Source organism: Stegostoma tigrinum, unplaced genomic scaffold (genome assembly GCF_030684315.1).
Source record: "Stegostoma tigrinum isolate sSteTig4 unplaced genomic scaffold, sSteTig4.hap1 scaffold_112, whole genome shotgun sequence".
Classification (NCBI taxonomy): domain Eukaryota; kingdom Metazoa; phylum Chordata; class Chondrichthyes; order Orectolobiformes; family Stegostomatidae; genus Stegostoma; species Stegostoma tigrinum.
The window spans coordinates 455857-527189 of NW_026728063.1; the positions used below are offsets into that span (position 1 = coordinate 455857).

General features: G+C 53.3%; 1 protein-coding gene across 3 annotated transcripts; it reads right to left on the reverse strand.

The window, feature by feature from the left end:
* Positions 1-7366: 7366 nt before the first annotated feature.
* Positions 7367-59280, reverse strand: LOC132207624 (utrophin-like). Of its 3 annotated transcripts, none has more exons than XM_059643566.1 (5): positions 59167-59280; positions 53749-53885; positions 20600-20736; positions 11845-12062; positions 7367-7671 (listed from the first exon to the last, which is right to left on the reverse strand). In XM_059643566.1, exons 1-5 carry the CDS (start codon positions 59179-59181, stop codon positions 7525-7527), a joined length of 654 nt encoding a protein of 217 aa, XP_059499549.1. In that variant the 5' UTR covers positions 59182-59280; the 3' UTR covers positions 7367-7524. The 3 variants fall into 3 exon arrangements, with proteins under 3 accessions (XP_059499549.1, XP_059499550.1, XP_059499548.1); XM_059643565.1 differs by having other exon boundaries at positions 7368-7671; positions 11794-12062; XM_059643567.1 differs by lacking the exons at positions 53749-53885; positions 59167-59280 and adding an exon at positions 39310-39577 and having other exon boundaries at positions 11794-12062.
* Between the last annotated feature and the right edge of the window lie 12053 nt (positions 59281-71333).

The following is a 71333-nucleotide window of genomic DNA, read 5'->3' on the forward strand; positions in this document are numbered from 1 at the left end:
ATAGACATACAACAAAAATATTTACAGACATGTGAGACACGGGGAGGGTCCGATAACTGAATGGACCCTCATTTACCTTCAGCAGGAAAACCTCAGACAGTGGTCCTTCCCGACTGTGCCTCAGCAGCAGCAGCCCCATCGTCCCAGTTATGCCCCAAGCTTTTAGTGCATCCCAGTTATGCCTCGTGGACACACCACCTGGTTACTGACAGGGAACCTGGCAGCATCTACACGCTTCCGCGTCATGATGCGGTGACTGTAAATGGTCTCACAGTGGCCCTGGCCTCATTCGCACAACTCACAGGAAGTCCTACTTGACTGTAAACGGTCTGACAATTGCCCTCACCTCATTGACACACCTCCAGTAATTATACAGGGACACAAAACAGTCTCACACCGAGCATGGCCTTATTTACACTCCTCCCAGAAACTAAACAGTGATTGTAAACAGGATCACAGTGGGCCTGGCCTCATCTCCATGCTTCCGACTTACTCTCCGGTGACTGTGAACAGTCTCACAGCAAGTCTGTCCTCATCCGTGCACCTCCCAATAACTATATGCTGAAGGTAAACATTGAGCCTGGCCTCATCCACACACTCCCTGTAGCTATACGGCAACTGTAAAAGGTCTCACACTGAGCCGAGAGAGAGTAGGAACTGCTCATGCTGGAGTCTGCGATAACTAGGTGTGGGCTGATGAACACAGCACGACAGGCAGCATCAGAGCAGCAGGAAAGCTGATGTTTCGGGTTTCACCCACAGCCACTTCCAGGGCAGTGTACTGTGGCACAGGCCAACAAGGTGTACATAAACAATCTGACAGAATTCTCACCACCCGCCAATCTACGTTTTGTTGTTTGTTGGAAAGTTCTGATGATGAGACATTGTACCAAATGACTTTGTCAGTCTGCTCTGGGAACCACACGACAGGATCCAGCCTCTCCTTTTCCCACAGGGTCTCGAGCACGCTGCGTGCTGACCACGATGGACTGGCGGTCAGAGGTTTGTTTCTTTGCAAATTTCACAACAAAGGACATATGTTATAGAACGGTCCAAATACTTGGAGCTTTCCGTGGCAGAGAGGCCAGTCCCTTCGTTCGCAACACTGGGATCAGGTCGGACCTCAGGACATAGTGACACTTGGTCTTTACGTACTGAGAGTCTACACACAGCTTAATGCACAACAAGGTGGACATCAGGATGAGGGTGACATTGGGTACGTTCTTCCCCCACTTAGCCAGAGCTTAGTACATGGAGTTGTTGCAGACACGGTCTATCTTAGGCTTCCAGTAGGAATGGAAGATGGCTCGGATGAGGGAAACAGTGCAGTGTGGGTGATGGGCCAGAACTGTGCCATGCACAACAACAGAGAGAGTGCCTCACACCTGATGACCAGGATTTTACCCACAATGTGCACCTCCCAAGGCTTTCTGCACGCCCCAGTCTCTCTGAACTGTGTGCCCAGCACTTTTGGGTAATCTGCCCTGACGGTGAAGGGAATGAAGGATCATTCAGGCCAGATCCCAAAGGACATGGCCTCACTCTTGTCTCGATTTACCGTGGCTCCCGAGGCCAGTTTGAAAGGGTCACAGATGCTCATGAACCTGCGCACTGACACTGGGGCTGAGCAGAGATTGGTGACATCGTTATCGTACAGGGACGCTTTGACCTGCAGGCCCGCTCTACCTGGAATAATCACACTTCTCAGGCTCACATCCTTCCTGATGGACTCAGCAAAGGGCTCGATAGAGCACACAAAAAGGCTCGATAGAGTGGGCAGCCCTGCCAGACACTGGATCTGATGGGTAAGCTCTGTGATTCCCATACGCAGATTGAGACTGCGCTAATGGTGTCGGTGTAGATCTGTCGGGCCCAATTGCAGATTCTCTCCCCAAAGCCCATGTTGGTATGCAATATCCTGCCAAAGGCCTTCTCTTGGTCCAGGCTGATGAGGCAGGTATCCACCCCTCTGTTCTGCCTGCCGGTGATCGTATCCCTCGGAGCGCGAGGCTCTCAGAAATCGTCCTGTCCCCTGCAGCACAGGTTTGGTCAGGGTCAGTCACCAATCGCAGAGCAGACCTGACCCAGTTACAAATGACTGAGACAGGATTTTGTAGGCTACATTCACCAATTATATTGGTCGCTGCTTTCTAACTTCCTCCCTCAATCCCTTCCACATGCAGGTCAGGGTGATGATACCATTCCTCATGGATTCGCTCGTAGTACCTGACAGAAGCATACTGTCGTACAGCTCCAGCAGGCCCTGGCCAATCAACTCCCAAAGAGCTAAATACAACTCGGCTGGAAAGGCATCACTTCCCAAAGTTTTATTCTTTTCTAAGGACTCGAAGGCCTTCACCAGCTCATCCAGAGATCATGGTCAGTCCAGGCTCTCCTGCTTGGTGTTGTCTGAGACCCCCAGGATCGAGGACAGGAATGTCTGGGTGTCATTGCGCTGGCTGTGGTCAGAGTGTCATACGGACTGGCTTAAAAGGATTTGCTGAGCTTCAGGATGTCAGATTGAAACAAACTTCTTGAGCTATGTTCATCCTTCAGGCTGCTGAGCACAGAGCTCTCCTTCAGCATCTTCAAGAAGACGGAATGTGAACACATCTCATTAGGTCACATGCAGCTTTAAAGGACACTGATTTGGCCTCCATTGGAATACTGTATCTAATTCCAGTCTCCCTGCTGTAGGAAGGATGTTGTGAAACCGGAAAGGGTTCAGAAAAGATTTACAAGGATGGTGACTGGGTTGGAGGGTTAAAGCTAAAGGACGAGGCTGAATAGACTGGGTCTATTTTCCCTGGAGCATCAAAGGCTGAGGGATGACCTGATAGAGATTAGTAACAGCATGAGAGGCATGGATAGGGTTTATAGACATTGTCTGTTCCCTGCGGTGGGAGAGTCCATAACTGGAGGGCATAGGTTTAAAGTAACAGGGGAAAGATCTGAAAGGGATTTAAGGTACATTATTTTCATGCAGAGGGTGGTGTATGTATGAAATGAGCTGCTGGAGAGAGGACTGGAAGCTGGTACAATTTCAACATTTAAAAGCCATCTGGATGGGAAAATGAATAGGAAGAGTTTAGAGGGATATGGGCCAAATGCTGGCAAATGGGACTACATTTATTTAGGATATCGAGTCAGCATGAACACGTTGGACCAAACGGTCTGTTTCAGTGCTATCTGTCTCTGCCTGTTATTCTCTCTTGCTCCACAGTGCAGACCTGAACCGCAAGATTGTCTTGGGGGCCTCCAAGGCAGAGAGTGGGGCTTGCTGCCTCGACACCTCCTGGGGCTCCTCCGTGACATTGACCCGATTGTCTGTAGGAAGAGTAGGTTTTGCACGGGTTTCTGGAGTTTGAACAGTTTTGCCCAACTCTCTCTCACCTTCTGAACACTTTTCAGGACAAAGAGCTTCTTGGAGTTCCCCTTGACTGCCTCCCACCAAGTGCAAAAAGGGTCTTCATCGTTCTCCAACCTGTGTGCTCTCTTTTGAGCTTCTTAATGATTTTTCTGGGGTCAACAGTTTCACATTCAGCTTCCATGTTCCCTTGCCAGCCCGCTGGTCATCCTGTAGGTGACAGTCAGCCAGCAGGAGGCAGTAGTCAGAGAAGAACACCGGCTTGACTTCAATGGATACGATCGAGGACGTGTGGGCGCAAACAGGAAATCTATCCAATGGGTGTATAGACCCATCTGGCTATGACCAGGCGTTTCTACTCTATGCTCAGTCGGCGGGGGTGCTGAAGATGTTATGCAGCTTGGCAACTTTAACCGTTTCCATCAGAAATCTGGACGTCGAGTCCAGTTCACTGTCATACCCTCCATATTGTTCATTCGTGCCGATGATGCAGCTCAAGTCTCTGGCCAGAATGACTGGCCTGGACATCACCAGCAGCAGTGGAAGCAGGACGGCCAACCCCTCACTCTTTCCCAGTGGGGTCTCCATGTTAATTACTCCGGGAAGCGTTTCTCTATGAGCCTGGCCTGATCTGCACATCTCCCAGGAACTATATGGTAACTGTAAACAGTGTTAAAGTGAACCCGATTGATTCACCCTCCTATCAGTAACTTGCCAATGATTACTGCCTGTTTCAGAGTCAGTCTAGTCTGATCTTCTCTTCCTCAGAGTGAATCCTTTCTGTCCTCTTCCATTCAGCCCGTGCCTTTGCAACTACAGCCAGATTCCCCTTCAGGCTGCATTTCATTCTCCTCACTGTCTCGGTGCTGCCACATACATCACCTGTCTCTCCATTTCCCTCTGTAATAGTTCTCGTGAAACCCATCCCCCACCCTGCCCCACCTTCCAGCTGCAATGTTGGAAGATCACCACATTGGGCATTGCCATTAGTGCTCCAGCTGATTCATATTTCTTCACAAAACAGAAACACAACTCATCAACAAAAGTAAGTGGCAGGCAAATGAGATACATCAGACATCGAAAAGCAGTTTGTTGTTCAAAAGTGGAACTAACTTTAATTTGTATGCGTACAATAGAATCAGGAAGAATAATACATATATAGCATGCAACTCATTTCACTGAACACATTTGTGCAAATAAATGATATCTCTGCAGTTCAACCAATTCCAACAGCAGAACATTAGAGACAGAGCATTTGGAAATGATACAGAAATTTCAGATACTAATGATTGAAAGAGGAGTACAGATTAAGATCGGGGAAACTGAACATGGTGTACACACAAAAATCCATTTCGCGATTGGAATGCCTCATTCAGGCAATTACATCTCTCTCCCTCAGTCTCAAATGGTCTTCTTCCCATTCGATTTTCTTCCACTCTCTGGGCCACCCCCAATAAGCAGTTCTCTTCCCTCCCCAGTTTAGCCTCATGCCTTCTTTTACACTGGTATGGAATGGTATCTTTCTAGTACGTTTGATTTTCGATGAACACACCGCACTGGTTTGTGACCAGGTCGGCCAGTTGAACCTCACAGAATATGAGTTGCCTGATTGTTCCATATTAACAGCCCAAATCAGGGAGCCCTGGCTGACAGATAAGAAGTGAGGGTCAGAGATGCTGACACCCTGGCAACTATCTCTGAATGAGGCAGTGCTAAAGTTGAAGACAGTTCATTTGTAAATAAAAGTTGATTTGGAGATCGACACTGGCCTCAGTGTATTTAAAATACATCTCCAGCACTGGGTTTGAATATTATTGTTATCCTTTTGTTATCAAACATCTCTGTGGGCAGTGATCAGCAGGGTTATAACATGGAGATGTGGGAACAGGATTGTTTAGATTCCCTACAGTGTGGAAACAGGCCCTTTGGCCCAACAAGTGCACACCAAACCTTGGAGCATCCCACCCAGACCCACGCCCCGTAATACTATGGGCAATTTAGCATGGCCAATCCACCTAGCGTGCACATCTTTGGACTGTGGGAGGAGACCGGAGCACCTGGAGGAAACCCACGCAGACACAGGGACAAGGTGCAAATTCCACACAGACAGTTGCCTGAGGCTGGAATTGAACCTGGGTCCCCAGTGCTGTGAGGCTGCAGTGCTAACCGCTGAGCCACCGTGCCCCCCCATATCGTGTTGCTTTTGCACAAACTTTGATGAAGAGGAAAATGCCACTGATAATGGGAACTGCAGATGCTGGAGAATCCAAGATAACAAAGTGTGGAGCTGGATGAACACAGCAGGCCAAGCAGCATCTCAGGAGCACAAAAGCTGACATTTCGGGCCTAGACCCTTCATCAGAGAGGGGGATGGGAGAGGGAACTGGAATAAATCGGGGGGCGGGGGATGCGGACCGAAGATGGAGAGAAAACAAGATAGGTCGAGAGGAGAGTACAGGTGAGGAGGTAGGGAGGGGATAGGTCAGTCCAGGGAAGACGGACAGGTCAAGGAGGCAGGATGAGGTGGTAGGTAGGAAATGGAGGTGTGGCTTGAGGTGGGAGGAAGGGATGGGTGAGAGGAACAACATGTTAGGGAGGCGGAGACAGGCTGGGCTGGTTTTGGGATGCAGTCGGGGGAAGGGAACAGCTGGGCTGGTTTTGTGATGCAGTAGGGGGAGGGGAAGAACTGGGCTGGTTTTGGGATGCAGTTGGGGAAGGGGAGATTTTGAAGCTGGTGAAGTCCACATTGATACCAGAGATAATGGGAACTGCAGATGCTGGAGAATTCCAAGATAATAAAATGGGAGGGTGGATGAACACAGCAGGCCAAGCAGCATCTCAGGAGCACAAAAGCTGACGTTTCGGGCCTAGACCCTTCATCAGAGAGGGGGATGGGGAGAGGGAACTGGAATCCAGTAACTGGAATCTCATAATAAAGGGAGTATGTCTGAAAGTCGTCTCATCCGAAGGAAAACAGACTTGCTCCAGGAAAGCTGCTAAAATATATCAAAAAAAAATGAAATGATTCTAGAAATTTCTGCAACACAAAGATCAAAGGAAACAATAGTTTGATGAACACACTGTTAAGTGTTGCACTTACACATCACATTTTGGAAAACAAACCACACTAATTTTCTACTTTATAAAAAAAATTGTTCCAATTCTTCATTATGCAGCAGAGAACTGAAAAGGTGTAGACTTTTAACCTGCATAGAAAGTATGTGCGGAAGTTAAAACAAACAAAAAAAAGCCACTTCTGTCCGAAAAAGACAATATCATATGACAAAAAGGCAGGGAAGTTGGAGAATGCAGCATCAAGTTTTGTCTGTGTCGTAAAAAACATAAGAACTGTGGACACTGTAAATCAGCAAGAAAAGCAGAAGTTGCTGGAAAAGCTCAGCAGGTCTGGCAGCATCAGTGAAGAGTGAGATCTGAGGAAGGGTCACAGGACGCGAAACATTAACTCTGACATTGTCTACGTCATAGTGAGTTATGTCTATTGCTTCAGCAAAATCCAACCAACTCTGAATGAAAATCAATGCTTAAGAAATATCCAAAACATCCGCTGTCCCCGTTGTGGCTTCCTCTACATTGGGGAAACGATGCAGAGGCTTGGGGACCGCTTTTCAGAACACCTACGCTCAGTTTGCAGTAAACAACTGCACTTCCCAGTCACTAACCATTTCAACTCCCCCTCCCATTCCCGAGAGGACATGTCCAACCTGGGCCTCCTGCAGTGCCATAATGACGCCACCCGAAGGTTGCAGGAACAGCAACTCATGTTCTGCTTGGGAACCCTGCAGCCCAATGGTATCAATGTGGATTTCACAAGCTTTCAAATCTCCTGTCCTGCCACTGCATCCCAAAACCAGCCCAGCTCGTCCCCGCCTCCCAAACCTATTCTTCCTCTCACCCAACCCCCCTCCCACCTCATGCCGCACCCCGATTTCCCCTCATCCCGCTCCCTTCACCTGTCCGGCCTCCCCAGACTGACCTATCCCCTCCCTGCCTCCGTACCCATACTCTCCTCTCCACCTATCTTCTCCTCCATCCATCTTCCATCCGCCTCCCCCTCTCTCCGTATTTATTTCAGAACCCGCACCCCCTCCCCATTTTCTGAAGGTGGTTCTCGGCCCGAAACGTCAGCTTTTGTGCTCCTAAGATGCTGATTGGCCTGCTGTCTTCATCCAGCTCCACACGTTGTTATCTCGCATTCTCCAGCATCTGCAGTTCCCATTATCTCTCCAAAACAAAGGCTGCTGTCTTTCAAAACCCAATCTCAGATTTTGAAGATAGTCCTTACCCTGAAAAAATACCAAATACGTACAAAGAGGAAAACTGGAGGTGAAACCATTCAAAAAATTTTCATTGGCACAACAAATGTTCCAACTGTAAAAGCAGGTTAAGCACCTGTATATAAGGAAACTGTCCTCAAACTTTAAACAGACACTTACAGCCAACAAATGTGAGAAATATCCATTTCTTGCTGGATTACCAATTTTGCTGTTGGGAAAATAGGCCTCAGCTTAGCAATGTACATTCAAACAAGATAGCACCCTCTCAGAACTCAACACTCACAGTCGTAGAGTTCTGTTTTCACAGGTTGGAGTATAATAGCATCAAGCACAATACACCAAATCTTCTTTGGTACCTTTTCCTTCCATAAAACTGCTTTTTGTAGATGTGCACAGAATTCATTTTATACACGTTGAACAGTTGCTAAGTTCAAGACGCCAGTTCCAGCACTTTGACTTGCATCTGCTTCATCATCCAAACAGAACAAAATAAAGACCCACTCCTTGTAAGTCACGTTTTCCATTTTTAGTGACAAGGTGAAGTGCGAGAACTGCTCACTTGATGTTAAAATCTCTTAAGTATGTGCCTATATATTTCAATTCTGTGAAATATGTGGAATGAGTTCGAGAGAAGGATTAATTTTGTTGCGCTGGGAGAGAGCTGGGACAGTTAAAATAGGTTGAATGGCCTCCTCCCATGCTAAAAATGTCCATAACTGTTCTTGGCCCTGCTAAATTGAAGTGGCCATCCTTTCATTGTGACTGTGAGACGCAGCATGTTACGATAGATGGCACCATGAAGAAATCCTTTGTTATTCATGAATTTTTCAGCACTCGGCATTCTTCCGAAGTCAAATGTTCGACATATACCTGTTGCGCTGACTTGGTTCCAAACAGTTATAATGTGGAGGTGCTGGTGTTGGACTAGGATAGACAAAGTCAGAGCTCACATGACATCAGGTTATAATCTGACATGTTTATTTGAAATCATACAAGCTTTCGGAGTGCAGTCCCTTCATCAGGTGCGGTCAGGGAGGAAAACACACAAACACACAGTTGATAAGCAGACAGATCAAAACATCATGCAACTGGTGTGAGTGGAGTGTCAGATAATAAGTCTTCATCCAGGATGTTTGTTTGTTTGCATAAATATTTTGTTGAAGAAACACACAACTTGTAGTTACAGTCAGTGTGGTATCTTATAAATTCTTGCTTTTGAAATAAAGGTTAAAACTCTAAGACAGATTCTGAACACAAGCCTCTAAACTACAAGTCAGAGTCTGACCTGAGATGCCACCTTTTGTACATTCCTGTTGCGCTGCCTGATTATCATGACAGCACAGCACTGACATTGACTTTATAAACGCTTTACTTGCCTCGAACACTCTTGGTCACCTGTATAGAGTTATTATCTGACACTCCACTCACGCCAATTCTATGATCTTTTGATCTCTCTGCTGATAAGCTCTCTCTCTCTGTGGTCACCTCACTAACTGCACCTGATGAAGGGGCTGCACTCCAAAAGCTTGTGTGATTTCAAATGAACCTGTTGGACGACAAGCTGGTGTCATGTGACTTCTGACTTCAAACAGTTATAGAATGTGTTTTCAATCCTATCGTGACTTGACAATAAGTCAACTTCTTAAAATTTATAAAATGAGAATGTCACGTGAAGTGTGTCTAACCTTGAGCGCTTAAAAAAGGAAATATTACAACCATAGTCTACTTAGACAGTAAAGACAGAAGGAATGATTTCATCGACTGTGTCTGACACCACACAATTAATCCCCCTGATGGAAGAAAGGTTGGCTGCGTTCTCTTTCTTCAGGAACATCCAGCTAGTACCACCTTACTACTGCTTGTTTTATTCATCTGGTGTTCCATCTAATTCCTTGCAGTCTTGGTCAAACCTTCATGTAATTTATTTAAATTTTCAAAAAAATAAATTTAACTTTATATTCCACAATTTTAACATCTCCTTTTAAGGTTTGAACGGTTCACTTCGTACACTGCACATGTGGTGTCAATAATTGGAGAACATGGTGGAAAAATCAAGATATATTGACAAGTAAACAAATGGCTAACTTCTGTTTCCTCGTCAGTAATGCCTTTTGAACAGAACATAAAGTTGCGCAACTATGTAGAGATAACAATTTAAAACTGGGAAGACCACTTTGTGGTCCCCACACCAATCTCTATTCACGACCTACTGATTGCATTACTCCGCCTTGGCAACAATGTAATATTACACTTGTCTCAGCACAACCTTGGCATCTTGTTTATCCCATGATGAACGTCCGACCACACATTCATGCAATCCCTAAAGCTGTCTCTTTACATCTTTTCAATCCTGCCTACCTGTCTTTTGTCTCGGCTCATTCGCAGTGAAACCTTCACCTGGAACTACTTCACTTCTGGACCTGACAATTCCAATGCATTCCCTGATGGAGACCCACATTTGTCCATTGAACACTTGAGGTCGTCTAAAACTCCACTGCCTGAGTCTCAACTTGAACCAATTCCTATTCTCTGTACTTTCTACCTGACTGATACTATTAACAGTAATTTTATTAAATTCTCATTTTTGTTTACAAATCGTTACTTGGCTATGCCTATCGCTATTTTGGTAATCTCCACCAGTCCAACCATACTTCAGGATATCTGCACTCGTCTAATTATGTCCTCTTGCCCACTCTTGATTTTAAACGGCCCATTACTAGTTGCCAAACATTTAATTGTGTCGGCTTCAAACCCAAGAAGAGACTTCCTGCACCCTCAGCGAGCAAACTCACATCCAGAACCTCAACCCAAGCAACAAATCCTCTCAAAACTCGCTAACTTCCTACACCTCTTAGCCTCTGTACATTTCCTCTTTTAAGGCACTTTTTCAAACAATCCTCTTTCATCAAGCTCTTGATCATCAGAACTAACAACTTAATAAGGCTCAGTTGTATTCTGGGATCGTTAATACTCCAATCAGACGCCTTCAAAGTTTCCCTCCATTGAAGAGATTTTATAAGTGGTTGAAGTCATTGCCAAGCAGAGGGGGACGAATTGGGGAGTTATTTCAAAGAGCTACGATATGCCAAACAACCTCCTTCCACACTGGCCAACTCTGATTGTACAAAAACAAAAATGATTTTCAGACTTGGGAAGATCCCTCAAAAATGTCACAAGTAACCAGCTTTTGGGCAGAGTCGAGCTGCTGAGATGATAGACCAGGATTTAGGGGTACCAGGAGTGATAATATGCTGAACACAATCAAATTTTGAGGTTGTAGAATGATGTGGTCTTCGGCATTTTTGACACTTGGACCATTTTCCTTCCTTTCCACAGAACAAGTCAAATAGTGGCAGCACAATGTTGCATGGCCGCTCAAGCTTGCTCCACCGTCGATGATGATTGTGGCTGGTCTTCCACATCAATTCAACTTTTGCTCATATCTCATCCTCTTTTCAAAACATCGATCTATTCACGTGTAGTATCCCTCTTGCTAACTTAATGAGAATTCATTCCAATCAATGAACTCCTAACGCTGACCCACCCCACGTCAAAAAATTCAGCTGAGATCAGGAACTGATCTCGCCTGTATGGCTGAGCTGGCTTTTAAAAAGTTTGCCGGTGAGAGAGTCCCAGTGAGAAACATTCATTAAAAAAAAATAATTGCATGGATTGCTCTCCAATCCTAAACTCTCTTCAAATTCAGTTGGTTTGTAATGCAGACTGATGCCCTGCACAGAGGGCTCAATTGCCACACCAGTGAGCTGACCACAAAGGGTCTTCGCCTCAACCCCTCTACTTCCCTGAGGCATGGTGATCTTCAGGTTAAATCATAACCAGTTGTCTCTCTCGAAGGAGTCGCCAAATGGCGTGCTAAGACTTTACCTTTAACCCTGATAACATGGCAACAAGCAGATAACTCAGCTGATGTCACTGACTAACAGAATCCTCAACTATACTAATATTAACGATGTGATATCATCAGAAGGCATGCTCAACTAAGTTTTAATTTGCAAATTAAGTTAACAACCATTCAATCAATATGACTGAAGTACTCATATTACTGATCGTCTCGATACAACATTGTGGTTACATCTGTTCATAAGTGAAGTGTAATGTCATTGCACTTACTGTGGTTTTATCAATGTGATCCTGCAATGAGTCAATAAGCAGGTCACTCACAGGTTGCCAATCAGTGTGGACCCCCTCAGCTGTTATCACATGAGCCTCAAGATCATCCAGAGCTTTCAGCAGTTCTTGAAGTTTCTCCAACGCCTTTTCCACCTGTTTCTGCCAGTTGCTCGCACGGATTTTCAGTTGTTCCCAATTTTCCTTCACTTCTATTGACTGTTTGCGGACAGCTTTGGCAATTCTCTGGGCTCTCTCTTCCGGGGCAGGTTCTGGAAATATGGAATGCAAATAATTTATCAACTATTCATGATTTTGATCGATAGATTTTCTTTCGAATCCCCTTTCCTTTAAAAGGTTTCTATGGACTTTCTCCTGAAATTGGGATATATAGTATAAGACGAAAGATTTTGGTACAGGCACATCAATGATAAATTCTGTAATTAGCTGGCAGGTCGCGGAGCCATTAACAGAGAATCACAGACAACCAATACAAAGCCAAATAAAATTCTGCAGATATTTGAAATTTGTCACTACCAAGGAAACTTTAAAGAAGGAAAAGGATTAGTGACTAAATGGGTACAATTCTCAACAAAAGATTTGAAAAATCCTTTCAGGATATCTTTCATAGCTATGAGACAAACATCCAACACAAACCAACTTTCATCTTTCAGGACTGGCAAGTTAGAATGATAAACCCAAAGTCTACCCTGCATAGTTCGCTCTAGAACTCACTTAATGAGGTTGTTAAGAGGTGTAGAGATAACAAAGTGTGCAGCTGGATGAACACAGCAGGCCAAGCAGCATCTGAGGAGCACAAAAGCTGACATGTTGGGCCGAGACCTTTCATCAGAAAAGGGGGAGGGGGAGAGAGTTCTGAAATAAATAGTGAGAGAGGGGGAGGCGGATCAAAGATGGTTAGAGGAGAAGATAGGTGGAGAGGAAACAGACAAGTTAAAGAGGTGGGGATAGAGCCAGCAGAGGTGAGTGTAGGTGGGGAGGTAGGGAGGGGACAGGTCAGTCCGGGGAGGACGAACAGGTCTCCGGGGCGGGAAGAGGTGAGGAGGTAGGAAATGGGGGTGGGGTTTGAGGTGGCAGGATGGGATAGGTGGGCTGGTTTTGGGATGCGGGAGGGGGAGGGGTGATTTTGAAGCTTGTCAAGTCCACATTGATACCATGGAGTGCAGGGTTCCCAAGCGCAATATGAGGTGCTGCTCCTGCAACCTTCAGGTGGCATCGTTGTGGCACTGCAGGAGGCCCAGGATGGACATGTTACCTGAGGATTGGTAGGGAGAGTCGAAACAGTTCGCAACTGGGAGGTGCAGTTCTTTAGTGCAAACTGAGCACAGGTGAAGCGGTCCCCAAACCTCTGTTTGGTTTCCCCGATGGAGAGGGGGCCACAATGGCAACAGTGGATACAGTCTACCACATTAGCAGATGTGCAGGTAAACATCTGTTTGATGAGGAAATTCTTCCTGGGGCCTGGGATGGGGGTAAGGGGGGAGGTATCGGGACCAGTGAATTTTAAACGTTGTGATGACAACATTTATGGATATGCAGGGAAAAGTGCTGGGTGTAGGGAGTGCTAGAGGGGAGTGTGGAGCGGATAAGGGGGTCACCTAAGGGTGGTGGGAAACATGTCTTTGGTGGTGGGGTCAGATTGCGGATGGCAGAAGGGTCGGAGGACGACGCATTGAATCCGGATGTTGGTGGGGTGGTACGTGAGGGCGAGGAGGACACTGTTTTGGTAGTTATTATGGGGTGCGGGTGTGAGGGATGAGTTGTGGGAAACGCGGGTGACACGGTCGAGGGCGTTTTTGACCACTGAGGAGGGGGAAGTTCCGGTCCTTGAACAACCCTCAACAGTTTCTCTTTCAATTCCTCCCACTTCCTACAGACAAAGAGGGTGGCCAGGGTAGCCAAATGGGCCCAAGCTATGCCTGCCTCTTTGTAGGTTACATGGAACGCTCCCTCTTCCGTACCTACACTGGCCCTCAACCCCACCTCTTCCTCCGTTACATTGATGACTGGATCGGCACCGCCTCGTGTTCCCACAAGGGGCTCTAACAGTTCATCCACTTCACCAACACCTTCCTCCCGAACTTGAAGTTAACCTGGACAATCTCTGATACCTCTCTCTCTTACCTGGACCACTCTATTTCCAACCACTGAGAAACAAATATCCATTTCAAGTCCACCAATTCCCACAGATACCAAGATTACACCTCCTCCCACCATATTCCTGCAACAATTCATCTCCTATTCCCCATTCCTTTGCCTCTGCATCTGCACTCCCAGGATGAGGTATTCTATTCCCGTATATCTCAGATGTCCTCATTTTTCAAGGACCACAACTTGCCCCGCTCTGTGGTTGATAACGCCCTCGACCGTGTCTCCAGCATTTCCTGCAACAAATCCCTCTCACCCCACCCCGCAACAACAACCAAAACAAAGTCTCCCTCGTCCTAACGTACCACCCCACCAACCTCCGGATACAACGCATCATCCTTCAAAACTTTCAGATTCTCTGGGAGGCTACGGAGGAGGCGGCGGAGCCTTGGGCCTTGATCTTTGAGTCCTCATTGTCTCCAGGTTTCGTACCAGAAGGCTGGAGGGTTGCAAATGTTGTGCCCTTGTTCAAAGAGGGCAGTAGAGATGACCCAGGTAATTATAAACCCAGTGAGCCTTCCGTCTGTTGCAGGAAAAGTTTTGGAAAGGATTATAAGAGAGAGGATTTATAATCATCGAGCAAGCACCAATTTGATGGGAGATAGTCGACATGGATTTGTCAAGGGCAGGTCGTGTCTCACAAGCCTCATTGAGTAATTTTGGAAGGTGACCAAGCACGTGGATGAGGGTCGGGCAGTTGACGTGGTGGACATGGACTTCAGTAAAGCCTTCGATAAGGTTCCACATGGTAGGCTATTGGAGAAAACATGGAGACATGGGATTGAGGGAGATTTAGCAGGTTGGATTAGAAACTGGCTTTGGCTAAGGAGGCAACCAGTGGTGGTTGATCGAAAATATTCAGCCTGGAGTCTGGTCACTACTGGTTTGTCTCAAGGATCTGTTTTGGGACCACTGCTGTTTGTCATTTTTATAAATGACTTGGACGGAGGCATTGGTAGATCGGTTAGTCAGTTTGCAGATGACACTCAGGTCGGTGGAGTGGTGGACAATGTTGCAGGTGACAGGTAGACTTGGATGAACTGCAGAATTGGGCGGAAAGGTGGCAGATGGAGTTCAATGCGGATAAATGTGAGGTGATTCACTTTGGGATGAATAATAGGAAGGCAGAATATTGGGTCAATGGAAAGATTCTTCATAGTGTTGCTGTGCAGAGGGTGTCCATCTATGTCGATCCCTGAAAATTGCCATCCAGGTTGATAGTGCTGTGAAGAAGGCTTACGGTCTTTTAGGTTTTATTGGCAGAGGGATTGAGATCCAGAGCTGTGATGTCATGCTGCAACTGTCCAAAAAGCTGGTGCGGTCTCATTTGGAATATTGCGTACAGTTCTGGTCGCCCCATTACAGGAAGGACGTGGAAGCATTGGAAAAGGTGCAGAGGAGATGTTGCCTGGTCCCGAGCGAAGATCTTCTGAAGAAAGGCTGAGGGACTTGGGTCTGTACTCATTGGAGAGAAGGTGGTTCAGAGGGGATTTAATAGAGACATACAAGATGATCAGTGGATGAGACAGGGTGGACAGTGTGGGTCTTTTTTCGAGGATGATGACGTCAGCTTGTATTCGGGGGCACAGCTAAACAGTGAGGGATAATAGATTTGAGATAGATATCAGAGGCAGGTTCTTTACTCAGAGAGTGGTAAGGATGTGGAAACCCCTGCCTGACAATGCAGTTAGCTCAGCCACATTAGGGGCATTTCAACAGTCCTTGGATAAGCATATGGATGATAATGGGATCGTGGGGGATAGGCTTAGATTAGTTCACTGGTCCATCCACATCATCGCAATGAGCAAAAAAGCACACCGTTGTCTCGACTTGCCAGGAGGCTAAGGCAATTCCGTGTGCCCACAAGGGCAACTTTCATTGATGTACCACAGAAAGCATCCTATCTGGATGCATGTCACAGCACGGTTCCTCGAGCAAAACAATCCCTAATTATTATGGCTCCTGCCTTTCTTCTTCCAGGCAGAATTGGTTCTGCTTTGTCATAACTAATTTGGGAGAAAATCCACGCTCAGTCTGAGTTAATTCTTCCAACAATTCAGATACCATGGAATACTGAGCAATGAGTTGGTGTGTGAGAAAAAGAGAGAGAGAGAGAGAGAGAGAGAGAGAGAGAGAGAGAGAGACAAAGCCAGAGAGGTTGGGGGGGTGGGGGAGGGAGACAGAGAGAGAGAGCGCGCGAGAGAGAGAGAGAGCGCGCGAGAGAGAGAGAGAGCGCGCGAGAGAGAGAGAGAGCGCGCGCGAGAGAGGGAGAGAGCGCGCGAGAGAGAGAGAGAGCGCGCGCGAGAGAGAGAGCGCGCGAGAGAGAGAGAGAGCGCGAGAGAGCGCGAGAGAGAGAGAGAGAGCGCGAGAGAGAGAGAGAGCGCGAGAGAGAGAGAGCGAGAGCTGGGCGATGAGGGAGAGAGGTAGAGACAGACAGACAGAATAGGTGACAGAATGTGAGTGTGTGAGCGCCTGCATCAGACAGAGAGAGAGATGTTGCTGAGGTGGAGATAGTTGAGAGTGTCCATCACCAACAATCTCTCCTGGTCCACCCAGATCGTCGCAATGGGCAAAAAAGCACACCAAATGTTTCTATTTCCCCAGCAGGCTCAGGTTATTTGGAGTGTCCACAAGGTCAACTTTCATTCATGTACCAGAGAAAGCATCCTATCTGGATGCATGTCACAGCATGGTTTGGCAACAGCTCTTCCTAAGACCACAAGAAACTACAGAGTCATGAACACAGCATAGTCCATCATGCAAACCAGCCTTCCATTCGTTGATTCCACCTCTACTTCCCGCTGCCTCGGGAAAGAAACTGACATAATCAAAGGCCCTTCTCACCCCACAATTACACTCTCTTCTCCCTTTTTCTGAAGGGAAGATGTAAAAAAAGTTTGTATACATGCGTGAAAAGATTCAAGAACAGCTTCTTCACTGCTGTTATTGGACATCTGAATCGGACACTGAAAAGCTTAAATCTAATTTTGATCTTGCTCTCTGTGCATCTTCTCTGTAGCTGTCACTATGTTCCGTTTCACAAATGCGCCTTGTTTGATATCACCTGTCTATACTGCATGCAGAAGAAAACTTTTCACTGTACCTGGGCACATGTGACAATGATGACTCAAATCAAGATAATAAAATGTGAGGCTGGATGAACACAGCAGGCCAAGCAGCATCTCAGGAGCACAAAAGCTGACGTTTCGGGCCAAGACCCTTCATCAGAGATGCTGCTTGGCCTGCTGTGTTCATCCAGCCTCACATTTTATTATCTTGGATTCTCCAGCATCTGCAGCTCCCATTATCTCTGACTCAAATCAAATTGATTGTGTTCAAGAGAGAGGTGAGCATATGATTGTGCTCAAGAGTGCAAAGACAGTGCATGAAAGTGTGTGTGTGCGCACGACAGAATGTGTGTGCCAGTGACTGTGCTTGTGAGTGTGTGAAAGGGAGTTAGCACAAGAAGGGAGTGTTAGAGCATGCATGAGGGCGTGACTGTGTCTGTAAGTGTGAGTGAGCTTGACAGCAAGTGAATTTGCAAACCTAAGTGTGTGAGGGAGAGATTTGTGGTAGTGTGTGTGTACTTGAGAGTAAGAGCATTGGCAAAAGATCCTGCGACAGTGCATGCAAGTGTGCCACAGAATGTGTGCAAGACCGTGTACGACTGTGTGACGGTATGGAGTATGAATGAGTGAGAATGTGACAGAGTGTGTTCGTGAGAGACTGTGTTCCTGACTTTTTTTTGTGTGTGTGTGTAGTGTGTTTGTGCATGAGGGACAGAATATGCATGTGCAACATAGTGTGACTGTGAACCTCTGTTGGTGCCTGTGAGTGAAGTGATGGGGGAGAACAGGGAGAGGAGAGATAAAGACTGACAGAGAGAGAGACAGGAGAGAGAGAGAGAGAGGGGGGGGAGAGAGAGGGGGGGGGAGAGAGAGAGAGGGGGAGAGAGAGGGAGAGAGAGGGAGAGAGAGGGGGAGAGAGGGGGAGAGAGGGGGAGAGAGGGGGAGAGAGGGGGAGAGGGAGAGCATGAGAGAGAGATGAGATGAGGAATTAGAAATGATGAGTGGTCAATACCTGGAGGAAAAAAAGAACAGTGTGTGAGTGTTAAGAGAAGCCGCTGGATGTAATATGGAGGCTATTGTTTTATTGATTGTACTCAATGAAAAGCAAGTGTCACCTCTCAGTGTTAGGGGACAGGAGATGTGCATTAGAGAAGGAGATATAGTCAGCCTTGTCAGAGACAGCAGACATGTTGCAAATGCAGAGAAACTGACATTAAAGCTTTCTTGTCAATGTGTAAAGAGGTGAGACAAATATGACGAGTCAATATTGTACCTTTGCGCTCAGTAAAATCATGGAATCATGAATCAGAGAACCCTTACAGTGTGGAAACAGGTCGGTCAGCCCAACATGTCCACACTGCCCCTCACAGCATCCCACCCAGACCCATCCACCTATAACTCACCTAACCTACACATCACTGAACACCTTGGGAAATTTAGCATGGCCAATCCACTGACCTTGCACATCTTTTGACTGTGGGAGCAAACTCGAGCACCTGGAGAAAACCCACATGGAGAATGTGCAAACTCCACACAGAAAGTCACCAAAGGGTGGAATTGAGACAGTGGTGTTAACCAGAACCACTGTGCTCTATATTATGCGAATTCAGCTGCAAGCATTTTTTTTTAAAGAAGGGAAACTTACCATCGTCACAGGATGAGAGTGGTTTCAATCTTCCATCAGCTTTGAGAACCTTATCCATATCTGCCTTCACAAGGGCAAGGTGATGGTAATGGTGTGAGACCGGTTAGTATTCAGCAGCTCGCCATGCAAAAAATTAACGGCACTTTCATTGCTTTTTTCCTAGGGGCATAACAGAAAGACAAGAACATGAAAAAATCCTGAAATCTTTCTCTAATTTCAATCTCAAAGGGACCATCCGTTCCTCAAAAGTCATAACCAAACTGAACATGGGCCTCCTGCAGTGCCACAAATGATGCCACCCCAAAGTTGCAGGAACAGCAACTCATATTCCGCTTGGGAACCCTGCAGCACAATGGACATGGCTGACAGCTCTGTCAACCACGAATGCAAGGAATGCTCAGTTGAGGAAGAATGCAGACATTTCGGAATCCCTCCAGCAGAAGATGATATCATTAGAACAAATGGATCTGTCTGGACAGTCCTGTTTGTAGATTTTGGGAAGTAAGACTCTATTGTTTGTCATCAAGGATATGGTTGAGTGATCATATTCAGACTGAAGAGACCAACAATGTGAGGCTGGAGAACGGGTGCAGAACCATGCCTCTCGGAATTCCTGTGCGTGTCTATGCTTGGCTTGGGCTACTACGGTTACCTTGTCGCAGTGTCCTCTGAGAGGCGTGATTCTCCACCCATAATGCAACCAACAAACAGATACAATTGGATCCCCACACACAAACCCATACACATCAAAACCGGAAATGACAGTACTCATGGGAACAGACCGGACAGTGTCAATTCCAGACAGAGTAGAATAACATCGTTTCATTGGAGGCTGTACTGATGATGTCACCGATCATGGTGACGAAACGTCTGAATGAGAAGAAGCCAGCAAGTTCACAACCTCAATCAGAGAACTGGCTGTTTTGAACTACCTTGTTCAAGAGTTTCAGTTTTGATTTTGAATGTTAAATCTCGCTCCCACATAGGGATGGAGGATTATTGTTGACAGCTGCATTCTAACTAATTCATATCGAATCATTATTGTTTTGACCAGTCTTCGGGTCAGGCTCCCTCGGTGACTGAGTCTCCCAAATTGTTAAGTTCCCTCGTGAAAGACTCCCCTTCTTTACACACCCAACTAGATCCACCTCAGTTGGTACGAATTAAGCTGATTAAAAAGGATCTTTGTCTTGTGGATACCTTCCTATGTTTCAGAAGGAGTCAAGATAGCTCAGGGTGACACGGTGACTCAGTAGTTAGTAATGCTACCTCACAGCACCAGGGACCCGAGTTCCATTCCAGCCTCGGATGACTGTCTGTGTGGAGTTTGCACATTCTCCCCTTGTCTGTGTGGGTTTCTGCTGGGTGCTCTGGTTTCCTCCCACAGTCGAGAGATGTGCAGGTTAGGTGGATTGGCAATGCTGAATTACCCACAGTGCCCACGGATGTGTAGGTTAGGTACATTAGCCATGGGAAATGCAGGCTGACAGGGATAGAGTAGGGGAATGGGGATGGGTCTAGGTGGGATGCTCTTTGGAGGGTTGCTGTGGGCTTGTTGAACTGAGTGGCCTGTTTCCACACTGGGGATTCTGTAAAACGAGCTTCTCCTGAACTCGTGAGAGAGTGAGTTTATCAATTGCTAAATGCAAGAAGTCATAAGGCACCACAAATATGCACAAGTTAGAAACAAGAAATTAGCTCAAAAACCATAAAAGTTAAGAGGGATACAGATACTTCAGCCTTTGGATTGTTTGTGAAGACTTGAAAGTGGGATGTTGTGGCCCTTAAGTTGGGCGATCCCCGTAATGTTGATATGAATTCAGCAGTTAATTTTGAGATTCTTGTTGAAATTCTTTTGACCTTGTTTCCCTTTTGACATTGCCCAGGTTTGCAGAGCTCAGAGCAAGAGATTTTCTTTTCTTCTTACCTGCAGCATAGGGCGATGAAACGGCTGTCCCAGAGCCGTGACCTCCGCAACTCCTGAGACCACACGAGCACATTCGCCCAGGAATACACACGGACTGAGACGAAAGAACTATCGGGATAACAATACTCAGCGTGGTACTGGAAAAGACAGCATGTACAAACAGAAAACAGCTGTAAATAGTGTCAAGAGGTGAAATCAAGTGATAAAGCTAAATTCATGGCTCTTTGCTTGCGTGCTCATTGTATTCAGAACAAAATCAACAAATTAATAGCACATTTCTAGGTTGACGGGCATGATTTTATAGCTATTACAAAGACATGGTTACAAGGAGATCAACACTGGAGCTAAGTGCGCAGGGCTATACGACATTCCAAAAAGACAGGCAGGAGGGAAAGTGACTGTAAGCAAAGAAATTAGTATGAGAGCAAGAAACGATCTTGGATCGGAAGATGTAGAATCCAATTTTATTTATTTGTTAATGGGAGGAGGACATCCCTAGCTACGCAGTGTTTAGTGTCCATCCCTAATTGCCCAGGGGACAGTTCAAAGTCAATCATATTGCTGTGGGTCTGCAGTCACATGTGGGCCAGATCATGTAAGGGTGGCAGTTTCCTTCCCTCAAGCACATCAGTGAACCAGGTGAGTTTTTCTGACATTTGGCAATGAATTCATGGTCATCATTATATTCTTAATTCATGATTTTCTTGTATATTGAATTCAAATTCCACCATCTGCTGTGCTGGGATTTGAACACAGGTCCCCAGAATGTTATCTCAGTCTCTGAATTAACAGTCCAGCAATAATACCACTCGGCCATTTCCTCCCCCATCGTGGAACAAGAAAGCCTGTAGCTGATTCCCACTTGGGAAAAACAGTGAACCAGGAGCTTCTTAAATGGGCGATCGCATCTCCTTACATTTTAAGACAGCCATGGATAATCAGGACCTTGTGGGAAGGGACGAAATTGGGGGAGGGAAAATTACATCAGTGTTAGGTAGGAGCTGAGCAGTATTAATTGGGAGGAGCTTTTATTGAACAAGCCAACATTTGATACGTGGGAGTTAGTGAAAGACCTACTCTTCAGTTCAGAACTGGCCTATTCCAGGGAAGGAGGAATGACAAGGATGGCAATCTAAGGACGTACGGACATAAGAAATAAAACAGGAGTAGGCCATCTGTCTCTTCCAGCTCGTTCCGCTGATCTTTTTTGCGGACTCAGCTCCACTTACCCTCCCATTCACCATAACCCTCAATTCCTTTCCTGTTCAAAGATCTCTCTGTTTTGGCTTTCAAAACATTCAACAAGGGAACCTCAACTGTTTCAGTGGGCAGAGAATTCCACAGATTCACAACCCTTTGGATGAAGAAGCTCATCCTCAACTCAGTTTTAAATCTGTTCACACTTATTTTGAGGCTGTGCCCCCGAGTTGGAATTTCGCCCATCAGTGGAAACAATTTCCGATCCATTTGTTTCATAATTTTAAAAGTTTCTATTAGATCACCCCTCATTCTTCTAAATTCCAGTGACTGCAATCCTAGTCTACCCCATCTCTCCCCATACAGCAACATTTTTAATTCTGGAATCAACCTCGTGAACCTCCTTTGCACCCCCTCCAGTGCCAGTACATCCTTTCTCAAGTGAGGAGACTAAAACTGTACAAACTACTCCACACCAAGCCTCACCAGCACCCAAAACAACTGTAGCATACCCTCCCGATTTTTAAACTGCATCACTCTCGCAATGAAGGACACTATTCCATTTGCTGTCTCAATTACCAGCCGCATCTGCAAACTACCTGATTCAGACACAAGGCTGCCCAGCTCCCTCTAGGAGCAGCATGCTACAATTTTTCACCATTTTAGCAAGACTCCATTTTTCCATAATTGCTACCAAAATGGATACCCTCACATCTACCATCATTGGACTCCATCTGTTAGACCCTTGTCCATTCACTTAAACTTTCTGCATCCTTCCGCAGATTTTCATCGTCCTCTTCAGACTTTACTCTCTCACTCATTTTAGTGTCTTCTGCGAACAGAGAAAAATACAGTGCAGAACAGGTCCTTCGGCCCTCGATGTTGCGCCAACCTGTGAACTAATCTAAGCCCATTCCCTCACACTATCCCATCATCATCTATATGCTTATCCAAGGACTGTTCAAATGCCCTGAATGTGGCTGAGTTAACTGCATTGGCAGGCAGGGCATTCCACGCCGTTACCACTCTCTGGGTAAAGAGCCTGCCTCTGACATCTGTCTTCAATCCATCACCCCTCAATTTGTAGCTGAGCCCCCTCGTACAAGCCAACATCATCATCCTTGGAAAAAGACTCTCACCGTCCACCCTGACTCATCTTTCTCTGATCGTCTTGTATGTTTCTATTAAAGGCCCTCTTAGCCTTCTTCTCCCCAATGAGGACAGACTCGAGTCGCTCAGCCTTCTCTCATAAGACCTTCACTCCAGACCAGGCAACATCCTGGTAAATCTCCTCTGCTCCTTTTCCAATGCTTCCGAATTCGTCCCGCAATGGAGCGACCAGAACAGGTCGCACGAGCGTTTTCTGCAGTTGCAGCATGACATCACGGCTCTGGAACTCTACCAATAAAGTCTAACACACCCTTTGCCTTCTTCACAGCACTATCAACATGGGTGGCAACTTTCAGATATCTGTGTACATGGACGCCAAGGTCCCTCTGCACATCCGCACTACCAAGAATCTTTCCATTGGCCCAGTATTGTACCTTCCTATTATTCCTCCCAAAGCGAATCACCTCACATTGAACTCCATTTGCCACCTTTCCGCCCAATTTTGCACTTTATCCAAGTCTCCCTGCAACATGCGACATTCTTCCACATTGTCCACCACTCCACCGACTTTAGTGTCATTTGCAAACTTACTAACCCATCCACCTATGCCTGCATCCAAGTCATTTATAAAAATGACAAACAGCAGTGGGCCAAAAACAGATCCTTGAGGCACACCACTAGTAACCGGACTCCAGGCTGAATATTTTCCATCAAACACCACTGGTTGCCTTTTTACCGAAAGCCAGTTTCTAATCCAAACTGCGAAATCTCCCTCAATCACATGGCTCCGTATTTTCTCCAATAGCCTACCGTGTGGAACCTTATCAAAGGCTTTACTGAAGTCCATGTGCACTACGTCAACTGGCCTTCTCTCATCCACATGCTTGGTCACCTCCTCAAAATCTCCATGAGGTTTGTGAGACACGACTTGCCCTTGACAAATCCATGTTGACTATCTCCAATCAAATTGTTGCTTCCGAGATGATTAAAAACCCGATCTCTTATAACCCTTTCCAAAACTTTTCCTGCAACAGACGTAAGGCTCACTGGCTGTAATTGCGTGGCTCATCTCTACTGCCCTTCTTGAACAAGGGCACAACATTTGCAATCCTCCAGTCCTCTGGTGTTAAACCTGCAGACAATGAGGACTCAAAGATCAAAGCCAAGGGCTCCGCCACCTCCTCCCGAGCTTTCCAGAGAATTCTCGGAAAAATCCTCTCAGGCCCAGGGGATTTATCGAGCTTCACACCTTCTAGAATTGATAACATCTCCTCCTTACTAACCTGAATCCTTTCAAGTCTAATAGCACGTATCTCAGTCGTCTCGACGATATTCTCCTCTTCCTCAGTGAAAACAGATGAGAAATATTCATTTAGCACCTCTCCGATCTCTACCCGGTCCACACACAACTTCCCACTTCTGTCTTTGATTGGCCCTATTCCTACCCCAGTCATCCTTATATTCCTCACATACCTTGAGAAAACTTTACGGATCTCCTTTATTCTACCTGCGAATGACTGCTCAGGACCCCTCCTTGCTCTTCTTAACTCTCTCTTTAAATCCTTCCTGGCTCATCTGTAACTCTCCATCGCATCAACTGATCCATCTCATCTCAACATCACAGAAGCCTCGCTCTTCTGCTTAACGCGAGATACAATTTCTTTAGTAAACCACGGTTTCCCTACCTTATCACTGACCCCTGCCTGACAGGGACGTACCTATCAAGGACACGCAATATCTGTTACTTAAACCAGCTCCCCATTTCGATTGTCCCCATCCCCTGCATTTTGCTACCCCATTCTTTGCCTCCTAAGTCTTGCCCAATTATAATTGCCTTCCCCCATCTGTAAGTCTTGCCCTGTGGCATGTTCCTCTCCCACTCCATCGCTAAACTAAACTTAACCGAATTATGGTCACTCTCTCCAAAGTGCTCATCGACCACTAAATCAAACACCTGGCCTGGTTCACTGTCAAGTACCAGATCCAGCGTGGCCTCTCCTCGTCGGCCCTTCGACGTACCGTGTCGGGAAACGCTCCTGCGTGCATTGGACGAAAACTCATCCAGCCGACGTACGAGACTTACAGCATTTCCAGTCAATGCTTAGGAAGTTAAAGTCTCCCATAATGACCACCCTGTTCCTTTCACTCCTGCCCAGAATCGTTTTGCCAATCCTCTCCTTCAGATCCCTGGAACTTTGCAGAGGCCTATTAAAAAACTCCCAACAGTGTGGCCTCTCCTCTCCTGTTTCTGACATCAGCCCATCCCACCTCAGTAGACCAGTCCTCCTCAAAAGTTTTTTCAGCCTCCGTTATACTGTCCTCGACAAACAAAGCCACACCTCCCCCTCTTTTCCCACCTTACATGATCTTACTCAAAGATCTGAACCCTGGAACCTGCAACATCCATTCCTGACCCTGCTCTATCCATGTCTCCGTAATGGCCACAACATCGAAGCCCCAGGTACCTATCCATGCTGCAAGCTCCCCTCGCTTATTCCGGATACTCCTGGCAGTGAAGTCGGCACACTTCAATTCAGCTTGCTGTTTGCCAGCACACTCCTGTGACACTGAGATCCTGTCCATGTCCTCTCTATTCTCTTTCTCCTGTGTACTGAAACTACACCACAGTTTCCCATCCCCTTGCTAAGCTAGTTTAAACCCACCCGAACAGCACTAGCAAATTTCCCGCCCAGGATATTAGTGCCCCTCTGGTTCAAGTGGAGACCGTCCTGTTTGTACAGGTCCCACCTTCCCCAGAATGAGCCCCAATTGTCCATGTACCTGAAGCCCTCCCACCTGCAGCATCCCTGCAGCCACGTGTTCAGCTGAAATCTCTCCCTGTTCTTTGCCTCGCTATCACTTGGCACGGGTAACAAACCAGAGATAACCACTCTGTTTGTTTGAGCTCTCAGCTTCCAGCGGAGCTCCCTGAAATCCTGCCTGACGTCCCTATCCCTCTTTCTACCTATGTCGTTGGTACCTATGTGGACCATGGCTTGGGGCTGGTCACCCTCTCCCTTCAGGACCCCAAAGACACTATCCGAGACAACACGGACCCTAGCACCTGGAGGCAACGCACCAATCGTGAGTCTCTTCGGTTCCAAACAAGCCTTCTATCTGTCCCTCTAACTATTCAGTCCCCAATGACTAACACTCTCCTCCTATACCCCCTTCCCTTCGTTGCAAGAGCGACAGACTCTGTGCCAGAGACCTGCACCCCAATCAGTATTGAGGTAATGCCTCATCATAAGGAGGTCAGAATTGACGGAGTGGCAGATATTTAGAGGGTCAGTACTGAGGCAGTGCACAACCGTCAGAGGGTCAGTGCTGAAGGAGAACCCCATTATCAGAAGGTCAACACGAATGGAGAGTCACATCGTCAATGGTTCAGTCCTGAAGAACACTTCATTATCATAGGGTCAGTCCTGAGGCAGTGCTTCATTGTCAGAGGGTCAGTATTAAGGTTTAGAATTGAGGGAGTGCTATCTGATTATGTCACTCTGACAATGAGGCACTGCCTCAGGAATGAGCCTCTGACAATGAGGCACTTTCTCAGTTCTGAATCTCTGACAAGGAAGCATTCCCTCAGTGCAAACCCTCTGGATGGACCCCATGTCAATGAGGCACTCGCTGAGTACTGACCCTCTGACAAAGTTCCAAGAGCTTACTACTGACCTTCTAATCATGTGCCCCCTACCCCATTTCTAAATCTGTTACATTGAGGGCACTGCCTCAGAACTGACACGCTGGCTATAAGGCAGTCCGTAAAGACTGACCCGCTGATCATGAGGCTGTCCCTCAGTTAATGACCCTCTAAATATGAGGCACTCCCGTAATTCTGACCGTCAGGAGCTACCTCAATGTTGACTCACTGATATAGAGGCACTGCCTCAGAATTGACATGCTGACGATGGGGCACTTGCTCAGGACAGACCCTCTGATAGAGCTGCAGGTTTGATATTAGAGCAGTGATGCACCGCGAGCAGGTCAGTATTAAGGGAGTGCCACACTGTCAGAGGATCACTCTGAATGGAGTGCTGCACTTGTGGTGAGTGAGTACTGAGGCAGTGCGGCACTGCAAAGGGTCAGTAATGAGAGGAAGCTCCATTTTCAGAGGGTTAGCACAGAGGAAGTGCTTAATCAGAGAGTTATTTCAGAGAGAGTGCTGTATTGTCAGAGTTTCGCACTGAGGGAGTATCACACAATCAGAGGTCCAATATTAAGGAAACACTGCACTGTTGGAGGGTTGATATAAAGGGAGGGCTGCACTGTCAGAGGGTTAATGATGTGGGAGTGCTGAAATATCACAGAATCAGTCCTGAGAAGTGCTGCACATTCAGAGAGTTAGTGCTGAGGGAATGGTCTAATGTGAAAAGATTGATATCAAGGGGCACTGCCGAAGGATCAGTAGTGCAATACTGTCAGAAAAACAATATTGAGGGAGTTCTGCTGTGTCAGTGGGTCAATATTACAGGATTGCTACACGATCCACGTATCAATGTCAGACAGTCAGTCCTGAGGGAGTGCTGCACTGTTGGAGGGCCAATATTGAGTGTGTGCGACACTCAAGAGGATCATTTTGTTGGACTTGTGCACTGTCAGAAGTTCAATTGTAAGCAAGTGCCACGGGTTAATATTATGGGAGTGCTGCACTATCAGACGGTTAAAGATGAGGGAAAAGCTCATCATCTGACAGGGCATCACTCCCTTCAGACGAACCCTCAGGCGGTGCAGCACTCCAACAAGTTAGTTTCAGAGGCATGTTGTCCCATCAAATTGACCCTCTCAGACAGGAGCATGCACTAAATATCGACCCTCTCACAATGCTGCACTGCCTTAATATAGGCCCTCTGGCAGGGCGGCTCCCTTTCAGGACACACCTTCCAACACCACAGCACTCTCCCATCATTGACCCTCTGACAGTGCAGTCCTCTCTTAATATTGAATGTGTCACACTGCACAACTCCATTAAAATTGACCCAAGCAATCCATGAATATTTGCCCACTGACAGTGCAGCTCTTCCTCAGTTCTGACTCTCTGACAGTGCAGCACTCCCCGAAATACTGTCAGAGGGTCAATACTGAGAGAATGCTGCACTGTCAGAGTCAGCTCCCTGCAGTCCTATCAGATGTTCAGTATTAAAGGTATGCCGCATTGGGAGTGTGTGAGCGTCAGCGAATTCTGCACTGCAAGAGGGTCAACAATGAGGAAGAACTGCAATGTCAATGTAACAGGGTCAGAACCGAGTGCCTCACACTCAGAGGGTCAGGATTGAGGTCAGAATTGAGACAGTTATGCAGGACTAGAGTGTCAGTGCTGTGGTCGAGTAGCACTCAGAGGGTCAGTACCGAGGGAAAGCTTCATTGTCAATGGATCACTTCTGAGGCTGTGCTACTTCGTCAGAGGGCCATACGAATGCGGTGCCTCATTGTAATGGGATAAGAATTGAGGGAATCGCACAATCGGAGGATCAGTACTGAGGTCCTGCAGCACTATCAGCAGAGGGTCACTACTGATGGAGTGCCTTATTGTTAGAGGGTCAGTGCTGAGGGAGTGCATCGTTGTCAAAGGATCAAATTGAGATGATGCCTCATTTTAATATGGTCAGTTTGAGGTAGTGCAACACTGTCAGGGGGCCAGGAGTACTGAGGAAGTGCTGAAAATCCCCATGATTAAGGGAAGACCCTCATGTTTTAAATGTCAAAACAGAGAGAGGGCAGAATGGCCAGAGGGTCAGTTCTGAGTTTGTACCTTGTTGCCAGGTGGCTAGTTATGAGGGAGTACCGAATCTCTGGGAGTGACTAATCTGTCAGAGAGTCAGGACTGAGGGGCTACTGACCGTCTCTCAGTGCTGTAATTCCCCAGCACTGACCCGCTGGCACACTCTTACTGTTGACCCTCTGAGAGGGCAGTTTCCCTTTGTACTGACTCCCCTCAGTGTAGCACTCCCTCATTGTTAGCCCAACTCTGTGTCGCAGACCATTAATATTGACCCTCTGACAGTGCAGTGCTCTGTGATGACTCACTGTTCTGACAGTGCAGTTCTCCCTCAGTAGTGACACTCTGACAGTGCAGCACTTGCTAAAAATTGGCCTTCCGACAGTGTGGAGCTCACTCATTGATGACACTGACAATGCAGCACTCCCTCAGTACTTACTCTGCAACACTTCAGCACGTGCTCATCATTGACCCTCTGACAGTATTGCAGTCACTTAATATTGAGCCTCAGTCCTGGAGCACTGTCTGAAGATTGACCTCCTGACAGTGAAGCTCTCCCTTAATATTGACCCTCTGAGAGGGTGACTTTCTCTCAGTGCTGACCCTTCAGTGGTGTCGCATGACTTACCACTTTCCCATCACCACCTTATGCTACCGTGCCCCCCCCCACCACCGCATCAACATCATCTTTCTGAAATTGTTGCGTTCCCTGAATTTTAACACTCTGATAATGCAGAATTCCTTCATTATTGACCCAATGAGAACATAGCAGACCCTTCTTATTGACGCTCTGACAGTGCAGTGCTCCCTGAAAACTGGCCCTCCCTCAGTGCAGCACTCCCGTAGTAAAGAGCTCCCCCCCGGCCTGACCCCTATTCAGTGCTGAGCTGCACTCAGTGCTGAACCCCCCGACCCCGAGTGCTGACCTCCCGTAAGCTGAACCACTACAGTGCTGCACTCCCTCATTGTTGACCGGCCACTGAGTGCACATCCCCGCTTAGTGCAGCTCTCCCACTGTGCTGACTCCCCCTCAGTGCTAACAACCCACAGTGCAGTACCCCCTCAGTGCTGACCACTTTCAATTCTGACACCGCACTCCTTGTCAAGGAGACAGAGTCAAGGCAGTGCGACAGGATTAGAGTGTCAGTGCTGTGGTACAGTAGTACTCTGAGGGTCAGTACACAGGGAAAGATTCATTGTCAATGGGTCAGTTCTGAGGCTGTGCTACTTTGTCAGAGGGCCATACTAATGCGGTGCATCATTGTGGGGTTGACACTGAGGGCGGTGTGGGTGAAAAGAATGAGAGAGTGTTGCACTGAGCAGGGACAGCATCATAAGAGTGCTGCACTGAGCAGGGTCAACACTGAGGGAGTGCTGCACTGAGGTCGGGTTAGCATGGAGAGGTGGTCAGCACTGAGGGAGTGATGGGGTGTTAGCACTGAGGGAGTGCTCCACGAAGGGGGTTTCACCCATGAGGGGCGAGTTTGCACCGAGGGGGATCCAATATGAAGGAAGTACCGCACTATCTGACGATCAATAATAAGGGTGTGCGCCACTCTCGGAGGGTCATTCTTGAGGAAGCACCGCGTTGTTGGAGAGTCAGTACTGAGGGAGTGTTGCATGGTCAGTGTCATCACTGCGGGAGCTCTACACTGTTGGAAGGTCAATACTAAGAGTGTGCTGCACTGTGAGACAGTCAATGATGAGCTAGTGATGCATGTGCGACATTCCCTCAATTCTTATCCCATTACAATGAGGCACTGCCTTAGTATGGCCCTCTGACAAAGCAGCACAGCTTTAGAACTGACCCATTGATCATGAAGCTTTCCCTCAGTACTGGACCTCAGAGTGCTCCTCAGCCACAACACTGACTCTCTAATCCTGCAGTACTGTCTCAATTCTGACCTCAGTCCTGACCCTGTTACATTGACATTGCAGTTCTTCCTTACCATGGACACTCTGGCCATGGGACACCACTGTTGGCCCTGTTGCAGTGCAGAATTCACTGACACTCACCCTCTCCCATACCTTCAATACTGAATGTCTGATAGGACTGCGGGCAGCTGACTCTGACAGTGCAGCATTCTCTCAGTATCGACCCTGACAGTAATTAGGGGACTGCTGCATTGTCAGAGAGTCAGGACTGAGGAAGAGCTGCACTATCAGAGGGCAAATATTAACGGAGTTGTGCACTGTCACAAATTCAATATTAACAGAGGGCTGCACTGTCAGAGAATCAATGATGACGGGGCAGTGCGTTGTGAAAAGACCTGCAATAAAAGGCATGCGGCCTGTCAGAGGGACCAAACGGAGAGCTTCACTGTGAGAGGGCCAACATTAGTAAATGCTCCAGTCTCAGAGGGTCAATGTGATGGGAGAACATCTCTCGGACATTATCTTGTTGGCGGGTCAGCGCTGACGTAGTGCTGCACCGTCCGAGGGGTCGGAGAAAGGGACTGATGCACGACCAGGTGATCAGGGAGTGCTGAAGTGAGGGGGTCGTCAGCGATAAGTGGGTGAGCTCTGAGGGAGTGCAGCACAGTGTGGGGTCAGCACTGCGGGAGTGCTGTTCTGAGGGGGATCAGGACTGAAGGCGGTCAGCACTGAAGCAGGTCAGCGTTGAGGGAGTGCTGCACTGAGGGGTTCAGAATAAAGGGTATGCTACACTGAATGGGTCAGAAATGAGAGGGGGGTCAGCACTGAGGGAGAGCGGCATTTGAAGATGTTCAATATTACTGTGTCCTGCACTGTGAAAGGGTATGAAGGCAGCACCGCAATATCAGAGAGGCAATGATGAGTGTGTGCTGCACTGCTGAAGGGTTAAATTTGAAGTGGTGTCCCACGGCCAGAGTGTCAATGGTAAGGGAGCATGGCATTCTCAGAGTGTTATTGCTGAGAGAACACCAGTATGACGGAGGGTTAATACTGTGGCAGAGATGCACCGTCAGAGAATCAGTCATCAGAGAGTACGCAGTGTTGGAGGGTCAGTACTGAGGGAGTGTTTCACAATCAGAGCGTCAGTTGTCTGGCAGTGCTGGAAAAGCTCAGCAGGTCTGGCAGCATCTGTGGAGGCAGAAACAGAGCTAACATTTCGGGTCCAGTGACCCTTCCTCAGAACTGTTCTGAGGAAGATCCCCACTTCTGAGGAAGGGTCAATGGACTCGAAACGTTGAATCTGTTTTCTCCTGCACAGATGCTGCCAGGCCTGCTGAGATTTTCCGGCAACTTTCTTTTTGTTCCCGACTTACAGCATCCGCAGTTCTTTTGTTTTTAATGTCTGGCAGTGCTTGTTTGCTTGTGACCTTCTGAAAGCACAGCACACCCATAATCTTGGCCCTGTGACAGTCCAGCACTCCCTCAGTCCTGATCCTCCAACAATGGAGCATTCCTTCAATACTGACCACCAGCGCAGCACTTTATTTCTGAGAGTAGTCTGAAAGAAACTACCTTTGCTTACCCAGAGACACAGGGAGAGCAAGTGCATATTCTGTAGGTGACTCAGGATGTATTGTAACCTTAACAAGTCAAACAGTGTTTCAGATTAGTTTATAATTAAAGATTATTCTAACTGTCTTCCTGGAAAAGTACAGGCCCTACAACATGGGGCTGATACTAATACACTCACTCAGAAGTGACCCTCCAGCAAAGCAGCCCTGCCTCAGAACTGACCCTGTGACAATGAGCTCCTCCATCAGCAGTGAATCTGTAATCACGTGGCACTCCCTCAATTCTGAAAACATTACACTGAGGCACTCCTACAAAGGCCTCTGCGTTTTAGGGATTATTTACAGTGATCCCTGTGTTTTACAGGTTATTGAAAGGGGTCACTGTTTTCAGGTTTATTTTCACCCTCCCATCTTGCAGCACTCCCTCAATTCAGGCGTGTAGCAGTAATGTCTCCAGACTGAATCTCGAAAAGTGTTGCAAACCCTCAATTCTGATCTGCTCAAAATGAGCCACTGACTGAGTATTGGCCTTCTGACAAAAAGTCACTTATTCAGAACTGGCCTTCTGACAATGTGACACTCGTCCACATCTGACCCTCCAGCAATGAGGTACTGCCGCAGAACTGATCCGCTGACAGTAAAGCACTGCCCCCTCAGTTCTGACCCTCTGACAGAGCTGCAATACTTCAGGACTGAACTTCTAATCATCTTGTACTCCATCAACTCTGAATCCAATGCACTGAGGTACTGACTCAGTATTTACAGTCTGCTCCTAATACACCCTCAGAATTGACCCTAAGGCAATGTGACCCTGCCTCAGAACTAACTCTGTGACAATGAGGCACTTACTCAGCGCTGAATCTCTAATTGTGCAGCACTCCCTCAGTTTTTAGGCACTCCTTCCAGACTGGCACACTCTCAAGGCTGATCCTGCAGCAATGAGGAATTGCCTTACAACACAGCCACGAACAACAAGGCCCTCTTTAGGACAGTGTCTGATAACGAGGCACTCACTTGGTTCTGAGCCTCTGACAATGAAGCACTTGCTCAAGTCTGACCACATTCAAATGAGGCACCCTCAAACTGATCTGAAACACCTCAGTTTCGACCTTCTGATGGCTCTGAAATGCCTCAGTTTATATCCTCTGACCGGTCTTTTAATTCTGACACAATTACAGTGAAAGTCAGCCTCCGTGCTGACACTCCCTCTGACAGTGTTGCACACCCTGAGCATCACTGACAGTTTCAGCGTTCCCTTCATATGGACCAACTCACAATGCAGCACTCCCCTGACAAGATGTCAGAGGTAGTTTCTTTACTCAGAGAGTAGTAAGGGAATGGAACGCTTTGCCTGCAACAGTCGTAGATTCGCCAACTTTGGGTACATTTAAGGTGTCATTGGATAAGCATATGGACGTACATGGAATAGTGTAGGTTAGATGGGCTTGAGATCGGTATGACAGGTCGGCACAACATTGAGGGCCGAAGGGCCTGTACTGTGCTGTAATGTTCTATGTTCGATTATTATTTATATTGACGATCTGACAGTACAGCCCACCTCAGTGCTGACCCTCCGACAGCGCAGCATTCCCTCATTACTCACCCTTTGATACTGTAGCCCACCTTTGGTAATGACACTCTGACAGTGTCACACTCCCTTACTATCGGCCCTTCAGCAGTGCAGCACTCCCTCAATGCTGACACCGTAACGATGCAGGATTCCCTCAGTCCTGGCTCTGCAACAGTCAAGCATTCAATCAACACTGACCCTCTGTTAGTGCAGCACACCCCTAATATTGATCCTGTGACAGTGCAGCACTCCCTTAATATTGGCCTTCCGACAGAGTGGCACTTTCTTGACGAAGACACTCTGACAATACAGTTTTCCCTCATTGCTGATCCGCTGGCAGTGCAGCATTCTGTCAACATTGGCACCTTGCCAGTGGAGCTACATGCTGCAGCACTGCCTCTCTACTGACTCTACAACATTAATATTGATCCCCGAACGGGAGCTTCTCTTTCATACCCACCCCCACAAAGAGAAGCCCTCCCTCATCTTTAACCCTCTGACAGTGCAGCACTCCCTTAATATTAACCCGCTGCCAGTGTGGCACTCCGTTACAGTGCAGAACTCCAACAAAGTGATCATCTGAGTGTCGCGCACACACTCAATATTGACCCTCCAACAGCGTAGCCCTCCCTCAGAACTGACCATCTGACATCGATACACTGATAGTGTCGCAATTCTGTAATATCGACCCCCACCGACGCAGCAGAACTCTCTCAATATTGGCCTTCGGACAGTACTGCGCTACTGATCCTTCGGCGGTGCCTCTTGACATCAATCCTCTGACATTATAGCACTCCCTCAGTACTAACTCGCTGAACGTGCAGCACTCTCTCAGGTCTGATTCTGCATTATTTCAGCACTCCCACGTCATTAACCCTCTGACAGTGCAGCACTCCCATTATATTATATTATATTTATCAACCCTCCAACAGTGCACTATTTCCTTCATATTGGACCTCTGATTGGACAAGCTGACAGCATCTCATCTTCTTTGTCGACAGAGAGTCAGTTCTGTGGTAGTACCTCATTGTAATGGGTCAGAGTGGGTCTAATCAGTCCAACCCCAAACCTAACCGCGGCTTCAGGCCTAAGCCTAGCCTCAGGCCTAACACTCACCCTCAACCTAAGCAGAAGCCTCAGCCCCAAACCTAAATGTGGTCTGAGCTCTAACCCTAACCATAGACTCAGCCTTAACCCAAAACCTCTCCCAAGCCCTACCCCGAACTCCAAACTTAACCTCATTAGTAACCCTAACACAAGTCTCATCCCTCACCCTAACTCTACCCTCATCCAAAACCTCGTCCAATCCTCACACCTAACCCCTAGCCTTGGTCCTAACCCAAACCCTAACCCTCGCCATCCTCTCACGCTAACCCTCATTGTTAATTAGTGAGTACTGAGGTATAGCAGCACTGTCAGAGCATCAGAATAGTGGGAGTGAACTGTTGTCAGACTGTCGATACTGAGGCAGTGTCTCATTATAGAAGGGTCAGAATTGAAGCAGTGCCACACTAACAGAGACTCAGTACTGAGGTACTGCAACAGGGTCATAGAATCTGAACTGTGGGTGTGCATTATTGTCAGAGGGTCATGATCTGAGGCAGTGTCTCCTTGTGAGAGGGTCAGTACTGACAGAGAGCCTTCCTTGCCTGACGGTCAGTACTGAGGCACTGCTTCTTTGTCAGGGGGTCTGGAGGGATAGTGTCTCATTGTTGGTCAGTCCAGTGTGAGGCAGTAGCTCATTGGTAGAGGGTCAGTCCTCAGGGTGGGCGGATGATGTGGAGGTGCTAGTGTTGGACTTGGGCGGACAAGGCTGAGTATTGACACTCTGCTACAAATGCACTCTCTAGTTCTGACCCTCTGATAAAGGCAAACTCCCTAATTGCTGACACTCTGCCAAGTAGGCACTGGCTCAAACAGACCATCTGACAAGAGGCCACTGACCCTCTGATAGAGCTGCAGTACCTCCGTGAGGCAGTGGCACTCTTTGAATTCTGATCCCATTACAATCAGGCACTGCGTCAGTACTGACGCTCTGCCAAAGAGGTACTGCCTGAAAACTGATCCAATGACAATGAGGCACTCCATCAGGACTTACCTCTGACAGTGTTAGATTACCTCTGCACTGACCTTCTAAAACGGGTGGCACTCCTTCAATTCTGACCCCCTTACAACATAGCCCTGCTGCAGTGCCGACCCTCTGACAACAAGGCATTCTCTGAAGCCTGATCCCCTCAAGATGAGGTCATACTTCAGTCTTAACACTGACAAAGAGTCACTTCCTCTATATTGACCCTCTCATCGTGCGGCACACCCTCAGTTCTGATCTTACGACAATGGGGCACTTTTGACCAGCTGACAATGGTGCTCTCCCTCAGTTCTGACACCTCCACAGTTCTGCACTACCTCTGTACTGACTCTCAGTACTGACCCTATTCTGATCCATTACAATGAGGCGCTGCCTCACTTGTGGCTGGATAACAATGATGCACTCCATCGATTCTGCGCCGCACACAGTGCTGTAATACTTCCGTCCTGCCCTGTAATTGTGTGGCACTCCCTTAATTTTGACCCCCTTACACTGAGGCTGTGCCTCAGTATTCACCTCTGAAAATAATGCACTCCGACAGATCTGGCCCTCTGATGCTACTGCAATAACTTAGTTTTTATCGGCTCGTCACGTGGTTAGCTTCAATGCTGATGCCATTACACGCAGGCAGTTTCTCAGAACTGACCATCTAACAATGGCACTCCCTTTGGACTGTCAGATACAGCCACAATACCTCCGTTTTGACCCTCTCATCACGTGGCAGTCCCTCAATTCTGAACTCCTCACAATGAGTCGCTAACTCAGTATTCACCCTCTGACAAAGAGGCACTCCCTTAGGGCTGACCTTGCACCAATCAGATACTGCCTCACACCAAACTCTCTCGAATAATGAGGCACTGCTTCAGTACAGACCCTCTGACAAAGACGCACTGCCTCAGAACTGACTCTCCAGCTATGGCGACCGGCCACAAAACGGACCTGCTGACAATGAGGCACTTCCTACCATCTCGAATCATGTGGCATATCTCTAATCCTGTGGCCCTCTCTCAGTTCTGTCGCCATTGCATTGAGGCATTCCCTCTTCGTTGATCCTCTGAACTCCCTCAAGACTGACCATCCACCGTTGATGCACTACCTCAGATCTGACCCACCGACAGTCCTACAATCTGTCACCATTCCATGTAGCATTCCAGCAATTCTGACCCCATTTCAATGAGGCGCTGTTTCAGATGGTCACTCTGAAAACGAAGCGCATTCTCAGGACTAAATCTCTGAAACTAAAGCACTTCCTCAGTACTAACTCTCTGGCAGGCAAGTATTGGGGGTTAGGTTAGGGCTGAGGTTAGACTTGGAGCTTAGGCGAGGGTTGGGGTTGAGGCTAAGCGTTAATTGGGGCTGTGTGTTACGGTTCATTTTAGGGCTGAGGCCATAGCTAGTGGTAGAGCTGAGGCTCACTTTAGGGCTGAGACTAGATGTTCGGTCTGAGGATCAGCATTAGGGCTGAGGGTAGGGAGGGTTTACGCTGAGGATAGGGTTAGGGTTAGGGTTAATGCTGAGCTGAGGGTTAGCCTGAGGCGAGCGTTTGTATGGGTTTAGGGCTGAGGCTGGGTTTAGAGTCAGGGTTCGGGCAAAGAGACGCTGCCTCAGAACTGACCTGCTGACAATTAGCCAGTACCTTAGGTACTGATGAGTTAATAAAAAGGCCCGCTCTCAGCACTGACACTGCAGCAATGAAGTCTTGCCTCACAACTAACTCAGAAAGGGCTCATAATTGAGGAAGTGCCGAATGATGAAAGGGTGCGGTCTGAGGTGTTGCACAACTGTCAGAGGGTCAGAACTGAGGTATTGCGTCATTATCAGATGGTCAAAACTGCAGCAGTGGCCCACTGTAATAGGGTCAGAAAGGTCATACTGAGGTCTTGCAAGATAGGGTCAGAACTGTTGGAGTGATTCATTATCAGAGGGTAGGCACTGAGGCATTGAAGCATTGACAGAGGGTCAACACACTGTCTGTATTGAACATGTGGCAATAATGTTCTGACTCCATAACATCAAGGCACTGCCTCAAAACTGACCCTTAATCCTGACCCTCGCACAGTGCTGCATTGCCTCAGTCGTGATGCTGCATTCGTGTGGTACTAGCAGTTCCAACCCCATGAATAGCATGGGCTCAAGGGTAACATTTCTTGATATTTGAGAAATGGTTGACTTTGAATGAGTCCTGTCAGCATTCCTGTCTTACAGTTAATTTTATTTCTGTAACTGGTTTTTTTCTTTGCCAAGTTGTTTGTTACACCGGAGCAGAGGGAGCATTTTGTTCCTCGGCACTGGACGTCATCTCGGAACGAGACCGCGAACGGTGCCAGGAACAACCTCAGCCTCCAGGCCAGCCATTGATCGAGGGGTCCCTCACGGCCACAAGAACATGAGGCTTATTCTTTTTTACTCTCTACTTGCTATTCTTTTTAATTACTCTTTCTCCATCTTTTATTTCCTCAATAAATGTTCATCTTTCAGAAAATTGGCAAGCATTCCTTTAACTGCACTTGATAGAATCACAAAAGAACCACTTCGATGCACGCTGTTATCAAAAACACACCATTATTATGAGGCACTGCCTCAGCATTGATCCTCTGACAATATCGCACTCCCACAGATTTGACCCTTTGACAACGAAGCAAGGCCTTGGTATTGAAGCTCTGACAATGCTTCAATCCCTCAGTTCTGACCATCTGACAAGGAGGCACCTTTATTTCTGACCCTCTCACAGTCGCAATATCTCAGGACTGACCTTCTATTTGTATGGCATTGCCTCACCTTAGAATGAGGTGCTGCCTCAGTCTTGACCTTCTGACAATAAAGCACTCCCACAGTTCGGACCCTCTCATATTGCTGCATTTCCTCAATACTGACACTAAAAATGTGTGGCAGATCTTTAGTGCTGATCCTTTTACAAGGAAGCATTGTCTCAGTATTGACCATCTGACAATGATGAACTCTCACAGGGGTCAGGACTGAACCCCTGTCAATGAAGCACTTCTTCAGTGCCCGCACTCATTATTCGCCTTCTGACAAAGCTTCACTACCTCAGTACTGACCCTCTCACAGGGCCGATCTTCTGTCAAATCTAGAGAATTAATACAGAGGAGGTGTCTCTTATTAGACGGTCTGCCTGAACTCTTGGTTGAAGTGTTCAATAAATTGCTACAACCTGAAAGAAGTAATTCTTCCCTGAATTAATAGGCAACCAATTTGAAAATGTGGCCTCTGGTCGTAAAATCTTTCACAAATGGGAGTAATCTCCACGGATATACACTATCAAGCCTCTTAAGAATCTTAAATGTCGAAAAAATAAGTTTTTTTCAATCTTATAAACTCCAATGAATGTAGCCCAACTTTCCTGAGCATAGCAATCCCCTCCGCCATTTCCGAAATCAACCCAGTCAACATGAGGTGTTCGGCCTCCGCAGCACTCGCTCTGTGGCCGTACATGACTTGTAAGTTACCATCCTGCTGCTACGACTCTACTTCTATTTACGATGCAGTCCTCCGTCCATCCGAACATACTACCCTTGAACACACGGGCTCTTTTCTTTTGAGACACCTTATGAGCTGTACCTTATCAAATGCTTTGTTGAAATCTCAAAGTACGACATCAACTGGTGGTCCTTCATCAGTAATGTTTGTTTCCTTCTCAAAGCACTGTAGCAAGTTTGTCAAGTATTATTTCCCCTTTATGAAAGGATGTTAACTCTGTAGGATGTTATAGCACACTCATAACCCTGTTATTTCATCTTTCATTGCCGGCATGAACATCTACCCAGGTTGACCCAAATTGGCAATACTTGCTCACTATTTTGTCGAAGTATCTTTGTAATAATGGTGTTGTGTTCACAATCTTTCAATCCTCTGAGAATTTTCCACAATCTTAGGATTCTTGGAACATTATCATCAGTGCCTCCATTGTATCTGTAGCTGCGTTGTTCAACATGAGAGGATACAACTCATCATACCCCTTGGATATTTTCTGTACTGATTGGAGTCATGTTTGGAATTCTGTGCAGTGACATTCACTTTTAACAGTTTGCTAAATACTACCAGGAACAGAAATTGTGATCCAGCTGCAACTAAACGAAAGCTTTCAGCACAGAAGGAAGTGTTTCAATTCATTATGAACCTATTAACTCCTGAAAAGGGCAATACAATTTGCCTCAGTCCATACATGTTCTTTCTCCAACATCCTGAGATGCATTATCTGTATTTCTTCAAATTTACCACAGAATCTGTTTCACTCACCCTTTCAGCAATACACATGACAACGAATCGGCATTTTTAATCCCCCTGTAGCCTCCGTTGCACACGTGCATTGTTAGATTCATTATTTATTTGTGCGCCTGCTTTTTTGCTCGAATGGAGAAAGGTAAATTTCTGTTCTTTTGTCATCAGGACTATTGCCTCCTCACTCTCATCCTCCTTGTTTTATCCTGTGCTGGAATATTTAATTTCTTGACATATCTGAAACACGTTGTTGAATGGATCGGGTTTTGTAACATTGCATTCCCCATAGACCATCTACCGATGCTGTTGCTTGTTCTAACAGTTATCTCGCAGAGTGGAAAATGCAGTTTGAAAGCAATGGAACGTTATCGATGAAGAAGTTGATGCATAAATTGCTGCGATCTTCTAAACTACAAACTCACCTTCAATTCTTTCTCGGTCAGAGCATTATGCCGGCGCAAATGAATCGTGTTCTCAATGGGACTTCCAAAACCATGGAATTGAATTTGCATGTTGATATCTTCTTCCCTCTTCAGAAATGCAAAGTAGTATCGTGATGAAGCTTCCAAGGCGATCATTGTGGCCTTCAATGAACGGAAAAGTGACTTTTAGATTCATGGAAATATTTCACTACTTCTACAGACATGAAAGGCAAACATTCTCCCTGCATATGACCCAGTCTCATTTTATCGTATCTTTCTGATTTTACATGCCATGGGATAATCATTGCAGTGTAACAGAAATGTTGATCATGGAAATTTATCATTGTTTTCATAAATAATGGCAAATTTTCAACATCTTGCAATTGGATGAAGGCTCAGTCTCGTCACCCCTCGCCTGCTGCACAAAGGCATTCTTACACTGCTTTGAATGTTAGGGCTCAAACAAAACACAATCATGACACAAATGTATCAACACACCACTTTCAATAGGATCTGATATCCTTGCCAGGCACTGGAGGGGTTGTGGAGACTGGTGAGTGGATAAAGTTGTTCCTCTGTTCAAGCAGGAAAACAGGGACTTTCCAGGAAACTCCAGACTGGTGAGTGTCTCATGTCTCAAAAGTATGGGCTAATAAGGGACAGCCAGCATGGCATTATGCGGGGCAGGTTATGTCTTACCAAGTCAGTTGAAGTTTTCACGGAGGTGACAAGGGTGATCAATTGGGGTAGAACAGTTGATAAAATATACATGGATTTTACAAACGTTTTCAACAAGGTTCCTCATGGTATGCTCATCCAGAAGATTAGGATCCATGAGATCCATGGTGACTTGGCCTGCCCATATAAGGCAGACGGTCGCGGTGGAAGGCTAACAAGGATAACACAGTGCAGGGCTGGAGGAACACAGCAGGCCAGGCAGCATCAACAATGTCAGCTTTCCTGTTCCTCTGATGCTGCCTGACCTGCTGCGTTCCTCCAGCTCCACACTTGGTTAACTCTGATTCCAGCATCTACAGTTCTTGCCGTCTCAGTGGTGGAAAGCTGTTTTTCTGGCTGCAGCTCAGTGACGAGTTGTGTTCCGCATCGATGTGACTTCTGCTGTTTGTGATATATGTAAATGACTTGGTGGCAAATGTAAACGGGGGATTAGTAAGTTTGCAGATGATACAAGGACCAATGGACTTGTGGACAGCATGGAAGGCTGTCAAAGGACACAGCAAGATACAGACCAATTGCAAACTCGAGCGGAGAAATGGCCGATGGAATTTAATCTGGGCAGGCATGAGGTGTTGCATTTTCGGAGACCAAGTGTTAAGGAAAGGGATACGCAGTTAATGGCAGGACCCCAAACAGCAGTGAAGTCCAGAGGGATCTTGGGGTCCTAGACCATAACTCCCTGACAGTAGCCACACAAGTAGATAGGGTGGTCAAGAAGGCATATCGCATGCTTGCCTTTATGCTTAGGGAAACTCAGTGCAAGAGTCAGGATGTCACATTGCAGCTTTACAAGACTTTGTTGAGACCACACAGATTATTGCATTCAATTCTGGCCACCACATTACACTAAGGATGTGCAGGCTTTGGACAGGGTGCAGAAGAGATTTACCAGCATGCTGACTGGAATAGAGGGTATGAACGAGAAGGAGAGGCTGGAAAAACTCTTCGTTTTCTCTGGAGCAGTCGAAGCTGAGGGCAGGCTTGATAGAAGTGTATAAAATTAGGAGATAGATAAATACAGCTAACGGTCAGAAAATTTCTCCCCCGGAGTTCAAGTGTCCACTATTAGGGGGCATGCATTTAAGCTGAGGGGGGGGGGGGGGGAGAGTTCAAAAGAGATGTGAGGGGCAAATATTTCACACTGAGCATGTTAAAAGTGTGGAATACATTGCCCGGGGTGGTAGTGGATGCAGATACGATGAAAGCATTTAAAAGGGTCTTTTAGTTAAGTGCACGAATATGCAAGGAATGGAGGACTATGGATCAAGGACAGGCAGAAGGGATTTTTTCATTTGTTGTCATGTTTGGCCCAACATGGTGGGCCAAAGGACACATTCCTGTTGCTGTCGTGTTCCAAGTTTTATGCTCACTTGTATCATGATTACAAAAAGTAGGATTGGGAAGAATTTTTGAGAAGCGTTTGAGAACATTATTTCATGTAAGGACAAACGGGATAAGGATTAGGTGACACAGCACAAACAGATTTTGGAGCCCATGATGAATCATAGGGACCTCACAAGCACCAATGATCAGAGGGATCTCAGGATCTTGATGTGTATTCCTGTTGATCCCCCAATGTAATGGACGAGGTCGTTGAAGTGGTTTGGAAGGCACATTGGATACTTGTCTTTATTAGACTTAATATTAAGTGACAGAGTTTCAGAATAGGCAGGATATGTACAAAATGTTGGTTAGACCCAACAGTGAAGTCAACGATGAGAAAATACAGCAAGACTTGGACAACGATCAGGCTTGGCCTGATAAAGGATAAGTTACATTTGCACCATACAAGTGCAAAGCAGCAATCAGCTCCAACAAGAGAGAATATGACCATATCCAAAAAATTCCATGTCCTTACACTCACATCATCCTTACATTTATTTTTTTTTTAAATGTGCAAGTGCTATGGAAGCCATGCAAGGCTACGGGCCAGGTGTTGGAAATCAGGTTAGAACAATTCAGTGCTTGTCCTTGACTGTCACAGAATCCGTGAGCTTAAGAATGTATTTCTCCTGTATTGCAGACTACTGAGGTGCTTGGCTATCCACTAAACCAAGGTTAACACTGATCTAAAACTAAACTGGGTCAGTGAAATAACCAGCAGTAGCCAGGTCCATGGTACAAAGCACCCTGCTGGGGGACAGGGTCAGGCAAATCCAAGTGAGCGAGCGTGGTTGGAGACTCATTCATTGGGGGCATAGATTCTGTCGCCACATTTGAGACACCAGGGCTGTGTGTTGCTTCCCTGGTGCCAAGGTCAAGGACATCTCTGAGTGGTTGCAACAAATTCTTAAGGTGGAGGATGAGCAGCCAAAGGCCACCGTGCACGTTGGTACCAATGACATAGGCAGAAAGAGGGAAGACATCCTGCGGACTTTGGACAAGGAGTTAGCAAACAGGCTGAAAGGCAGGACCCAGAGGGTAATAACTTATGGGTTGCCACGAGTGTCACATGTTAGAGAGTTGTCACAGAAAGATAGGTGAGATGAATGCATGGTTAAGGAGCTGGCACACGGGGGCAGGGTTTCCGGCTCATGGATAATTGGGACCGTTTCTGAGCAAGGGGTGACCGACGCAAGAGGGATGGGAGGCAAGACGCTGCGAGCGGGACAGGACAGAGGGGACAACTTGTTGTAAGCGGGTTACGACGGAGGGGACAAATGCCTGTGTGCAGATCAGGAAGGAGGGGCAAGTCGCTGTCAGCAGGACTGGGCTGCGGGGGGCCAAGTCGCCGTGAGCGCGACAGGACTGCAGGGGGCAAATCGCCGTGAGCGGGACAGGGGTGCGGGGGCCAGTCCCCGTGAGCGGGACAGGGCTGCGGGGGGCAAATCGCCGTGAGCGGGACAGGGCTGCGAGGGCCGGTACCCGTGAGCCGGTCAGGACTGAGGGGGCACATGGCCGTCAGCGGGACCGGGCTGCTGGGGCAAGTCGCTGTCAGGGGGACCGGGCCGCGGGGGCAATTCGCTGTGAGCGGGCCGGGGCCGGGGGGGCCGGTCCCCAGTGGGCGGGACGGGGCCGGGGGGGCCGGTCCCCAGTGGGCGGGACGGGGCCGGTCCCCAGTGGGCGGGACGGGGCCGGTCCCCAGTGGGCGGGACGGGGGCCGGTCCCCAGTGGGCGGGACGGGGGCCGGTCCCCAGTGGGCGGGACGGGGGCCGGTCCGGTCCCCAGTGGGCGGGACGGGGCCGCGGGGGCCGGGCCGGGCCCCAGTGGGCGGGACGGGGCCGCGGGGGCCGGGCCGGGCCCCAGTGGGCGGGACGGGGCCGCGGGGGCCGGGCCGGGCCCCAGTGGGCGGGACGGGGCCGCGGGGGCCGGGCCGGGCCCCAGTGGGCGGGACGGGGCCGCGGGGGCCGGTCCGGGCCCCAGTGGGCGGGACGGGGCCGCGGGGGCCGGTCCGGTCCCCAGTGGGCGGGACGGGGCCGCGGGGGCCGGTCCGGTCCCCAGTGGGCGGGACGGGGCCGCGGGGGCCGGTCCGGTCCCCAGTGGGCGGGACGGGGCCGCGGGGGCCGGTCCGGTCCCCAGTGGGCGGGACGGGGCCGCGGGGGCCGGTCCGGTCCCCAGTGGGCGGGACGGGGCCGCGGGGGCCGGTCCGGGCCCCAGTGGGCGGGACGGGGCCGCGGGGGCCGGTCCGGGCCCCAGTGGGCGGGACGGGGCCGCGGGGGCCGGTCCGGGCCCCAGTGGGCGGGACGGGGCCGCGGGGGCCGGTCCGGGCCCCAGTGGGCGGGACGGGGCCGCGGGGGCCGGTCCGGGCCCCAGTGGGCGGGACGGGGCCGCGGGGGCCGGTCCGGGCCCCAGTGGGCGGGACGGGGCCGCGGGGGCCGGTCCGGGCCCCAGTGGGCGGGACGGGGCCGCGGGGGCCGGTCCGGGCCCCAGTGGGCGGGACGGGGCCGCGGGGGCCGGTCCGGGGCCGCGGGGGCCGGTCCGGGCCCCAGTGGGCGGGACGGGGCCGCGGGGGCCGGTCCGGGCCCCAGTGGGCGGGACGGGGCCGCGGGGGCCGGTCCGGGCCCCAGTGGGCGGGACGGGGCCGCGGGGGCCGGTCCGGGCCCCAGTGGGCGGGACGGGGCCGCGGGGGCCGGTCCGGGGCCGCGGGGGCCGGTCCGGGCCCCAGTGGGCGGGACAGGGCCGCGGGGGCCGGTCCGGGCCCCAGTGGGCGGGACGGGGCCGCGGGGGCCGGTCCGGGCCCCAGTGGGCGGGACGGGGCCGCGGGGGCCGGTCCGGGCCCCAGTGGGCGGGACGGGGCCGCGGGGGCCGGTCCGGGCCCCAGTGGGCGGGACGGGGCCGCGGGGGCCGGTCCGGGCCCCAGTGGGCGGGACGGGGCCGCGGGGGCCGGTCCGGGCCCCAGTGGGCGGGACGGGGCCGCGGGGGCCGGTCCGGGCCCCAGTGGGCGGGACGGGGCCGCGGGGGCCGGTCCGGGCCCCAGTGGGCGGGACGGGGCCGCGGGGGCCGGTCCGGGCCCCAGTGGGCGGGACGGGGCCGCGGGGGCCGGTCCGGGCCCCAGTGGGCGGGACGGGGCCGCGGGGGCCGGTCCGGGCCCCAGTGGGCGGGACGGGGCCGCGGGGGCCGGTCCGGGCCCCAGTGGGCGGGACGGGGCCGCGGGGGCCGGTCCGGGCCCCAGTGGGCGGGACGGGGCCGCGGGGGCCGGTCCGGGCCCCAGTGGGCGGGACGGGGCCGCGGGGGCCGGTCCGGGCCCCAGTGGGCGGGACGGGGGCCGCGGGGGCCGGTCCGGGCCCCAGTGGGCGGGACGGGGCCGCGGGGGCCGGTCCGGGCCCCAGTGGGCGGGACGGGGCCGCGGGGGCCGGTCCGGGCCCCAGTGGGCGGGACGGGGCCGCGGGGGCCGGTCCGGGCCCCAGTGGGCGGGACGGGGCCGCGGGGGCCGGTCCGGGCCCCAGTGGGCGGGACGGGGCCGCGGGGGCCGGTCCGGGCCCCAGTGGGCGGGACGGGGCCGCGGGGGCCGGTCCGGGCCCCAGTGGGCGGGACGGGGCCGCGGGGGCCGGTCCGGGCCCCAGTGGGCGGGACGGGGCCGCGGGGGCCGGTCCGGGCCCCAGTGGGCGGGACGGGGCCGCGGGGGCCGGTCCGGGCCCCAGTGGGCGGGACGGGGCCGCGGGGGCCGGTCCGGGCCCCAGTGGGCGGGACGGGGCCGCGGGGGCCGGGCCGGGCCCCAGTGGGCGGGACGGGGCCGCGGGGGCCGGGCCGGGCCCCAGTGGGCGGGACGGGGCCGCGGGGGCCGGGCCGGGCCCCAGTGGGCGGGACGGGGCCGCGGGGGCCGGGCCGGGCCCCAGTGGGCGGGACGGGGCCGCGGGGGCCGGGCCGGGCCCCAGTGGGCGGGACGGGGCCGCGGGGGCCGGGCCGGGCCCCAGTGGGCGGGACGGGGCCGCGGGGGCCGGGCCGGGCCCCAGTGGGCGGGACGGGGCCGCGGGGGCCGGGCCGGGCCCCAGTGGGCGGGACGGGGCCGCGGGGGCCGGGCCGGGCCCCAGTGGGCGGGACGGGGCCGCGGGGGCCGGGCCGGGCCCCAGTGGGCGGGACGCGGCCGCGGGGGCCGGGCCGGGCCCCAGTGGGCGGGACGGGGCCGCGGGGGCCGGGCCGGGCCCCAGTGGGCGGGACGGGGCCGCGGGGGCCGGGCCGGGCCCCAGTGGGCGGGACGGGGCCGCGGGGGCCGGGCCGGGCCCCAGTGGGCGGGACGGGGCCGCGGGGGCCGGGCCGGGCCCCAGTGGGCGGGACGGGGGCCGCGGGGGCCGGGCCGGGCCCCAGTGGGCGGGACGGGGCCGCGGGGGCCGGGCCGGGCCCCAGTGGGCGGGACGGGGCCGCGGGGGCCGGGCCGGGCCCCAGTGGGCGGGACGGGGCCGCGGGGGCCGGGCCGGGCCCCAGTGGGCGGGACGGGGCCGCGGGGGCCGGGCCGGGCCCCAGTGGGCGGGACGGGGCCGCGGGGGCCGGGCCGGGCCCCAGTGGGCGGGACGGGGCCGCGGGGGCCGGGCCCCAGTGGGCGGGACGGGGCCGCGGGGGCCGGGCCGGGCCCCAGTGGGCGGGACGGGGCCGCGGGGGCCGGGCCCCAGTGGGCGGGACGGGGCCGCGGGGGCCGGGCCCCAGTGGGCGGGACGGGGCCGCGGGGGCCGGGCCCCAGTGGGCGGGACGGGGCCGCGGGGGCCGGGCCCCAGTGGGCGGGACGGGGCCGCGGGGGCCGGGCCCCAGTGGGCGGGACGGGGCCGCGGGGGCCGGGCCCCAGTGGGCGGGACGGGGCCGCGGGGGCCGGGCCCCAATGGGCGGGAGGGGGCTGCGGCGGACAGTACCTGAGAGCGGGTCAGGGCTGCGGTGGCAAATAGCTGTCCGCGGGGCAGGGGTGCGGGGGAGCCGGTCCCCGTGAGCGGGTCAGGGCCGCGGGGGACGGCCCCCGTGAGCGGGTCAGGGCCGCGGGGGACGGCCCCCGTGAGCGGGTCAGGGCCGCGGGGGACGGCCCCCGTGAGCGGGTCAGGGCCGCGGGGGACGGCCCCCGTGAGCGGGTCAGGGCCGCGGGGGACGGCCCCCGTGAGCGAGTCAGGGCCGCGGGGGACGGCCCCCGTGAGCGGGTCAGGCCATGGGGGACGGCCCCCGTGAGCGGGTCAGGGGTGCACGGGCCAGTCCCTGTGATCAGGTCAGGGCTGCGGCGGCCAGTACCTGTCAGCAGGACAGGAGTGCAGGCGGCAAATCGCTGAGCGCGGGTCAGGACTGCAGGGGGCCAGTCCTGGTGCACGGGTCAGGGCTGCGGGGGCCAGTCCTGGTGCACGGGTCAGGGCTGCGGGGGCCAGTCCTGGTGCACGGGTCAGGGCTGCGGGGGCCAGTCCCTGTCAGCGGGTCAGGGCTGCGGGGGCCAGTCGCTGTCAGCGGGTCCAGACAGAGGGCGCAAGTCGCTGTGAGCGGGTCAGTACGGAGAGGGCAAGAGGCTGTGAAGAGGTCAGGACAGCAGGGGCAAGAGGCTGGGAGCGGGTATTGACAGAGGAGGCAAGTCGCTGTCAGTTGCTAAGTACTGCAGGGGCAAGTGGCTGTGTGCGGGTGAGGACGGAGGGGGCAACGGGCTGTGAGGAGGAGGGTGGGCAAAGGAGCAGGGGGGTGAGGGAGGAGGCGGCGGTGGCGGGTGGGGGGAAATGAGGAGTAGGGGTAAAGGTAGGGGGGGAAAGGAGAAGGAAGGGTGGGGTGAAAGCAGGAGGGGGGGTTGGGGGGGAAAGGACGACGAGAGGGGTTTTGGGGGGGGGAGGAGGAGGAGGAGGAGGAGGAGGAGAGGGAAGGAGGAGGATGAGGGTGGGGGTGAAGGAGGAGGATGAGGGTGGGGGTGAGAGGGGAGGTGGAGGGTAGGGGTGAGAGGGGGAGGAGGGTGGGGGGAGTTGAGGAGGAGGAGGATGGTGGGGGGAATGGAGGAGGAGGGTGGGTGGGGGGAATGGAGGAGGGTGGGTGGGGGGAATGGAGGAGGAGGGTGGGTGGGGGGAATGGAGGAGGAGGGTGGGTGGAGTGGAGGAGGAGGAGGAGAAGGAGGAGGGTGGGGGTAGTGGAGGAGGAGGGAGAGGGTGGGGGGAGTGGAGGAGGAGGGGGCGCAGGTAAGGAGGAGCATGAGGAGGAGGGTGGTTGGGGGGAGGAGGAGGAAGGGGAGAGATCTGCAGATGCTGGAGAATCCAGTTTAACAAAGTGTGGAGCTGGATGAACACAACAGGCCAAGCAGCATCTCAGGAGCAAAAAGCTGACGTTCCGGGCCCAGACCCTCTGTCACAGACGGGGATGGGGTGGGGGAACTGGAATAAGTAGGGAGAGAGGGGGAGGCGGACCGAAGATGGAGAGAAAGCAAGCTTCAAAATCTCCCCTTCCCCCACTGCATCCCAAAACCAGCTCAGCTCGTCCCCTCCCCCCACTGCATCCCAAAACCAGCTCAGCTCGTCCCCTCCCCCCACTGCATCCCAAAACCAGCTCAGCTCATCCCCTCCCCCCACTGCATCCCAAAACCAGCTCAGCTCGTCCCCTCCCCCCACTGCATCCCAAAACCAGCACAGCTCCTCCCCTCCCCCCACTGCATCCCAAACCTGTTCTTCCTCTCACCCATCCCTCTGTCCCACCTCAAGCCACACCTCCATTTCCTACCTCTACCTCATCCTGCCTCCTTGACCTATCCATCTTCACTGGACTGACCTATCCTCTCCGACGTCACCTATACTCTCCTCTCTACCCATCTTGTTTCCTCTCCATCTTTGGTCCGCCTCTCCCTCTCTCCCTATTTATTCCAGTTCCCTCTCCCCATCCCCATCTCTGATGAAGGGTCTAGGCCCGAAACGTCAGCTTTTTGCTCCTGAGATGCTGCTTGGCCTGCTGTGTTCATCCAGCTCCACACTTTGTTCACGTGGATTCTCCAGCAACTGCAGTACCCCTTATCTCTCCTCCTCATCCACAACTCCTCCATTGCCCCGCAGCCCACTCCTCCTCCATCCACCCCACCCTCCTCCTACTCCGTGATAACAAAGGAGGAGCAAGAGGAGGGTTGGGGGGGAAGGAGGACGGTGGGGGTGGAATGAGGAGGAGGGGGGTCCGGGGTGGAAGGAGGAGGGGGGTCCGGGGTGGAAGGAGGAGGGGGGTCCGGGGTGGAAGGAGGAGGGGGGTCCGGGGTGGAAGGAGGAGGGGGGTCCGGGGTGGAAGGAGGAGGGGGGTCCGGGGTGGAAGGAGGAGGGGGGGGGTCCGGGGTGGAAGGAGGAGGGGGGGGGTCCGGGGTGGAAGGAGGAGGGGGGGGGTCCGGGGTGGAAGGAGGAGGGGGGGGGTCCGGGGTGGAAGGAGGAGGGGATTAAGGGGTGGAAGGAGGGGGGTCCGGGGTGGAAGGAGGAGGGGGGGGGTCCGGGGTGGAAGGAGGAGGGGATTAAGGGGTGGAAGGAGGAGGGGATTAAGGGGTGAAAGGAGGAGGGGAGCTGGGGGTGGAAGGAGGAGGGGGGTCGGGGGGAGGAAGAGGAGGGTGGGGAGGGGGGAGGTGGAGGGTGGGGGCAAAGAAGGGTGTGGAGAAGGGTGGTGGGGAAAGGAGGAGGACTGTGGGGGGGGCGATGGAGGAAGAGAGTCGGGGGGGGGAGAAGGAGGAGGGTGGGGTGGTTGCGAGCGCGACGGGCCGGCAGGGGGCACAGTCCCCGCGAGCGCGACGGGCCGGCAGGGGGCACAGTCCCCGCGAGCGCGACGGGCCGGCAGGGGGCACAGTCCCCGCGAGCGCGACGGGCCGGCAGGGGGCACAGTCCCCGCGAGCGCGACGGGACGGCAGGGGGCACAGTCCCCGCGAGCGCGACGGGACGGCAGGGGGCACAGTCCCCGCGAGCGCGACGGGACGGCAGGGGGCACAGTCCCCGCGAGCGCGACGGGCCGGCAGGGGGCACAGTCCCCGCGAGCGCGACGGGCCGGCAGGGGGCACAGTCCCCGCGAGCGCGACGGGCCGGCAGGGGGCACAGTCCCCGCGAGCGCGACGGGCCGGCAGGGGGCACAGTCCCCGCGAGCGCGACGGGCCGGCAGGGGGCACAGTCCCCGCGAGCGCGACGGGCCGGCAGGGGGCACAGTCCCCGCGAGCGCGACGGGCCGGCAGGGGGCACAGTCCCCGCGAGCGCGACGGGCCGGCAGGGGGCACAGTCCCCGCGAGCGCGACGGGCCGGCAGGGGGCACAGTCCCCGCGAGCGCGACGGGCCGGCAGGGGGCACAGTCCCCGCGAGCGCGACGGGCCGGCAGGGGGCACAGTCCCCGCGAGCGCGACGGGCCGGCAGGGGGCACAGTCCCCGCGAGCGCGACGGGCCGGCAGGGGGCACAGTCCCCGCGAGCGCGACGGGCCGGCAGGGGGCACAGTCCCCGCGAGCGCGACGGGCCGGCAGGGGGCACAGTCCCCGCGAGCGCGACGGGCCGGCAGGGGGCACAGTCCCCGCGAGCGCGACGGGCCGGCAGGGGGCACAGTCCCCGCGAGCGCGACGGGCCGGCAGGGGGCACAGTCCCCGCGAGCGCGACGGGCCGGCAGGGGGCACAGTCCCCGCGAGCGCGACGGGCCGGCAGGGGGCACAGTCCCCGCGAGCGCGACGGGCCGGCAGGGGGCACAGTCCCCGCGAGCGCGACGGGCCGGCAGGGGGCACAGTCCCCGCGAGCGCGACGGGCCGGCAGGGGGCACAGTCCCCGCGAGCGCGACGGGCCGGCAGGGGGCACAGTCCCCGCGAGCGCGACGGGCCGGCAGGGGGCACAGTCCCCGCGAGCGCGACGGGCCGGCAGGGGGCACAGTCCCCGCGAGCGCGACGGGCCGGCAGGGGGCACAGTCCCCGCGAGCGCGACGGGCCGGCAGGGGGCACAGTCCCCGCGAGCGCGACGGGCCGGCAGGGGGCACAGTCCCCGCGAGCGCGACGGGCCGGCAGGGGGCACAGTCCCCGCGAGCGCGACGGGCCGGCAGGGGGCACAGTCCCCGCGAGCGCGACGGGCCGGCAGGGGGCACAGTCCCCGCGAGCGCGACGGGCCGGCAGGGGGCACAGTCCCCGCGAGCGCGACGGGCCGGCAGGGGGCACAGTCCCCGCGAGCGCGACGGGCCGGCAGGGGGCACAGTCCCCGCGAGCGCGACGGGCCGGCAGGGGGCACAGTCCCCGCGAGCGCGACGGGCCGGCAGGGGGCACAGTCCCCGCGAGCGCGACGGGCCGGCAGGGGGCACAGTCCCCGCGAGCGCGACGGGCCGGCAGGGGGCACAGTCCCCGCGAGCGCGACGGGCCGGCAGGGGGCACAGTCCCCGCGAGCGCGACGGGCCGGCAGGGGGCACAGTCCCCGCGAGCGCGACGGGCCGGCAGGGGGCACAGTCCCCGCGAGCGCGACGGGCCGGCAGGGGGCACAGTCCCCGCGAGCGCGACGGGCCGGCAGGGGGCACAGTCCCCGCGAGCGCGACGGGCCGGCAGGGGGCACAGTCCCCGCGAGCGCGACGGGCCGGCAGGGGGCACAGTCCCCGCGAGCGCGACGGGCCGGCAGGGGGCACAGTCCCCGCGAGCGCGACGGGCCGGCAGGGGGCACAGTCCCCGCGAGCGCGACGGGCCGGCAGGGGGCACAGTCCCCGCGAGCGCGACGGGCCGGCAGGGGGCACAGTCCCCGCGAGCGCGACGGGCCGGCGGGGGCACAGTCCCCGCGAGCGCGACGGGCCGGCAGGGGGCACAGTCCCCGCGAGCGCGACGGGCCGGCGGGGGCACAGTCCCCGCGAGCGCGCCGGGCCGGCGGGGGCACAGTCCCCGCGAGCGCGCCGGGCCGGCGGGGGCACAGTCCCCGCGAGCGCGCCGGGCCGGCGGGGGCACAGTCCCCGCGAGCGCGCCGGGCCGGCGGGGGCACAGTCCCCGCGAGCGCGCCGGGCCGGCGGGGGCACAGTCCCCGCGAGCGCGCCGGGCCGGCGGGGGCACAGTCCCCGCGAGCGGGCCGGGCCGGCGGGGGCACAGTCCCCGCGAGCGGGCCGGGCCGGCGGGGGCACAGTCCCCGCGAGCGGGCCGGGCCGGCGGGGGCACAGTCCCCCGCGAGCGGGCCGGGCCGGCGGGGGCACAGTCCCCGCGAGCGGGCCGGGCCGGCGGGGGCACAGTCCCCGCGAGCGGCAGAGGGCCGCGGGGGCACAGCCCCCGCGAGCGGCAGAGGGCCGCGGGGGCACAGTCCCCTCGAGCGGCAGAGGGCCGCGGGGGCACAGTCCCCGCGAGCGGGCCGGGCCGGCGGGGGCACAGTCCCCGCGAGCGGCAGAGGGCCGCGGGGGCACAGTCCCCGCGAGCGGCAGAGGGCCGCGGGGGCACAGTCCCCGCGAGCGGCAGAGGGCCGCGGGGGCACCGTCCCCGCGAGCGGCAGAGGGCCGCGGGGGCACCGTCCCCGCGAGCGGCAGAGGGCCGCGGGGGCACCGTCCCCGTGAGCGGCAGAGGGCCGCGGGGGCACCGTCCCCGTGAGCGGCAGAGGGCCGCGGGGGCACCGTCCCCGTGAGCGGCAGAGGGCCGCGGGGGCACCGTCCCCGTGAGCGGCAGAGGGCCGCGGGGGCACCGTCCCCGTGAGCGGCAGAGGGCCGCGGGGGCACCGTCCCCGTGAGCGGCAGAGGGCCGCGGGGGCACAGTCCCCGTGAGCGGCAGAGGGCCGCGGGGGCACAGTCCCCGTGAGCGGCAGAGGGCCGCGGGGGCACAGTCCCCGTGAGCGGCAGAGGGCCGCGGGGGCACAGTCCCCGTGAGCGGCAGAGGGCTGCGGGGGCACAGTCCCCGTGAGCGGCAGAGGGCTGCGGGGGCACAGTCCCTGTGAGCGGCAGAGGGCTGCGGGGGCACAGTCCCTGTGAGCGGCAGAGGACTGCGGGGGCCAGTGCCTGTGAGCGGCAGAGGACTGCGGGGGCCAGTCCCTGTGAGCGGGACAGGGCTGCGGGGGCCAGTCCTTGTCAGCGGGTCAGGGCTGCGGGGGCCCAGTCGTCAGCAGATGTACTCTCTGCGTAACTACACTGTTTTGCAGCTGAGAGGTCCAATGATATCAGTTAAGCCCACCTTGTTTTTGTGTTGTCTACTTCTGACATATGCGCAAATGGACAACCTCACTCTCCTGCAAAGCTGCAGAATGAATAATGCTGCAATATTTGTCAACTCCCAAATGGGCGTTGATACATTCGTAAATCTCTCATCAATAAACTTACCTCTCAAGGTTCTCGCCTTCTAGAACTGTTTGTACTAGTAAATAACTCAAGCGAGGATGTTTGGCAAAGTGTTTCTTTGATCTGAACTTATTTCTCAGCACCTTGCTGAAATCACGCACATCTTCACCTGATGTTGTCTAAAAATGTAAAATAAAACAAATTTAGTTAAGAATGAATAATGAACCAATCTCCTCAACTCACTCTATAATCCATGCTATCGCTGCTAAATGTCTTTGAGGATGTAAAATTAAAGAGTCTGCAATTCTGAGGGAAAAAGTCACTATCTTTCTGTAGGATTATGATAAAAGTTAGATATGTCTGAATGTGAATTTCGAACAATTAAGCTTGAGTTTCAGAGAGTCATACAGCATGAAAAAAGATCCTTTGGTCCAACCAGTCTATGCTGATCACAATCCCAAACTCAACTAGTTCCACCTGCCTGTGCTTGGCCCATATCTTTCCAAACATTTCTATCATCTTTCTATCTTCTGGCTACAACATCACCTCAACAGAATTCTCCATCTTGTGGTCAAATACTAAAACTATACAATTAAGTCATTTCAAATGATACACAGATCCAGGATTCACATTAGTGGCCTTTCTGGTTGAATTGCTAATTATTTTAACAATAGTGCATTTTTTGTCCAATTATGCCATGTATAATTACTGATCCAAAATTCATCTCATTGGGTTTTTTTTTTGGTTTTTTGTATTGAGTCAAAGATGAGATCAATACATTGGTGAGAAATTATCTTGGTTTGCAGATTCAAAGTCACTATAGTCCCAGACGGGACCACAGGACTGCTCTCACAGTAGACAGAGAGATAACTGGAGGTGGTTTAAATTGAAGGTTGCCACACCTCAGATGAGGAGACAGGTTGAGAAGGAGACTCCTTCATACTAACTTCAGACAGTGTAGGATTTCATGCTGTTGGTATCACTCTGAATTACAAACCAGCCAACTGAGCTAACTGGCTCCCAGGCAAAATATGCAATCAGTTTGGGTAGAGATATCAACACCAAAGGAAAGTCGTCACAGCTGTGACAGTTTCAGATTCATACATCCCCTGACAGAAGATACAGGCCAGGAGAGCATCCAGTCTATAGACCAAGAGGTAATCGGATCTTGTAAGAAAGATGTTACAATAAACTGTGAATCCAATTGGCACAGGTAGCCCGGAGGATTCTTTTTGTATTCACGGGATGTGGATGTTGCTGGCTAAGCCCAATTGGGAGGAACGGATGGCTGGAGGACGAGGTGGGGGGAAAGGAGCAGACGAGGTGGGGGAAAGGAGCAGGACGAGGTGGGGGGAAAGGAGCAGGACGAGGTGGGGGGAAAGGAGCAGGACGAGGTGGGGGGAAAGGAGCAGGACGAGGTGGGGGAAAGGAGCAGGACGAGGTGGGGGGAAAGGAGCAGGACGAGGTGCGGGGGAAAGGAGCAGGACGAGGTGGGGGGAAAGGAGCAGGACGAGGTGGGGGGAAAGGAGCAGGACGAGGTGGGGGGAAAGGAGCAGGACGAGGTGGGGGGAAAGGAGCAGGACGAGGTGGGGGGAAAGGAGCAGGACGAGGTGGGGGAAAGGAGCAGGACGAGGTGGGGGGAAAGGAGCAGGACGAGGTGGGGGGAAAGGAGCAGGACGAGGTGGGGGGAAAGGAGCAGGACGAGGTGGGGGGAAAGGAGCAGGACGAGGTGGGGGGAAAGGAGCAGGACGAGGTGGGGGGAAAGGAGCAGGACGAGGTGGGGGGAAAGGAGCAGGACGAGGTGGGGGGAAAGGAGCAGGACGAGGTGGGGGGAAAGGAGCAGGACGAGGTGGGGGGAAAGGAGCAGGACGAGGTGGGGAAAGGAGCAGGACGAGGTGGGGGGAAAGGAGCAGGACGAGGTGGGGGGAAAGGAGCAGGACGAGGTGGGGGGAAAGGAGCAGGACGAGGTGGGGGGAAAGGAGCAGGACGAGGTGGGGGGAAAGGAGCAGGACGAGGTGGGGGGAAAGGAGCAGGACGAGGTGGGGGGAAAGGAGCAGGACGAGGTGGGGGGAAAGGAGCAGGACGAGGTGGGGGGAAAGGAGCAGGACGAGGTGGGGGGAAAGGAGCAGGACGAGGTGGGGGGAAAGGAGCAGGACGAGGTGGGGGGAAAGGAGCAGGACGAGGTGGGGGGAAAGGAGCAGGACGAGGTGGGGGGAAAGGAGCAGGACGAGGTGGGGGGAAAGGAGCAGGACGAGGTGGGGGGAAAGGAGCAGGACGAGGTGGGGGGAAAGGAGCAGGACGAGGTGGGGGGAAAGGAGCAGGACGAGGTGGGGGGAAAGGAGCAGGACGAGGTGGGGGGAAAGGAGCAGGACGAGGTGGGGGGAAAGGAGCAGGACGAGGTGGGGGGAAAGGAGCAGGACGAGGTGGGGGGAAAGGAGCAGGACGAGGTGGGGGGAAAGGAGCAGGACGAGGTGGGGGGAAAGGAGCAGGACGAGGTGGGGGGAAAGGAGCAGGACGAGGTGGGGGGGGAAAGGAGCAGGACGAGGTGGGGGGAAAGGAGCAGGACGAGGTGGGGGGAAAGGAGCAGGACGAGGTGGGGGGAAAGGAGCAGGACGAGGTGGGGGGAAAGGAGCAGGACGAGGTGGGGGGAAAGGAGCAGGACGAGGTGGGGGGAAAGGAGCAGGACGAGGTGGGGGGAAAGGAGCAGGACGAGGTGGGGGGAAAGGAGCAGGACGAGGTGGGGGGAAAGGAGCAGGACGAGGTGGGGGGAAAGGAGCAGGACGAGGTGGGGGGAAAGGAGCAGGACGAGGTGGGGGGAAAGGAGCAGGACGAGGTGGGGGGAAAGGAGCAGGACGAGGTGGGGGGAAAGGAGCAGGACGAGGTGGGGGGAAAGGAGCAGGACGAGGTGGGGGAAAGGAGCAGGACGAGGTGGGGGGAAAGGAGCAGGACGAGGTGGGGGGAAAGGAGCAGGACGAGGTGGGGGGAAAGGAGCAGGACGAGGTGGGGGGAAAGGAGCAGGACGAGGTGGGGGGAAAGGAGCAGGACGAGGTGGGGGGAAAGGAGCAGGACGAGGTGGGGGGAAAGGAGCAGGACGAGGTGGGGGGAAAGGAGCAGGACGAGGTGGGGGGAAAGGAGCAGGACGAGGTGGGGGGAAAGGAGCAGGACGAGGGGGGGGGAAAGGAGCAGGACGAGGGGGGGGGAAAGGAGCAGGACGAGGGGGGGGGAAAGGAGCAGGACGCAGGACGAGGGGGGGGGGAAAGGAGCAGGACGAGGGGGGGGGAAAGGAGCAGGACGAGGGGGGGGGGAAAAGGAGCAGGACGAGGGGGGGGGAAAGGAGCAGGACGAGGGGGGGGGAAAGGAGCAGGACGAGGGGGGGGAAAGGAGCAGGACGAGGGGGGGGAAAGGAGCAGGACGAGGGGGGGGAAAGGAGCAGGACGAGGGGGGGGGAAAGGAGCAGGACGGGGGGGGGGAAAGGAGCAGGACGAGGGGGGGGGAAAGGAGCAGGACGAGGGGGGGGAAAGGAGCAGGACGAGGGGGGGGGAAAGGAGCAGGACGAGGGGGGGGAAAGGAGCAGGACGAGGGGGGGGGAAAGGAGCAGGACGAGGGGGGGGGGAAAGGAGCAGGACGAGGGGGGAGGAAAGGAGCAGGACGAGGGGGGGGGAAAGGAGCAGGACGAGGGGGGGGGAAAGGAGCAGGACGAGGGGGGGGAAAGGAGCAGGACGAGGGGGGGGGAAAGGAGCAGGACGAGGGGGGGGAAAGGAGCAGGACGAGGGGGGGGGAAAGGAGCAGGACGAGGGGGGGGGAAGGAGCAGGACGAGGGGGGGGAAAGGAGCAGGACGAGGGGGGGGGGGAAGGAGCAGGACGGGGGGGGGGGAAGGAGCAGGACGGGGGGGGGGGAAGGAGCAGGACGAGGGGGGAAGGAGCAGACGAGGGGACGAGGGGGGAAGGAGCAGGACGAGGAGGGGGGAAGGAGCAGGACGAGGGGGGGGAAAGGAGCAGGACGGGGGGGGGGAAAGGAGCAGGACGGGGGGGGGGAAAGGAGCAGGACGGGGGGGGGGGAAGGAGCAGGACGGGGGGGGGGGAAGGAGCAGGACGGGGGGGGGGGGAGGAGCAGGACGGGGGGGGGGAAGGAGCAGGACGGGGGGGGGAAGGAGCAGGACGGGGGGGGGGAAGGAGCAGGACGGGGGGGGGGAAGGAGCAGGACGGGGGGGGGGAAGGAGCAGGACGAGGGGGGACGAGTGGGGGGGAAGGAGCAGGACGAGGAGGGGGGAAGGAGCAGGACGGGGGGGGGGGAAGGAGCAGGACGGGGGGGGGGAAGGAGCAGGACGGGGGGGGGAAGGAGCAGGACGAGGGGGGGGAAGGAGCAGGACGAGGAGGGGGGAAGGAGCAGGACGAGGGGGGGGAAAGGAGCAGGACGGGGGGGGGGAAAGGAGCAGGACGGGGGGGGGGAAAGGAGCAGGACGGGGGGGGGGGAAGGAGCAGGACGGGGGGGGGGAAGGAGCAGGACGGGGGGGGGGAAGGAGCAGGACGGGGGGGGGGGGGAAGGAGCAGGACGGGGGGGGGAAGGAGCAGGACGGGGGGGGGAAGGAGCAGGACGGGGGGGGGAAGGAGCAGGACGAGGGGGGACGAGGGGGGGGGAAGGAGCAGGACGAGGAGGGGGGAAGGAGCAGGACGGGGGGGGGAAGGAGCAGGACGGGGGGGGGAAGGAGCAGGACGGGGGGGGGAAGGAGCAGGACGGGGGGGGGGGAAGGAGCAGGACGGGGGGGGGGGAAGGAGCAGGACGGGGGGGGGGGAAGGAGCAGGACGGGGGGGGGGGAAGGAGCAGGACGGGGGGGGGAAGGAGCAGGACGGGGGGGGGGAAGGAGCAGGACGGGGGGGGGGAAGGAGCAGGACGGGGGGGGGGAAGGAGCAGGACGGGGGGGGGGGAAGAAGCAGGACGGGGGGGGGGAAGAAGCAGGACGGGGGGGGGGAAGAAGCAGGACGGGGGGGGGAAGAAGCAGGACGGGGGGGGGAAGAAGCAGGACGGGGGGGGAAGAAGCAGGACGGGGGGGGAAGAAGCAGGACGGGGGGGGAAGAAGCAGGACGAGGGGGGGGGGGAAGGAGCAGGACGAGGGTGGGGGGGAAGGAGGAAGGGAGATGAACACAGCAGACAGGCTGACATCACCTCTCCACCCAGAATATTCAGACCCTTCAGAAGCGTTTCTCCCTGCGACTCCTGAGACAGACTCTCGCAGCCATGCGCCGGCACCTCCACACACTGCAATCCAGCCCCAGCTCAGAGCCTCCCTCTCCCAGACCTGCTAAGGACCCCTGCTGTTTTTTATCCTCCGCAGGATCCACAGTCTGAACACCCAGTTCCACTCAGCTTTACTGGACACCAAAAATCCCAAGTACAAGCAACTCACGGGCCCCGGCCACCCACAAGAGGATTCCTGCGCCTCGCAAATCCCGAGTCTCTACCTGCCCCGCCGCCATTGACCATGAAGTCACGGCCGGAGACCCCACCGATGACGTCACATCCGCCTCCGCCGGCCACAAAACTTGCGGAAACGCTGCCGCAGTCACCACATCCACTTCCACGTAATACACCTCACACACCACCCTCACCGCAGCTGGAGCCGCCCTCCCCGCACTCCAACCGCCGACGGAACCCCGCCCACGGCCGACGCCGACGGAACCCCGCCCAAGGCCGAGGGAGCCCCGCCCACGGCCGACGGAACCCCGCCCACGGCCGACGCCGAGAGAACCCCGCCCACGGCCGACGGAACCCCGCCCACGGCCGAAGCCGACGGAACCCCGCCCACGGCCGACGACCTCATCGCTCCGCCCACAGCCAGCAACCCCAGCGGAGACAGCCACACCCGGCCCTGCCGCATGTTCACCTTCCCCCCAGACCTCCCACTGACTGAGGACGAATGGTCAGTCCTCAGTCAGGGGCTCACCTTTGTTCCCCTACAACCAAACATCAACAAATACCAGTCACGATTGGACATAGAGCAGTTTTCCCACCGTCTTCGCCTCCACGCCTACTTCTTCAACCGGGAACCTAACCCTCCCTCCACTGACCCCTTCACCCGCTTCCAACACAAGTCCTACTCCTGGACACCACCCCCAGGCCTCTTACCCTCCCTCGACCTCTCCATCTCCAACTGCCATCGAGACATTAACCGCCTCAACCTCTCCACCCCTCTCACCCACTCCAACCTCTTCCCCGCAGAACGGGCAGCCCTCCGCTCCCTCCGCTCCAACCCCAACCTCACCATCAAACCCGCAGACAACGGTGGCGCAGTGGTAGTATGGCGCACTGACCTCTACATCGCCGAGGGCAGACGCCAACTCTCTGACACCACCTCCTACCGCCCCCTCGATCATGACCCCACACCCGAGCATCAAACCATCATCTCCAACACCGTTCATGACCTCATCACCTCAGGGGACCTCCCACCCACCGCCTCTAACATCATTGTTCCCCAAGCCCGCATGGCCCGTTTCTATCTCCTTCCCAACATCCACAAACCTGCCTGCCCTGGTCGACCCATCGTCTCAGCCTGTTCCTGCCCCACCAAACTCATCTCCACCTATCTGGACTCCATTTTCTTCCCTGTGGTCCAGGAACACCCTACCTACGTCCGTGACACCACCCACTCCCTCCACCTCCTCCAGGACTTCCAATTCCCTGGCCCCCAACACCTCATCTTCACCATGGACGTCCAGTCCCTATACACCTGCATTCCGCATGCAGATGGCCTCCAGGCCCTCCGCTTCTACCTGTCCCGCAGGCCCGACCAGTCCCCCTCCACCGACACCCTCATCCGCCTAGCCGAACTCGACCTCACCCTCAACAACTTCTCTTTTGACTCCTCCCACTTCATACAGACTAAGGGGGTGGCCATCGGCACCCGCATGGGCCCCAGCTATGCCTGCCTCTTTGTAGGTTACGTGGAACAGCCCCTCTTCCGCACCTACACAGGCCCCGAACCCCACCTCTTCCTCCGGTACATTGATGACTGTATCGTCGCCGCCTCTTGCTCCCCAGAGGAGCTCGAACAGTTCATCCGCTTCACCAACACCTTCCACCCCAACCTTCACTTCACCTGGGCCATCTCCAGCACATCTCTCACCTTCCTGGACCTCTCAGTGTCTATCTCAGGCAACCAGTTTGTAACTGGTGTCCATTTCAAGCCCACCGACTCCCACAGCTACCTATAATACACCTCCTCCCACCCACCCTCCTGCAAAAATTCCATCCCCTATTCCCAATTCCTCCGCCTCCGCCGCTTCTGCTCCCACGATAAGACATTCCACTCCCGCACATCCCAGATGTCCAAGTTCTTCAAGGACCGCAACTTTCCCCCACAGTGATCGAGAACGCCCTTGACCGCGTCTCCCGTATTTCCCGCAACACATCCCTCACACCCCGCCCCCGCCACAACCGCCCAAAGAGGATCCCCCTCGTTCTCACACACCACCCCACCAACCTCCGGATACAACGCATCATCCTCCGACACTTCTGCCATCTACAATCCGACCCCACCACCCAAGACATTTTTCCATCCCCACCCCTGTCTGCCTTCCGGAGACACCACTCTCTCCGTGACTCCCTTGTTCGCTCCACACTGCCCTCCAACCCCACCACACCCGGCACCTTCCCCTCCATCCGCAGGAAATGCTACACTTGCCCCCACACCTCCTCCCTCACCCCTATCCCAGGCCCCAAGATGACATTCCACATTAAGCAGAGGTTCACCTGCACATCTGCCAATGTGGTGTACTGCATCCACTGTACCCGGTGTGGCTTCCTCTACATTGGGGAAACCAAGCGGAGGCTTGGGGACCGCTTTGCAGAACACCTCCGCTCAGTTCGCAACAAACAACTGCACCTCCCAGTCGCAAACCATTTCCACTCCCCCTCCCATTCTTTAGATGACATGTCCATCATGGGCCTCCTGCAGTGCCACAATGATGCCAGCCACCCAAAGGTTGCAGGAGCAGCAACTCATGTTCCTCCTGGGAACCCTGCAGCCTAATGGTATCAATGTGGACTTCACCATTTTCAAAATCTCCCCTTCCCCCACCGCATCCCAAAACCAGCCCAGTTCGTCCCCTCCCCCCACTGCACCACACAACCAGCCCAGCTCTTCCCCTCCACCCACTGCATCCCAAAACCAGTCCAACCTGTCTCTGTCTCCCTAACCTGTTCTTCCTCTCACCCATCCCTTCCTCCCACCCCAAGCCGCACCCCCATCTACCTACTAACCTCATCCCACCTCCTTGACCTGTCCATCTTCCCTGGACTGACCTCTCCCCTCCCTACCTCCCAACCTATACTCTCTCCACCTATCTTCTTTTCTCTCCATCTTTGGTCCGCCTCCCCCTCTCTCCCTATTTATTCCAGAACCCTCACCCCATCCCCGTCTCTGATGAAGGGTCTAGGCCCGAAACGTCAGCTTTTGTGCTCCTCAGATGCTGCTGGGCCTGCTGTGTTCATCCAGCCTCACATTTTATTATCTTGGATTCTCCAGCATCTGCAGTTCCCATCATCTCAGACATCAGCTTCCCTGCGTCTCTGATGCTGCTTGTCCTGCTGTGTTCATCCACATCAACACCTTGTTACCCCCCATTCTCCTTTGTTTGTGTTTTCTTGCTCTTCCTCCCTCCCTCTGATTCTCACCCCCTCTCTCACCTCTGCTGGCTCTAATTTCACTCCCTTGTCATGTTCCCTTATTTCCATCTTTCTGTCCCTTCTCTCTCTCTCTCCGCCCACAAACTCACTCTGGCTTTATTCACAGAGAGTACAAGAGGAAAGGAAACCAAAGCACGCAGCGCCTTCGGCTGAGAGAGAAATGAAGAACTGCCAGAGATTTTCCAAACCCTGACACAGGGGTTGCCTCTCTCTCTCTTGACAGTCTCTGTGACTGCCCCATCAAACCCCACACCCATTCCCGTCCCATGGTGTCTCTCCACAAACCCACCTCCGGGTGGAAATGCAAACACAAGTTGCTGGAAATGCTCAGCATCTGTGAAGACAAAGTCCCGAGGTAGCGTTTTGGGTGCGATGACCCTTTCCCTCAGAGCTCCGGCTAGAAATGCTCCAGCCTCTGAGAAAGGGTCCCCTTGAGGTCGGAGAGCTGCGGCTCCACCTCGGCTGTTCGCTTGGCATCAGGAGCTCCCCTCAGCCCCTGGAAGGGGTATGATCACCCCCAAACCTTATACTGACAGTGGTTGTGTCCTTCCCTCATCCCCGGGAGCCCCTCCTGCCTTCTCACCTTGTCACCGGGGTGCTATTTGACAACGGAGGGCTGTGCAATAAAGAACCTACTTCCCACAGCAGCAGGGGGAGGGGGCATCCCTTCACTCCTAAAACACCCCCTCCCATCTCATCTTGTGGCAATGGCTGTTCGGCTGCAGAAAGCGGCGCCGCCCGTGACCCCAAACCTCCCTACAACACCCCTCTCCTAATCCGACCCTTTTGCAGTAGCTGTAGGCCACTCAGTCACTGGGCTGTACAATAGTGACTCTCCCCATGTCCACTCACTTCCAGGACGTCTATCCTCCAACCCCGACCCCATCCCATCCGCCTGCTTCCCTTTACCATGTGGTACGAGAGCTGCAGGCTGGTCGGCTACGGAAACCCGCACAAGGCTGGATAATAGACACCCTCCCAATGTCCCCAGCCTTCCCCTCACCCGGGAAGGGGAATTCTCACCCCCAAAACATCCATTCCCAACACCTCGCTTTGGGATAGGAGCGGTGCACGATGTGAAACAGGGACCGTGCTCATGTCCCCAATCCTCCCTTCACCCCAAACCACCACCCCCAGCTTACCTTGCAGTAGGACATAGTTGTAGGCTGCTCAGCTACGGAAGGCGTCGCGGACCCGTGGCCGGATGCTCGGGGAGCGCGGGCTCGGTGCCAGGCAGCTGTGCCCAAGCGCCGGGTGAAGAGGCCTTCTCCCACCTTGGATCCCCGCTCCCGACGCAGGGCCGAGCCACTGAGCAGCGAGCGCTCCAGCAGCCTGGATGCCTGCTCCCAGCCCGGTGGTCATGCTGGAGGCCGCTGTAGAACATGAAGTTGTAGGGGTCTGGGAGCGTGGTGCGATGATCCCCACTGCCGAACAGCTGGGTCCTCAGAACCCTCCTGGGAAAAGGGATCCAGACAGCGGACTCGTCGCCGAGGGAGAGCGGGGGAAAGGCGTGAGTAGGAACAGGAGAGGAAGGGGATTTACTGAGAGGGAGAAAGAGACAGACTCTGTGTGTGTGTGTGTGTGTGTGTGTGTCTGTGTGTCTGTGTGTGTGTGAGAGAGAGAGAGAGGGGATCAGAAATGCAGTCTGATTGCGGATGGGTTGGGTTTAAATAGAGATTTTTAAACTTCGTTCAAAAAAACTCACAATGCTCCCTGCTGAGCGGGTGGAGAGGCTCGGATAGAGAGGAAGAGAGACACAGGGGGGCGGGGGAGAGGGGACAGAGAGAGGTTCACAGGGAGAGACGGAGAGACAGGGGAGAGAGAACGGCAGAAGCACACACAGAGGGAGCCAGATACAAGACGAGAGATAGAGAGGGGCGCACACAGAGACCAAAGAGACAGAGTGAGAGAGGAGAGAGACAGAAGTGCACAGCGAGGTGGCAGAGACAAGACGACAGAGAGAGACAGAGACATCGAGTGAGGCACACACAGAGAGATGGAGAGACAGAGATTGTGTGTGTGGTGGGGGGTGGGTTTGGAGAAAATGGGAGAGAGAGAGACAGAGTCGTCGAGTTGTACAGCAGGGAAACAGACCCTTCAGTCCAACTCCTCCAGGCCGACCAGACACCGTAGCTGACTTGTTCTGTTTGCCAGCCTGGAGCCCATATCCCTCCAGCCCCTTCCTATTCATGTGTCCCTGCAGGTAACTTCTCAATACTGTGAATATAACAGCCTCTGTCACTCCTCTGGCAGTTCATGCCACACACAAACTACACTCGGGAGAACACGTTGGCGCCAAATCCCCCTCCCATCCTCTGAGAAAAGGAACCGGAAATGACATCACCAACCCAAGGAAACCGGAACACTTAAAGAGAAGGCGGGACCTAACTCCAGCACTTCCCCGGATGCTCCCTGAAGATTTTACCCGGAAAGGTGCCGAAACGTCTGCAAACTAACCTTCCAGCTCAGTGAGCAATCTTACATCCAGAACCTCAACCCTGAGCTACAAATCTTCTCAAAACTCGATAATGCTTTGCCACTTGATGAACAGGTGCATCCTTTTTTTAAAAAAAAATAAACTTTTTTTGCTGGATGTATGACTGACTGGCCAGTGTTTATTGTCCTTCCTGAACTGAGCCTTGGGAGCTCTGCAGACCAATGCCATCAACGTGGATTTCACAAGCTCCAAAATCTCCCCTCCCACCACTGCATCCCAAAACCAGCCCAGCTCGTCCCCTAATCTGTTCTTCCTCTGACCGATCCCCTCCTCCCAGCTCAAGCCAAACCCCCATTCCCGACCTCCAAACCTCTTCCCGCCCCCTTGACCTGTCCGTCCTCCCCAGACTGACCTAACCCCTCCCTACCTCCACACCCACACTCACCTCTACTGGCTTCATGTCCGCCCCTTTTACTTAAGACCAGAAGACATCGGAGTGGAAGTAGGGCCATTCGGCCCATCAAGTCCACTCAACCATTCAAATCATGGCTCAGGGGCATTTCAACTCCACTTCCCTGAACTCTCCCCGTTGCCCTTGATTCCTCGTGAGATCAAGAATTAGTCGATCTCTGCCTCGAAGGCATCCAACGTCCTGGCCCCGACTGCACTCCGTGGCAATGATTTCCACAAGCCCGCCACTCTCTGGCTTTACAATTGTCATCTCATTTCAGTTTCAAATTTACCCCCTCTAATTTTAAGGCTGTGCCCACGGGTCCTAGTCTCCCGGCCTCACGGAAACAACTTCCTAGCGTCCACCACTTCCGAGGCAGACATTATGTTGTAAGTTTCTATTAGATCTCCCCTCAACCTTCTAAACTCTGATGAGTACAATCCCAGGATCCTTAGCCGTTCATCATATGTCAAACCTACCACTCCAGGGATCATCCGTGTGAATCTCCGCTGGACACGCTCCAGGGCTACTATGTCCTTTCTGAGCTGTGGGGCTCAAAATTGGACACGGTATTCTAAATGGGGCCTAACTAGAGCTTTATAAAGCCTCAGAAGCACATCGCTGCTTTTATATTCCAACCCTCTTGCGATAAAGGACAACATTACATTCGCTTTCTTAATTACGGACTCTACCTGCAAGTTAACCGTTCGAGAATCCTGGACCAACACTTCTAGATTCCTTTGTACTTGAGCTTTACGAATTTTCTCACCATTTAGAAAATAGTCCATGCCCGTATTCTTTTTACCAAAGTGCAAAACCCCACATTGAATTTCATCAGCCATTTCCTGGACCACTCTCCTAAACTGTCTAACTCTTTCTGCCGCTTCTCCACCTCCTCAGTACTACCTGCCTGTCCATCTATCTTCGTATCATCGGAAAACTTCGCCAGAATGACCCCGGTCCCTTCATCCAGATCATCAATACGTAAGGTGTACAGCTGCGGCCCCGACACCGAAACCTGCGACACCAATCGTCACCGGTTGCCATGCCGAAAAACAGCCTTTTATCCCAACTCTCTGCCTTCTATCAGACAGCCAATCCTCAATCCAAGCCAGTAGCTCATCTCGAACACCATGGGCCCTCACCTTGCTCAGCAGCCTCCCGTGAGACACTTACGTAAGGCCTTTTGGAAGTCTAGATAGATAACATCCACTGGGTTTCCCTGGGCTAACATACTTGTTACCTCTTCAAAGAATTCTAACAGGTTTGGCAGGCACGACCTCCCCTTACTACATCCATGCTGACTTGTTCTAATCTGACCCTGCACTTCCAGGAATTTCAAAATCTCATCCTTGACAATGATTCAAGAATTTTATTAACTACCGAAGTCAGGTTAATCGGCCTGTAATTTTCCATCTTTTGCCTTGATTCTTTCTTAAACAAGGGGGTTACAACATCAATTTTCCAATCATCTGGGACTTACCCTGACTCCAGGGACTTTTGAAAGATCACATCCAAAGCCTCTGCTATTTCCTCAGCCACCTTCCTCAGAACTCTAGGATGTAGCCCTTCGGGGCCAGGAGATTTAGCAATTTTTAGACCTTTTAGCTTTTCGAGCACTTTCTCTTTTGTAATGCCTACCATACTCAACTTTGCCCCCTGACTCTCCCTAAGTGTTGGCATACTACTCATGTCTTCCACTGTGAAGACTGACGCAAAGTACTTATTAAGTCCTTCAGCTACTTCCTTATCTCCCATCACTAGCCTTCCAGCATCAATTTGGAGCGGCCCAGTGTCTACTTTTGCCTCTTGTTTGTTTCTTATGTATTGAAAGAAGCTTTCACTGTGATTTCTAATATGACTAGCTAGCCTACCTTCACATTTGATCCTCTCCTTCCTTATTGCTCGTCTGTCTCCTCTGCACCTATCTTCCCCTCTGTCCATCTTCAATCTGCCTTCCCCCTCTCCCTGTTTATTTCAGAACTGTCTCCTCCTCCCTCTTTTCTGATGAAGGGTCTCTGCCCGAAATGTCAGCTTTTGTGTTCCTGAGATGCTGCTTGGCCTGCTGTGTTCATCCAGCTCCACACTTTGTTATCTTGGATTCTCCAGCATCTGCAGTTCCCATTTTCTTTTTATTTTGGGGGCAGCTGCTGTCAATACCCACCCAAACAAAAGCTTCATTTGTCATTTTCAAAATTGGTAATAGCCCACAATCTGCTGAGTGAACAAAAAAAGTACCCATTTGCCTGTGACTCTCAGATGGATTTCTTTCCGATTTGTTTATTCTTTAATGAGACATAGCTGTTGCTGATTGTCCAGCATGAACTGACTTCTTGAACAGCTTCATGTTGCTGTACAGAGACCCACAATGCTGTTCCAAAAGAGATTACGAAGATTGACTCAGTAACAACCATTCATTTCCAAATAAGTTTGTGAGTAGCTTGGAGGTGATTTTTACTGGGGTTAGTGCTACCATGTCTGATGTCCTTGCCCTTGAAGATGAGTTTTCTAAGTCTGGAAAGGTGTGTGTCAGAATAGTGGGTAAAAAATGTGGCAGTGCATCTTGTACAGGGACACATTATTGTCTCTTGGAGTTGGCTGTGGAGAGAATGGATACGGTGCCAATCAAGGGGCTGCTTTGGCCTAGACTCAAGATTGTTTTCAGTGTTGTTGGATCTGCACCGTCATTGACACACTTCTGACTTGAGAATTGGAGGAGGGCTGCAGGCTTCGGAGTGTCAGCAGTTTCTACATCAAATTGCAGAGTCGTCTTGCTTTGTCTCTGAGTCTGTGGTCCCGAGTGATATCTAAAACCAGGTCATCTCTCTTGTGAGCTTGTTATTCTAAACTGGACATTGCGCTTTCTTTCCTCAGAGAGTAGTCAGGGAATGGAACACTTTGCTTGCAACGGTAGTAGATTCGCCAACTTTCGGTACATTTCAGTCGTCATTGGAAAAGCACATGGACGTACATGGAATAGTGTCGGTTAGATGGGCTTCAGATCGGTATGACAGGTCGGCACAACATCGAGGGCCGAACGGCCTGTACTGCGCTGTAATGTTCTATGTTCTAATGGTCTCTTCATTATAGAAAAGAGGTGATTGCATTTGAGCATGTGTGGAGGACATTCATCAGGATGTTCTGAGGGGGTGAAGCATTTTAACTCAATGGAGAGTCTGGATAAGTTTGAGATAACAGGAACTGTCAATGCTGGAGTCTGAGAGAACACAGCGTGGAGCTGGAGGAACACTGCAGGCCAGGCAGCATCACTGTTTTATCTGGATAAGGTTGGCTTGTTTTCTTCCGAATAGAGAAGGTTGAAGAAGGTCCTGAAAAAATGGTCTGCATTCTGATGGGTCGAGGCGAGGGAAGCAGAACGACCATTCATGGGATGGGAGGTCGGGGGGCCAGGGGGAAGGGATACATACATTTAAGCTAAAAGGCTCAGAAGGAATTTCAGGAAAGAAAAGACACCCAGAAGGTGCTGGGTGTTTGGAATTCATTGTCTGGGACTTCAGTTGAGGTGGTGGATAATCTTTTCACATTAAAAAAAAAGGGTTGGTACAGCATTTAAAATGAAATAACATTCAAGGCAACGGGCCTATTGCTAAAACATGAGCCGAAAGTGAACTTAGTGTGGCTTCAGTGGTTACAGACACAATGGAATGAAGTGCTTGTTCAATTCACACGGATGATCCCTGGAATGGTAGGCTTAACCTATGATGAATGGCTAAGGATCCAGGGATTGTACTCACTACAGTTTAGAAGGTTGAGGGGAGAACTAATAAAAACTTACAAGATAATGTATGATTTAGAAGAGGTGGACGCGAGGAGATTGTTTCCGTTCGCAGGGGAGACGAGGACCCGTGGGCACAGCCTTAAAATTCGAGGGGTTCAATTTAAAACTGAAATCAGACGACATTTCTTCAGGCAGAAAGTGGTGGGCTTGTGGAATTCATTGCCGCAGAGTGCAGTGCGGGCCGGGATGTTGGACGCCTTCAAGGCAGAGATCGACAAATTCTTCATCTCAAAAGGAATCAAGGGCTACGCGGAGAGTGCAGGGAAGTGGTGTTGAAATGCCCATCAGCCATGATTTAAATGGTGGAGTGGACTTGACGGGCCGAATGGCCTTACCTCCGCTCCTATGTCTCATGGCCTTATGGTCTAATTCTGGAGAATTCTCTTGTTCTATGATTCTGGAGCAGGGGACAGTGAGTGGACAGCACAGGACAGTTCACTTAACTTCTCCTTTACCAATCTTCTATCTGCCTCCCCACTTCTCCCTATTTTTTTCAGAATCCCCTTCTCCTCCCCCATTTTTGAAGAAGGGTCTCGACCCGAAACGTCAGCTTTCTTGCTTCTCTGATGCTGCTCGGCCCGCTGTGTTCATCCAGTTCTACACCTTGTTCTCTCAGATTCTCCAGCATTGGCAAGTTCCTACGATCGCTTGAGGAAACTTACTTGTTTTTGCACCCAAACTGTGGTGAGAATGTGGAACGCGCCAACTGTGTGGGTGGTAGAGGCAGAAACCGTGATAACATTGAACAAGTCTTTGATTGGGCATTTGCGATGCCAAGGCATACAAGGCTCTGGGTCGAGTGCTGGGAAATGTGATGAGAATAGTTCGGGACTTGCATCTTGTGAGGGCACATACAATTTGCTGAAGGGTCTGTTCCATTGCCACAGCACTCTATTATGCTGTCCCTCAATGATCCTATGACAAGTAAGTGAAGGTTTACAGAAACAGGTACTTTTCAAGGACAATGCCAAAAGGAAAAGTGATGCGCACGCAAAGTGCATGCAAGAATTTAACCAAGGATTAACACCATTGAAGAACTGGAATTTGTGCCAGTGCACCAAACCTGCAGATGAAAATGCAGTGTCCAGTTTGATTGCAAACTGCAACAACCACCAGTTAGTAACACGATCCATGGAAATATCTGAATGCCTGTTGTTGTGATCTCAAGCATTTACCTGCGTCGAGTGAAATCCACCACCATAGTTCTGTTGCATCGTTAGCCACCTCGCAATCCGTGTTGCATAGTCAATATCATTCCTTGACAACGCTTGAAGCAAGGCATAAGCAGTGGTTTCCACAGTCATCGCAGAAGCCCGTGCTGCTTCAATTGGATACGGCTTCTCGTCCTCCAACAATGGAGGCTTTCCAGTTACCGACATCAGAATCTGTCATTTGACAATGGGATTAGCTGAGAATAAAGTTTACATCATATAGATTTTTGTTTGCATTTCACCAACACAACAATGGTTTTGCTGGTCAAGATCCAGCATTATCTCACCACTGATGTCTATAACATTCTCCATACTTTCCGCTCAGTGATGGGTCCTTTTGTTTGGGAAAAATAGGCACCTTCGAATGCAAATGAATCAAGGTGAGCTTTAGTTTCTCACCGGGTACATGGCAGTTATTACAAGATGTTACGAACAAAAGGTGAAGAGGCAGATGAAACCATTCAGAGCATCAGTCTGGATGATCTTCTTGCCCTCATCCTGAGGAGGCATCACAGATCTTAACTTACACGCAATTCAAATTATTTCATGCAATGACAAGACTGAATGTTCCGGATACTGCAAATGCCATGGCACCTGGCAGCAGCCCACAAACTGTACTGGAACAATGTGCCCCAAGGTCGCCACACCAACAGTAAATGTTTTCCAGTACATTTTTAAACACTTGCAACAGTCACATTTCAGAGAAAGATGACCTATCATGTAATAGTCAGACAAATTGTGCTGACCAATTATGGCCTCAATGTATTCTCAATCATCAGCAAAGTAATGCAACATCTGGATGACAGTGCTGTCAAACAGCTGCACACTAAGGTTCAGTTTACTTTTCGTCATGCCACACTTCTCGTAACCTCATTCAGGATTTACCACAAATATGATCAGAGATCCTGAGCTTGAAAAGGAAGGAAAGTGCAATCTGCCATTTCCACCAAGGCAACTTCTGATTGAATGTGGTGTGAAGCAGAGGAATAGAAAATTGAGTCAGTGGCATTCACTGGATACCTGCACTGGTTGAAGTCATGTCTTCA

Excerpts from the sequence above, each read along its gene's own strand:
- LOC132207624 (XM_059643565.1), bottom strand. Across the intron at positions 12,063-20,599 it reads TTCATCGCCCTATGCTGCAG|AACCTGCCCCGGAAGAGAGA; the intron begins GTAAGAAGAAAA and ends CCATATTTCCAG. Across the intron at positions 7,672-11,793 it reads ATCACATTGATAAAACCACA|GGTAAGGACTATCTTCAAAA; the intron begins GTAAGTGCAATG and ends GTATTTTTTCAG.